Source organism: Paramormyrops kingsleyae, chromosome 8 (assembly GCF_048594095.1).
Source record: "Paramormyrops kingsleyae isolate MSU_618 chromosome 8, PKINGS_0.4, whole genome shotgun sequence".
Taxonomy (NCBI): domain Eukaryota; kingdom Metazoa; phylum Chordata; class Actinopteri; order Osteoglossiformes; family Mormyridae; genus Paramormyrops; species Paramormyrops kingsleyae.
In genome coordinates this window covers 3,120,551-3,192,416 of record NC_132804.1, presented here as the reverse complement: position 1 = coordinate 3,192,416, position 71,866 = coordinate 3,120,551, and the positions used below count along the sequence as shown (strand labels likewise).

General features: G+C 46.9%; 2 protein-coding genes and 2 long non-coding RNA genes across 5 annotated transcripts in view; 3 read left to right on the top strand and 1 right to left on the bottom strand.

Moving 5' to 3' along the window:
• Nucleotides 1-6,585: 6,585 nt before the first annotated feature.
• LOC140592172 (uncharacterized) lies at nt 6,586-8,962 on the top strand. The gene is made up of 2 exons (XR_011992461.1): nt 6,586-6,890; nt 7,221-8,962. It is a non-coding gene; the product is annotated as an uncharacterized lncRNA (long non-coding RNA).
• Nucleotides 8,963-11,252: 2,290 nt separating this feature from the next.
• Nucleotides 11,253-30,040, top strand: rybpb (RING1 and YY1 binding protein b). Of its 2 annotated transcripts, XR_011992512.1 has the most exons (6): nt 11,253-12,074; nt 12,684-12,809; nt 25,325-25,576; nt 25,673-25,771; nt 26,285-26,746; nt 26,992-30,040. XR_011992512.1 is itself a non-coding variant. In XM_023793953.2 (5 exons), the coding sequence occupies exons 1-5, from the start codon at nt 12,049-12,051 to the stop codon at nt 26,535-26,537; spliced, it is 756 nt and encodes a 251-aa protein (XP_023649721.1). In that variant the 5' UTR covers nt 11,253-12,048; the 3' UTR covers nt 26,538-30,040. The 2 variants fall into 2 exon arrangements, 1 of the variants encoding a protein (XP_023649721.1); XM_023793953.2 differs by having other exon boundaries at nt 26,285-30,040.
• A 38,027-nt stretch (nt 30,041-68,067) lies between these two features.
• LOC140592228 (uncharacterized) overlaps nt 68,068-71,866 on the bottom strand; it is a 6,420-nt gene continuing 2,621 nt past the window's right edge. Inside the window, exon 2 of the long non-coding RNA XR_011992510.1 lies at nt 68,068-71,866. This exon is cut by the window's right edge and continues 23 nt beyond it. This is a non-coding gene — a long non-coding RNA (uncharacterized lncRNA).
• prok2 (prokineticin 2) overlaps nt 71,719-71,866 on the top strand; it is a 3,277-nt gene continuing 3,129 nt past the window's right edge. Inside the window, exon 1 of the mRNA XM_023793958.2 lies at nt 71,719-71,851. Coding sequence (XP_023649726.2) covers nt 71,780-71,851 — 72 coding nt within the window. The 5' untranslated portion in view covers nt 71,719-71,779. The remainder of the gene's footprint in view (nt 71,852-71,866) is intronic.

Genomic DNA, 71,866 nt, shown 5'->3' with positions numbered 1-71,866 from the left:
CGTGGGGCATCGCTGGAGTTTTAGCATGTTACCAGACCAGGACGGAGTCAGTCATCTTCGAAATTTGTGCTAAAAAGACAATGTTCTCCCCGTGGTGCACAGGTTTCCTCCAGGAGTCCATACTGCTAGGCATCTCAGCATCCCTGAATTGGCGGTAGCGTGTGCTGTACGTTTGCGTACACGTTTGCGCGCACGTTTGCACATGCGTTTGCACACGCGTTTGCACACGCGTTTGCACACGCGTTTGCACATGCATTTGTCCTGTGATGGACTAGCTTTCCAGGGGCAGTGGCTGCTCCATGTGCTCTGGGCCTCCAGCGACTCTGCACCACAGAAACAGCTGGATGATTGCTGAATGGGTAGAAAATGACACAAAGAGATTCCAAAGACAGCATGAAATAACGCAAAAGCTTTCCTGACTGCAAAATCAGTCACTGTCTTCTCACACCATAGTCTCACTGCGAAAGATACTTGTAATCTCTGGCAGACTCTTCATAAAATTGTTTTATTAATTTAAAAGAAAAGCAGAATTTTAATGAAAAGACCAACAGCAACAGCAGCAGCAGCACAAACTGATGGATGGGCTGTCATAACTCGCTAAGTAATGCGTGTTCCTCACACAGCAAATGGATCTTCGTCCCACTAAGCATTGGCTTTATCCTCTGGGTACAGCAGTGGCGATTTTGTACCCGCTGTCCATCTTGCTCCTGCCAGCTTGCGGCTCGCTGTGCAGAGGAGGCGGCCTGGTAGCTAACAGGGGCTGTTTGCCTGCTCCCTCTGCCCCGTTTACCGTTACGGCCACTTAGTGACCAATGATTGTGCTGCAGACATTTACACCCACTAGAAGATCCCTTTGAGCGCTAAAGCCCCGTGCAGCCGGGGTGTAATTGGGCTAATCTCAGCATTAGAGGGATTTGCACTGGGGTTAAAGAACCACATTCCGCACTAATACATCCCATCCCAGTGTGTGAAACTCTTACCAAACACTCAGCCTCGTCTGACGTGAAATCAATGAGGCACACACTAAGCTTCTCTGACCCTCCTCTGCAGGCTCCACTTCGGCTTGGGCAGCTCCGCACATCTGGTTAGTGTTAGGGTAACCCACGGGTTTATTTGTCTCGGGATGGAGTGAGGGCCCCCAAAGCGAGCCAGCCCTGCCCCCACCTCTTTGACAGACACACACACACACACACACACACACGTTTTCCCGTGCTAGCTAAACTCAGACTGGGATAATCTGATAAACACAATATCCCTGCTGTGTGAAGCATATGGTTAACTTGACAGAGCAGGTTGCATCTGCATACCTGCGCGCAGGTTACATCAGGACATCCCTCCAACAGGAACCTTTTTCCGGAATTTTCCGGATGACTGGAGCGGGATAGTGGAATGAGTGATCTGCCCAGATGCCAGGTATCAGCAAGAGGGAGGTGGGTGAAGCATCAGTTTGTGTTGGTGTGGCACGGTGAAAATGCAGCCAAAGCACCATCATGAAGCTGGCATTCAAATGACCTCAAGTTTCAGCCAATGAGAATGGGAAACTGGCACACACATGACCCCAAGATCCAGCCAATGAGAGCAGGAAGCTGGCATTCACATGACCCCGAGATCTAGCCAATTACATTGGGAAGGCATCACATGGCATTTGCTGACAACAAACAGACTGGAGAGGTCCAAACTTCCTGTTTGGACACGCCAACATGAGGGAAAACTCGTATTTCTAGCGCATTCTGACATGTATGTGAAAGCACGCCATGTTGGTGAAGATGGTGAGTAACTGAAGGAAAGCAACACGCGCCTTTGAACAACTGGAAAAAATTTAGGATGCAAGATTGCACTTTTGCAGTATGACTCTAGTTTAACTATAACTTGTTACATAACGCAAAAGAACACACTGAGACCACAGACTCTTCTTTTTTTCTGCTTCTGCAAGGATGGTTGTGCCCCATTTGATGCCTCGAGTGCATATTTTCCTGCTAAGAGACTCGCTCTGATCCACATCCACCTGTGTGTCCCTAAGCCGGCCCGCAACCTGGAAAGGGCATCGCTGTTTGCCTGGCGAACACTGAGAATAACACAGGTTACACCAGCCGAGTTAGTGCCCGTTTGCTCCACTCCAGTCTATTTATAACAGGAGCAGGAGGAGACCAGTGCAGACGCTGGGCTCCTCTCTCGTCAGTGTCTTAATTGCCACGAGGTGACAGTTTTTCTCAGTGTTTTTCCCACTTTGAGAGTAAGTCCCGTTCGCTTTTTGGAAAGGGAAGCCTTCCAAGGAGAACAAAGTATTCACTGAGGAATTCCCATTCCATGGATTTATCTGTGGAATGCAGGTCCACTGAGTAACATGTGTACCCTTGAATCATGTTACCAGGGTAATGGTGTGTAAGTGATTCCTTGTTACTTCGTGTTGCTACCTCTGGAGTTGTTTCGCTGGACTCCAAGCATCCCACAAAGCTAGCGGTCAGTTACCTGTGTGTATCCCAGCAATAACTGATGCTTTATTATAGGCTGGCCTTGTCATCCAGGTCCCAGTGGACATCATTAAGCGGAACTTGGTGTGGGAGCCGGCCAGGCCAACGTGTGTTTAGCACTCTTGCCCCTTACGCTCATCACCCCTCCACAAGCATCGTGTGTTGAAGGTGTGCTTAGCGAGCTCTGCTATCCCCTAGCCAGGCATCTTTTGTCTCTGACAGGTCTATAAATACGACTGGAGGGAATTACGTGCAGCCAGGGTGATTGACAGGCCTGCCTCTGCAATGACGAGCATGTGGGGTGGGGGAGTGTTTGTGTGTTCACAGTGAGCCTTAGATATGGGGATTGCTGAGGTGTGTTTGTTTACAGGCAGGTCTCCTGTAGCTGAACCTGAGGGAGGCAGTAGACGGGGGTCTGGCAGTGGATGGGGGACTGACAGAGGATGGGGGACTGACAGTGGATGGGGGACTGACAGTGGATGGGGGACTGATGGAGGACAGGAGACTGATGGAGGATGGGAGATTGACAGAGGATGGGGACTGACGGAGGACGGGGGACTGGCTGTGGATGGGGGACTGACACTGGATGGGGGACTGGCTCAGGAACAGGGACTGGCTGAGGATGGGGGACTGGCAGTGGATGGGGGACTGATGGAGGACAGGAGACTGATGGAGGATGGGAGATTGACAGAGGATGGGGACTGACGGAGGACGGGGGACTGGCAGTGGATGGGGGACTGATGGAGGACAGGAGACTGATGGAGGATGGGAGATTGACAGAGGATGGGGACTGACGGAGGACGGGGGACTGGCAGTGGATGGGGGACTGGCTGTGGTCGGGGAACTGAGAGAGGATGGGGAACTGGCAGTGGACGGGAGACTGGCAGTGGATAGGGGACTGACGGAGGACAGGGGACTGGCTGTGGATGGGGGACTGGCAGAGGACAGGGGACTGGCTGAGGATGGGACACCGGCAGTGGATGGAGGACTGGCGGCGGACGGGGGACTGGCAGTGGATGGGGGACTGGCTGTGGACGGGGGACTGGCTGAGGATGGGACACTGGCAGTAGATGGGAGACTGGCAGAGGATGGGGGACTGGCTGTGGACGGGGGACTGACAGAGGACGGGGGACTGGCTGTGGACGGGGGACTGACAGAGGACGGGGGACTGGCTGAGGATGGGACACCAGCAGTGGATGGGGGACTGGCTGTGGACGGGGGACTGGCTGTGGACGGGGGACTGGCTGATGATGGGACACTAGCAGTGGATGGGAGACTGGCAGAGGACGGGGGTCTGGCTGTGGACGGGGGACTGGCTGAGGATGGGGGACTGGCTGAGGATGGGGGACTGGCTGTGGACGGGGGACTGGCTGAGGATGGGACACTGGCAGTGGACAGTTTGCTGGCATCCAGGGTGTAACTGGATCACCAGTCAGAGATCTTGGAGTCCCGGGGAAGACAAGGACATCTGTGCAATGCAAGAGCTAAACAACAATACTTAGAACTTTATCTACATTAAACGAATTCATGATTATTTGTGTTATATATTCAAAGCACGTAGGCATAACCCTGAGTGCTGTACTTTGAAATGAACTTCACTGCCAGCACAGATTCAAGAATATAGCTACATCTATTTATTTAGCAGCTGCTTTTACCTGAAGTGACACAGAAGTGAGACCAGCTTCAGCCAGCATCCCTGCAGCAGATTGGGTTAATGGCCCTGCTCAAAGGCCCAGTGGTGGGAGTATTACCCTGCCAGCAACAAGCTTTGAACTCCGACCTTCCCGATATGCGCACAGTGTCCAGTGCGGCTGACTCTCCTGGGGCCACATCTCCCAGGGGCCCCGGCCATTACCAGCTGAGGCATTCTGACTGACTGGCTGGCGTTTCCACCCCCATCACCGTGTTCTCCTGTCACTCAGTCGCCAGCATCCCCGACTGCCACCCGCCGCCAGGGTTTCCTGGGCGATCGCTCGTCAGCGTGCGTCTGTGGGCAGCAACAATAATGGCGATGCAGATTTTCAAAGGCATCGCAGTACCTTTGTTTCCTCACAGTTAAAGAGCATGTGACGCTGTGACAAGGCCTTAAAGGGCCAGCGGTCTCTGCCCTGCTTCTGTTCGCTAATGAAATCCTATCTGTGTATCTCACATGTCCCCCTGGGTCAGAAGGGCATAGAAGCACCGTCTTCTCATACTAGACTCCTCCCCCATCTGGTCTGGCTCCATTTCACCCCAATAGCCTGATAGAAGGTCAGCGTGTGGATGGATGCGTGGACATGGATTTTTCCTCCTAAGCATGTTTCCTGTATTTCCCTTTCAGTATTTCCGAATCTGTAAGAAGTCAGCACGCTGATGTTCTCACCCTCAGGACCTAATCTCTGTCTCGCTCCGTGGTCCCTTGTGGCGCTTCGCCTGTCATGCTCGTTACACGTTCCCCGGACCACCTAAATCGCTGTGTAATGGAGCCCGAGGGTGACCGTAATCCAGTGTGAGGACTGCACCGAGGTCATTCGCGCCATCGTCCGCCGAGGACGCCTCTTCCGGTTGCTCAGTTGAGTCGAGCGACATATATCCAGTTCAGGCAAGGTGTGGGCTTGGGGGCTGGCCGTCTCCCCTGCGAGGAGCAGATTCCAAGGAGCGCTCACCTCCGTCAATAACAGAGGTCCCTACAGCCCGCTGCTGAGCCGCAGTCCTACCTGGCAGGAACCGGCGTAATGAGGAGATCCATAATTACGGTTATCCACATTGTGCTCCTCACTCCAGCTGAATGCAAAAATCAGGTTAAAGGACTGATGGAAAAGTAAATTACAGCGAGGCTATGGCTGCAGTTATGAGTTATATTGACTGCACTGCGGCAACACTCGAGGCTCTACGACCGTCTCAACTCACCATAAACATTATCCATACTTGGCTGAAACCTCTCCCCAGAGGCACTGATTTATATTCCAGTAGATTGTTTGCACTTGGGGAATTTACTATATAAGAACATTGGAGAACGTTGAATGCTCCCATCCAGTAGTTTTAATACTAAAGAAGGGCAGTGGACTTAGCGGGGTGCCCGCCAGTGCCTCACTGGGGTTTTCAGCTCGTCTGTTGGGCGATGATCTACGCTCATTAGTTCCTCAGAAACCGACCGGGTTACATGCAGCTGCAGACGACGTGTCCACAGAGCCTCAATAAAGAGCCAGAGAGCCACATAAAATGAGAATTACGGTAAGCAGACTTTATCTGACAACAGGTGACATTATCTGAGACAGCATCGTATTTCATAAGTGCCGGTGAAGTATTCGACGGAGTGCAGGATGATGATTTCAGACCTGAACGTACTGCTATGTCAGTCGCCAGGCAACAAGAGTATACCCCCGCCCCCTCGGCATGTGGCGGCCCCGTAGCTCGCGGTGTGTCATTTTCAGCGAAGTCTACCTCCTGATCATAGGGCACACAGACTCCCCTCCAGTCTGTGGCACTAGCAAGCTGTACCACATGACAAGTAAAACATGCTAAGAACACGCTAAGGACACACTAAAACTCACAGGTTTGCTCTCCTACCTTCTCCTCTGCTTACTACTATGCTCTCATCAATGTGTAAGCTGTGTGCACACACACACACACACTCAGTGTGAGGATGGTGAACAGCCCGGCCAAACAGGAAAGGGCAGGTAAGGCACCCCCTGCTGGGACAGGAAGCGGTGTCTGTCGATCTCTCCCAGGCTACTCACTCTCTCTTAGCAACAGTCTCCTGGGGGCTTGACCTCAGCTCAACCCCCCACACCCACCAACTACATCCCATTCATCCAGTGAAGACCGCCATTGAGATGCTAATAAAGTAACTCTGTATGTGTGAGCACGAAATTTAAGACGGATGACTGCTTATTAAAGGGTATTTATGCATGTAAAAATAGCACATATGAGATAAATCATATTTGAAGGTGGCATTATGCTACATAATGGGTGTATATGGTTACAGATAGAGTTCAAATTGGCTTAATAGTCGTCACCTACTTTAGGGGCAGCGACACTGAACATGTGTCCTCCTGCTGTGATCCTGATCCAAGCGAAGCATTAGCCCCACCCACTGCCCCAAGCATCTTGCCGGTCCATGTTAACTGTCAAGGCAGACGTCTGCCCTAGTCAAACACTCACACTTCAGTAGACAAGCAATCAGCAAAAAACCAGGAGGAGCTTATCTGTGCGGTGGAGGGCTAGGCTGTGTGAAAAAGAGAGCCAGCTTCCAAGGAAGGAAACCGTGGCCATAATCTCTCCGCGGCAGAAGTGTGTGAGGAGCATCCTTTCGCAGAAAGCCCAGCAGGTCCTCTTGGTGGCCCCACTGTTTAGTCTTCACTGGTGGGGCCACATTTTATTGATCCCTGGAGCTCATCAGGAAATTTGTGTTACTCATCTGCTCCACCTGAATGCGAGGTTGGTTTTCTGGATTTTTTTTGCTTTCTTCTGCGTATAACTGGAGTGTTTATCTGGCTCTCCACTGGGCCACACAGGACTTATGTGTCCCTAGACATAAATTGTTGGGAAGGTGACAGAATTAACAAATCATTAGTGGGATTGACCGCTGCCACCAGCATCAAGCTGCAAAAAAAGCAAGTGATAAAGAATTAAAGGGGATTTCAGATACTATGGGGATAGCAAGGATCTATGAAATATAACTGGAGTGTCATTCTCTTTAATGAGAGAAAGAGAAACAATATGCTTACTCATGGTACCCTAATTCCAGCTGTCTTTGCTCACCTGCAGGCTGGTTTATACATGAATATTTATTAACTGCATGGATGTCGTCATGGCGATAATACTACCTGCCAGAAACTGGTCCAGCATCCAGCTGAGTAAAGCACACACTGCAACACACGCCAGAACCGCCGCTTTGGACTCATGTTGGACTGGACAGCAGCGAGATTCTGCCTGGTCTGCATGTCAGCAGAACTTCATAAAGCATGAATGTCGATTCAAAGACCTTAAGAGGATTCTCGGTGCTTCACAGAGCAAACGGGAAAGCAGGGATATGCCTCTGGGTACGACAGCTCCACACTCACAACTCGTCACTCGTCCAGCCTGGTTCCGTTCTGACTACACTTTCATGGCTGAGTGTTTGCAGTGTGGCTCAGTGTCCTGGTGGGGGGGGGGGGGGGGCACAGTACTTAACGAGGCGTCATGATTCATGCCTCAGCTCCCTCCGTGGAGAAGGGGAGGTGTACTCATCTTCAGCTCTGGGGGCTTAGAGAAGACCTCGGTGCTGACTCAGCACACACCCACAGTAGGTGAGACGAGTGCTTTTGGGTGAACCAAGGGGACCTTGCTGAATGCGACGGCCATCGTTTCCGTGAGTGGCTTGCAGTTCAAGCTTGCAGTGACTCAAATATGGCCTGTCTGGTAGCTCACTCCTACGGGGCCGGGGGGTCAGGTCCTGCCTCGACCCGGTGTGTGTGAAGCTTGCTCCCTGTGATCTTTGGGTTCTCCATTGACATGCAGTTAAATGAACTAGTGTCTCTAGATTGCCCTTAGTGTGTCTTGCAATGGACTGACGTAACCCCATTCTGTAGGGGACAGACTCCAGGCCCCCACCATGCCGACCGACATAAGCAGGACAACTTGACTCAACTCCACCCTTAAAACTATGGCCCAAAGAAGCTTAGCATTATGTACTCGCACACAAAAATGTGCTTTCCTAATAATTGAGTCTGGTGTACAGTATTAATTTTCAAGTGCAGGTTTTCCAGACGTAACTTGAATGATTTACAGTGTCAGTTGTTCCATCTTCTCAGCTTGAAGAATGTTTGAACAAGGTCACAAAAAAAATGTTATGCATGCATATTTTGTACCACTTGTCAGTATGACAAGGATCGGTCCTTTGAGTATGCAGTGACCTCTACTTCAGACAGCACAGAAGAACATCACCACATGCTGTTTCTGGGATCTAAACACTTCAGAGGTTGCATAAGTGAACGTTTGAAAGTATTATCTCTCAAAAGTGTCTGAGACTGTTTCTAAGCATATTGGCACTTAAGGGATCTTCACATATCACTTCCTGTAAGAATTCTATACTTTTATTGACTTCATAAACTGTTTTTTAACTTCAAAGCTGTTTCTCCCCTAATTGTCAAACCTTTATTTATATGTTGACATGTTAATTGTGATAAAATTATGATGATAAATCTTTCATTGGCTATTTGCACAGGTACATTGGAATTTGTCTCTTTGCTGACCCCCCTCTTGCGCCCCCTAGTTTGGGGGTAACAGCACAGGGAGAGCCAACATGCAGCATCCCTAGAGCGGGGGGTTAAGGGGCTCACTCAAGGGCCCGCAGATGTGTGCGTGTCATGCTCAGGCCAGGACTCAAACCGGCGACCTTCTGAACATGGACACCGAGACTTAAGCCCACTGAACCAGTCACCGCCCCATTCTGTACTTCATTCTGTACTGGTCCAAAACAAATTCCTTGTAGTTTCCATATTTGCAGAATAAAATGATCCTGAATCAGAGTATTCCATTTCTCCATTTTCCGTGCTCCCCCCAGTGCAGTGTTTCTGCAGGTTGCCGGCAACATCGGGAAGGACCCCCGTGCTGAGATTGCGGTCCACCATAGCATACATACACAGCGGGGGCCAGCAGACACACAACTGGTCAGAGGAATAAACCCGAGCACACAGGACGCAACCCACACAAACAGAAAACAAACCCACTTGATGCACAGGGTTGTGACAGGAATCAAACCCACAGTGCCGGTCACACTGCTGCCCAACGAGCCTCCGCTCTGCTCATCTATGAATTTTTCAATAACTAAATGCTAATGGGGATTCTACATAAATCTCTTAACCTTATTACCTTACTGAAGCTTACTATGTTTAGTACAACTGGATTGCAGTCCATCCTCCTTCTGCCTGCCCGTCCTGGTTGGGGTACCTTAGAGCTTATCCCAGGTAGCAAAGGGCACAAGGCTGGGGATCACCCTTGATGAGATGCCACACACCACTGGCAATTTAGTGGTGCCAGTGAACCTGAACTGCAGTGGGAAACCAAACACATGCAAACTCCACACACACAGGAAAAGCCAAGACAGGATTTGAGCTGCCAATCCTGAAGGCATGAAGCAACAGTGCTGCTCACTGAGCCACCCCACAACAGGGCTACCCTTAGTGCAGTGTTTCCCAATCCGGTCCTCGGGGACCCACATACAGTCCCCGTTTTTGCTCCCTCCGAGCTCCCGGTAGCCTGTAAAAATGTGGGCTGTCTGGCAGGGAGCTCAGAGGATGCAAAAACATGGATGGACTGTGGGTCCCCAAGGACCAGATTGGGAAACACTGCCCTTAGTGGTAACCAAGCTTGCAATTACAGTTGCAGTTTCACATCATAACCAAAAGACTAACTGTCCATCTTCATATATGAGATTTAAAACCACACAGCCATAATTCCACACAGCCCAAAAGTCTGATGATTCCCTTCAACACCAAATTTTCTGCATTGGCTACATCCTGGAATCTGAAGATGGCTATTCACTGCACTGAAATGATTAAAATTTAGATATTCAGAATAGATGGCAAGCGGTAGAGAAAAACGTTTCATTCATGAATGTTGGTATTTACATCACTGTTGTTCTATATTGATGGACTACGGATTTATTCCCAAATTCTTCCACTGGTCCATTTGTGTATCTAAGGCAAGATGTGGATCTTCCACATTACAGCGTTAGTGAACCCCAACCATCAGAAATGTGCCAAAACTCAGACCATAGTCCTCAGGCCTGGTCCCTCAAATAGCCACATTTTAAATCTGTCTATCCTCTCTGCCAGTTTTATTAAACGACATTCAACGTTAAGGCACAATTACAGCGACCTGAAATATTACAATCCCCGGGATAGATTATTGTAACCCCAATTAACACGCCGTTTTTCAGCCCCTGCGATTAACACGAAGTCGCCCTCTGGCAATACGCGGATTACTTCTCGAACTACCAGTATCGATCCTCGAGCTCGTCTCCCGTGTGTTTAATCGACGTTTTAAAATATGTATACAAATAAATCCTTTAAACGTTTACTTGCAGCCCATTGTAAAATAATTCATTAGAAAGCTACAGAGAGGAAAGCGAAAATGAAAAAACAACCTGTTCATCGGCAGGACAACGGAGTGTATAGTAATGCGGATGGTAAGACTTTCAGCTCTGTAAGACACGCACCCAGCTCCGAATAGGAAAACAATCTGACTGTTGAATTTAACACTTTATAAAAGAACTACAGACATTGAAGAACACTGTATATTTAACCCATAATACGTGACACAAACCGTAGCTACCCTTTTATGCGCAAATGAATATACGTGCACAATATAATGTGCATTGTACGCGCAGTGTAAATTAACTAAATTCACTTATAAATGCATTTCACACTTAGTGATGAGGGTGCGGGGAGAAAGCCCTCTACCACTGCACGCTGACAGGACTTCGGCTTGGGGAAGCAAGCTCAGTTTCTAAATGTTCTCCATAAGGGCAACTTAAGTAATTATTGTGTTTAAAAGCCAGAGTCCTACGTAAACGCATGTGAATACTTATTGTTTATATTTCCCTGAAAACCGTTTTTTGCACTTTTGATCGTCATGCACCTGCCAAAGTGATGACCGGACGGGAAACGCGGTGGCTTCAGGCCGGCGGCACCTCAGGGACGCGTCCTTCGCTGGGTGCGCAAGACAGCCGCTTCCGGTTTTTTTTCTCTCTCTCTCTCTTTTTTTCTTTTTGCTTTCCGAGAATCGTATCATCTTCGTCCGTCATCACTGTCACTGGAAATTTGCCGACTGGTTTTAGTTGCCCGCCATGGTAGCGGCGACCACCTTGTGGAGCAGGGCGCTGGTCTGAACCTTTCCGGGAATTTATAATAAGAAGCACCTCGACTAGCAATCGCTTCCCATGGGGACTGGTTAATTGTTGGTTGATTTACCAAACGGAGGATTTACAAAACTTATTTGACTGCCCTCAAAAATAAAATTGTGAAAGGCGGTAGCTGTGTAGACTTTTGTTTAGAAGACAGTTACAAGATTTCCAGTTCTCGGTGTCTAATCTTATCGTATTTAATTGACTTTTAGATAATGTTTATACGATTAAGTCTTTCTGACACTTAAATTAAATAATATATATATATATATGTTATTAATTTTTTTTTTTACTTTTTTTGTTGGTCTAGAAATCAGTAGCTCTTATTCTAAAACAGACGCGCCGCATCTGGACACGGGCCTCTTTTTACAGCGTGCCATTTATTTTGAACCTCGTTCCGGTGGAATATTAACATCAGCCACGAAATCGGGGCTCATTTGCCGAAGACAGACTCCCAGCCGCCGTCCCCAGGCGCACGGTGCTCCGGCCCGACGCCCTCCTCTCCGCTATTATTCGGCAGCCTTTTAAAGGGAGGCGCCGCCTGATTGGACGCGCCGGGGTCACGTGGTGCCTGGCCGCCTGGTCCCGTCGATGTGAGCCGAGGCTGGCGGCGGTCTGGCTGCGCTCTGCTCCCGGTCGGCGCGCTGCTCTTATAACCACAAAAGCCTCGACCGTTTTTACTGAGGAGCCTTTTTTTCCCTCCTGATCATGGGCGACAAGAAAAGCCCGACGAGGTACGGTAGCGAGCGGCTCACGCCGTGTTTCTAGGGGGTTTTCCGCATCGGGGGTGAGCCGTGTGTCAGTCCGGGTGAGATTCGGATGCTTCTCGCGCTCGCTGCGCGTGCCAGGGCTGGGTAGCGCGGACTGGGTAGCGCGGCCATGGCGGCTTGCCGCTCGCTCTCTCTCTCCGCACTCCGGCTCGGCACTTTCAGACAAAGAGGGGGGAAAGCGCACGGGAAACGCCTGGCCCTTTCTTCTCTCTCACTGAGATGCGGCTCTAACGGGCGCCCAGCTGCAGGAAGGCTTCGGGGGAGAGCTGGGGCGCAGTGGCAGTTTTTCGGTTTTCGAGGAGCGGGCGTATCTATCGCAGCCGAGCCCGGGTTAGCCTTGGTTAGTCCGGCTCTGCTAGCTCGCTATTATCAGTAGACGACGGCGCGCTAACAGTCCCGCTAGCCATCAGCCGTAACTGGTCGCCCAGCTAGCTGGCGGCTCCCACTCCCCTCTTTCCTCCCGATCTCCTTCTCCGCCCTCTCCCCCTTTCTCCGCCGACTCCCTCCCCTCAGCCTCTGGCGGTATCAGGCTCCGCTCTGACCCCTTTATCCCGTTGAATCTCTCCCCCTCAGGCCGAAAAGACAAGCCAAACCCTCGGCGGACGACGGCTTTTGGGACTGTAGCGTGTGCACCTTCAAGAACAGCGCTGAAGCGTTCAAGTGCAGCATCTGCGATGTGCGGAAGGGCACTTCCACCAGGTACGGCTCCCAGGGCTGCGGGGAGCGGCTTCGGCCCGCCTCCGCGCCCTGCCCTGCTCTCCCCTCCCTCCTCATGTCAGGTGTGACCTACTCCAGGTACCCAGGCGCGCATCTATCGCTAGTTTTACTGGCCAAGTGAGCTGTCAGGACTCCAGTCCAAAACGGCCGGTATCTCGGCTTCGGTGCCTTTGGGGACATACAGGCGTCTTAACTGCTTGTTAATTAGTTACGTTTCTTTAAGTGTGCACGACTTTCGGTTTAACGACCTGTGAAACTCCAGCTGGTAGTGTTGATAATGTGACTCCTTATCCCAAATGAAAGGTAATCTGGTTCAGTTTATGGAGTGGTTATATATAAGTATTCCTCCAACAGCATATTTGACTGCATAGAAGTGGTTTCAAGATGGATGCAAAAATTCCAGCATACTGACCCACGGACAGCTCATTTCCACTATACATGTAAATTACAGGTGGTAGTTGAGGCTCAGTGTTCATGTTGATGACCTGCATCCCTCTGTCCAGGGTGGTGGTGTTCACAATGTGACTTTTGTATCCCTGATTTCTGCTGGCCTAGATTTTATATGGCATTGCTCAGAAATGTTTATGGAGGTGTAAAGTGATCTAAGACCTAAGGAAGCTCAGATGATCGTCAGGTGTTCAACAAGTTTAACGGCCTGCATCTCAGCACTAAGAACTATATACAGTCACAGACCTTCTCTAGAGTGGCAGGCATCTAAAATTATCCACATGTTTCATTTATGCTTTGAGGTTCCCCCGAATGAAATCCCACTTAAACACCTTGGAGTTTCAGGTTCAAGGACTCCCAAGTGAGATGTCACTCTCTGCAATTGTGTGCTTTTGTGTAGATTGTTTACAACTGTTTACAATTTTTTTGTGTGTAACACCTGTAAGGCCTACACTTTGAAAACGCCAATGTAACAACGTGCTGTCAGTATTATGTAGTAATGATGTGTGTTGGGTTTCTGTTTGTTTTCGAAAATGTTCCCTGACTTTCAGTGTTTATTGTGCCCATGGTGAGATTCTGTAGACCGGTGTATCTACTGAAGGGAATAAGTGGAGGCTATAATTTTGTGGAATCTTTACATTCCCTCTTCTCTCACTGGCTGATGACACTCAGCTTGTCACAGTCTCACACTTGCACATATGCAGCCTGTATTTGTGGCTTTGCTTCTTTAATTTAATTGTGGCAGTTTGATTTCTTTGATGAAACACTAATGCAATTATAAATACCCAGTATTATGGCAGATGGGAGCAGTGGCTGAATGAGTGAACAGCCAGGGGTATCGTGTGTGTGTGTGTGTGTGTGTGTGAGAGAGAGAGAGAGAGAGCTGAGAGGATCTCGGTGAGGATAATTTACTCGTATTTAGTTTACAAACACTGCTTCAAAGGCTCAAATCAGCATGTGCCGATACAAGTTAATTGTGACCCTGCTGAGGAATCCCCGAGAATTAACCTTCTCAGTTGCACTTTTAGAATGAGTGCTCGTTGACGCAGTTGTCTGTGGGGGCAGGGGGTGCATCTAGGTTTACAGTTTCTGAAAGTCATGGTTTGTTTTCCTCATCGTGACGCCTGTACAAGGCAGCCGACTCTGGGTTGTCCTCGCTCAGTTACTGTAACGATGGGAAGTTCTTGCTGAGCTCTTAGCCTTTCTTACCAGCATTTGTTGGCACCTCTCCATTTGCTTCTGCCTGGTTAGCGGCATGCTGAAATAAACCCTTGTTTCTTATAAAACGCCCCTGATTCGCCTTCATTTACGGATTCGGTTTTCTGATGTCAGAAGCTGGGATTTTCTGAAGTGTATGACGGCTCTCAAGTCATGATTATCAAAGTGTCAAACATTTAGTGAAACTGGACCCTTAGGGGTGCTCCTGGTTTCTTCGATCATTGTCTGTTTTATGGTGTTCTTGGTTAACCTGAAACTTTCAGGTTAGTTCCATGAGCCTCACATGCATGGACATTTTGGGATGAAGTGTCATCACTTTTTTTTTTTTTTTTTTGGGTCTCATTCTACATTTGGTCACAGAATCAGAGTAAATAGAAGCAAATTGAGTGGTAGCGGTTGGGATTCAGAAACCCCCCATGCTAGTTGCCCTCGGCCCCACACTGAGTGCACTTACCCCTATGCGAAGTGCTCAGGCCACAGTGGTTTCTGCAGAATCAAGGTCCTTAAACAGAGAAGGGTGTTTGTGCAGCTTAACATGTCAACACTGGAGCCGTCCTCCCCTTTGGACTCATGAAGCAGGTGATGTGTGGACTACTCCATTGTGAGTGTCATATTTAGAGTTGGCTCAGATGCATGTTTTGAAAACAGCCCTCTGGCAGCCAAAAGCCAGTTCTGCTGGCAGACGCACGGCAAGTTCTGGCTCTCCTTTATGGCTTGAGGTATCGTCACTGGGGCTTTGTGGCTCTTGGGGGAAAGAGATGTGCTTCAAAGTGCTGCTGGTCACTATGATGGGCTTCTAACAAGGGCTACACCTGTAAACCTGCATCTGTTAATCTAGGTAACTTTAGTGGGAACTACTGTAACCTTACTGCATGTCTTAAATATAGTATTTACTGACTGTTAAAAGGGCAGCTTGATCTATATGTAAACTATAGCATACAGCACCCAATGCAGCATGCTGTCAGATAGGGAGAGGTCATTGTGGGTCATTTTAATTTTGTTGCTGAGGGAATTGTGTACAAAAACATGCTTTTAACAAAGTCGCTTCCATTTTAGGGGTAGGTCTGAAGTCCCCCTTGTTTAATGGTGGGCATAGTTATATTGACAAATCAAGTAGAAAAGTGATTCTTGTGTGCATTTTTGTGTTGTATTTTCAATACAAAGTATTTGTATGTCTATTTAAATCTGAAGATTTTTAAACAGTAAATCTGTTGAGCTGTAACTTCATCCTGTACTAAATCATAGGGAGCCTGCAGCTTATTTCAGAATGCACTGGGTACAAGGCAGGGGACACCCTGGAATTGGGATGTTCCCTCACATGACACCCAGTCACACGCTACGGGCACTTTAGAGGGTCCAGTTAAGCATATGTTTTGGGAGGAAACCTGCATGAGCATGAGGAAAACATGCAAGAAATCAAACCCACAACTCTGGAAGTATGAGACAGCAGGGCTATTCACTGAGCCAACGTGCAGGTTTGACAGATTAATTTGCTGTAATGTACAAACATCTTAAGGGGTTCATTCTCCACTTGCTGCTGTCATGACTAATAAAGAATGATAATAAAGTTTGGAGTCTCTTCTCGGACAAAGTGCTTAAAAACACAGCTCAGGTATCTGTCTAAACCATTTCCTGATGATTATATGAAGTTTACACTTTAACAGGTTAGGTGGAGAATGATCTCCTTTTTAGTGGCATGCAGTTGATGTCCTACTGTGTCATTCCAGCACTGACAAGTATGATGAACTGGTGTTCTGTTGTGAAATGTGAATCTGAGGGTTAGGTTTAGGATGGTGGATTAGAGTTACGGTTAGGACTGTGGGTCAGGCCAAACTGGATGCTTTTGGATTGGCTGCATTAAATGTGAAAACTGCTGTTTCAAGCTTTAGTTTTTCCATGTTTTGAAGTTCCACTTGTTTCTAAATTACAGAATATCTAGATGATAGTTTCTTCAGTGTTACATCTTGGGATGTGACGTTAATACATTTCCTGTCTTCAGTCATAATTTTGCGTATCTTGTCAAAATGTAAGAAACAAAACCGGTTAAATGAATGTTCTTTTGCTTTTCTAGGATTTCAATCTGAAACCCATTTAGACTGCAGTTTTAACATTTTGAGCACATCTAGCTGTAGTACTGCAAACAAAGGAAACTTTGTAATACTGATTTAAAAGGAAAAGTCGGGTTTTGATGCTGGGAGAATATAAAGCTTGACATTTTAGTCTTTTTGTTGGATAAAAAATGTATGCAAGTGGGAAACGTGGCTTGAAAAAACCCAGCTTCAGCTTTTATGGCTTTTGATTATTATTCCTGTATTTGTAATTGATTTTTATGCAGGTTTGTAGTATGTCTCCAAAGTTTAGATTGGCATGTAATGTTTGGTATAATGTGTTTTTCTGATAAGGAGCTGTATTATTTTTATATAATTATTTCTTGCCTTGTAGTTCTATTTCCAACTTTTTCTCGGTTTCTGATGAACATTTTTCATATTAATAGTGTTCCCAGGTTGGGTGATTCGATGGTATTTATAATTTTGCCACACGTTCCAAGAATCAGTAGTGAGAACTTTAAACTTCTCGGGGCAGTATTTATTTTGGGAGACGGAAGATACCGGACACAACCTAATGCTGCCAGGAGTTCATTTTATGTTCTAAAAGAAATGTGCAATTTGAAGATAAGCTACCTCCATGTGGCATGATGATGTGAAATGGATGCATTACCACTCTGCAAAGCTGTGAGCTTGTGCGATGGCTTAATTCAACCCAGCATTTACCACATGAAAACCTCACACAGATATTGGATTGACATTGCCATGTTCTTCATGTTTGTTTGCCTGCTTAAGTGTCTTAAGTGTCTGGGAACTTGAAGCTAGGTGTCTGGGTTCAGCTTTCCGGGGCTCACAGGAGCAGAGTTGACACGTGAGGTCTAGCAGTTCTGCCTTCTTCATTTGGTGTTGTGCTTGAGACGGCGACAGAAGTTGACACTGCGGTGCTCTGTGCACAGATGGGTGGAGCGGGAAGGCCGAGGCAGCGTGCGGAAGGAGGCGGGGTGACTGCACCAGAGCAGCATGGATGGTGGTGTGGGGGGGGGGGGCTGGGTGTCATGCTGAGGTTGACAGTGCTGCACTGAGCTCACTTTATGCATCATCACCTGGTGGAGGTGGTGGCTCTGAGCTCATTCCCCCCCCCCCCCCCCCCCAACCACAGGGAGAGCTTCTCTGAAATGCCCCCCCACCGCTGACTGTCATTGACTGTACTTTGAGGAGGTGGAGAGGAGGAGTTTCCAGGACTTCATGTGGTTGAGTTTATCAGCTGTTAAAGGGGAATTCTCCAGAAATTTGATAACTTTACACACCATCCCTCATGTTTACTGCAGCAGATTTAGTTGCCAAAGAATACTCTAGTTTTTCTTTGCTGATTTTAACATAAGCATTTTATGTTTCCTGGTTTGAGCTTTGAGCATGTTGCCATGTACTGCTTTCTACATTTTATTAGCTTGAAGGATTCAAAGAAAACAAGTTTGCAAACCTTGGAAACCAGCTTTTTTAGCTGACCAAGAAAGTTTTACCCTCCAGTGTGGTAAAGAAGCTAGCACTTGTGGCTCAGTGGGAAGCACTCTTTCCTCACACATTCAGGGCTGGGGGAGGGAGAGGGGGGGAGTTGCGTGGCCACCTTGTATTATGTGGGTTTCCTCCGATGGTCCAAAGACATTGTCCGGTCTGGGGTCTCTCATAGTGTGAAGCCCTGTCATTTACTGGCATTCCCTTCAAGTTTTCCTGTGCCATGTGTTTTCTGGGATAGACTCCCATTCTCCTGCAGCCAGTTACCAGGTAAGTGGATGGATAGATGTGTTTTGGATACATTTTAAGTTGTTTCCCACGATTCATAACTCGAGCTGCATCAATAGTTTTAATCTGACATCTGCTGATGAGATGTGCTTTGTGTCTTTGTGTTGCATTATGTAGTTTGCACCTCCTCTGGCCCTCAGATTGACCTTTAACAGTGGTCCTGTCCTCTGTCATGTCTGTGCCTCCCATCAAGAGAATACTGAATGCCTCAAGTGGGGAAAACTCATAATGTTTCTTGGGCAGAATTTCCAGTCCCGTTGATTGTGCTGGCTGCGCATGATTGGGTCCGACTCTCCTTTGGCGTGGAGTTGTGTTGTCTCTGATTCTTGGAGTCACTCCAGAGCTGTAGGGGGAGGCTTGAAGGAAGGGAACGCTGCTGTCAGGAATGTTTGACCACCCCGCCAGGCTCATTTCATGTATTCTTGGTGCTGTTAAAATGACTGAGCAGGCTCACCTCAATATCACTTATATGTATCAGTCATACTGTACAGAAAAAAAATATCACCTCCTCAATAAAATGAGGTTTCCAGTCTGGTGTTACCTCTGCCTGTAAAACTGGTGTGTTTAAAACCAATTAAATTATTTGTGGTGTGTATTTTCTGTCTGTATTGTGGTGTTTTCTTTCCTAAGCATTACAAATTCATCACTCTGTCATTGTGGGAACTGGAACGTCACTGTCCTGTACTGAATAGACATGTTTCAAGGCAAGCAGGCCTTTGGGATTACAGGCGCATCTCTGGGTTTGGATACATCCCGTTCAGTGGGTCGGGCATGAATATTTAATCTCCACCCCCAAACCCAGTGGCTCTCCTAGTGCTGGAACCTCTCAATTCCGTGGTCTGGAGGCAGAAAAGAAAGTTCCCCTGAAATGCACCTTGACAGTCCCCATAAATATAGGACTGTGCCCCACAAAATTTGGGTTTAACCGACTGTTTCAATGATGCTTTCAGTAACATTGATAACTCTCACAGATTCATTTCCTCCCTTATTTCACAAATGCTGGAAGCCGATTGAGTGGTTGATGTCATAGAAATGGATAATGGCTACCAGAATATTCCGGCGGACATACACCGGAAAGATGGGCTCTGTTCGCAGTGACTCTTATTTGCATAATTACCGTGACAGCGGCTGTTATGTCACCTGCTGCGTTGTACGTCCTTTAATGGACGCTGACATGTAGAGCTCTGGAGCCAGTCGAGCCCCTCGTGTTTAAACGAGCCTGGCTGCAAGCAGCGAAAGGGAGGCATCTCGTGTTCGCCTCTTTTGAAGAGTCTCTGACTGTGAATAATCACCTGTCCTTCCAAACGCTCTCATAGAGAGCACAGTGTTAATTGAGGGTTCTTCTGCACCAGGTTTCACACTGAAGTGCCTGAGTGTGTAGTTCCGCTTTGCTCATCCCTCTTCACTGCTCATTGTTTCGCATTTGTCGTAATGCCTTCGGCGCCCTAACTGAACAGCATGTGTTTTTTGTTTTGTTAATCTAAGCCAAACCTGTAGTGAAGTCCCTGGGAAGTTGGTGGGGCTGAGGGGTTTGGTGCACCATGTCGGATTGGGTGCTGATTACGAAGAGGTAATCCTGCAGTGGGAGTCATTCCACCACCTTGCTCAGAAGGCCAGCATGGTGAATCTTCCAGGCATTTTTCAAGCGAGTGGGTGAGCTCACTGAGCTCTTTTGGTGTCAGTTTGGTCAAGAAAGCTCCTGGATTGTATCTTCAGCGTGGCTGCAGCCTTAATTTCCTGGTAGATGTACCATATGAACGTACATGTAGCTTTCTATAATGAAATAATGAGCAGGAAATTGGTTAGACCTGCAATCATCTGTTCTCAGGGGGTTTGTTGCTTCTAAACATGGTTTGCACACCTTAATGCCTTACAGCAGAAGTCATTTCTATTCAGTGTTTTGCTCAACTGTACAGCAGTAGAACCGCTGTGGTAAGGCTGGGCGGTATGTTGAGTTTTTAAGATATTTATGTCTCATCCTATATCTCATATATCCTACATTGTTAATAACATTGTTTATGTAGGTATACTTTGTTGCTTTAAAATTACACTCCTAGAGCCTGTCCTGCCCCTCTCCTTCACTCAATGTTGCATGCAACAACAACATGGAGACGCTCGAACATGCTAGTGACATGGAGCTGGTTGGTAAAATTTATATATGCCCGCAGTTTATTTTTCAGCCATTTTCTTTCATGCACATGTATAGCTGTCTCTTAATAAAAGTACCTGTGTGACATTGGGGACGTTTGGTTCTGACTTGGAACTGTCTTTAATTTATGGGGGAAAAATATCGAGGTGTATATTGCTATTTGGCTAAAAAACATTGAGATTTTTGGTCCATATCGTCCAGCCCTACCCAGTCAGGATTGTATCCTGCAGCTGCCAGGGTTGTGCTGTCAGGCTGCATACAGTCTGAAAGCTTGGTAGATGGTTTTGACTGCTGTCAGCCCTTTTATGTCGAAAGTACTTCGCTCAAACCACTGGGTCATGGATCCATCCAAATAAATGGGGAGGTGAACAGACTGAAGGCTCCTATTTTGGTTGGCCAAGCCATATCTGCTGAGCAAATAGCTGCACTGTGATTTTCAAATATGGCATTTTGACAAGTGCTCTGTTTGCTTATCAGAACACTGTGTTGGTGTACTTGGGGTGCTGAGTGACTGCCTTTTATTTCTCATTTCCTGGGACAAGTCTCAGACTTCTGGATGAGGGATTTCAAAGGAGGGGGACAGGGGCCAAATCAGTCCCATTATCTCGTAGTCCCAGGTGATCTTTGTTGACAGTTCATCCTTCAGTGTGTCTAAATGATTTTTAGTCAAATGGCAGTAAGTTCCTTAACAGGCTTGTTTCTCTGCAGTTTGTGCCTATAACCTCTTGCTGGTTATCTGTAGCACTGACTGACATGGGAGTCATGCATGTTTGTTTGCAAGATGGTATCCATGTTCCCAGATAATACCTGAAAACACTTATCACGTTCAGTTGATGATGTCAAGCTCTTGGGTGGCTTTCAGTGTTTGAGCGTAGGGGGGATTTTACAGAGATGAGAGCTACCCCCTCTCTGGTGGTTTCCCTGGACAATGGGGCTTGATGTAACCATTAGCATTGTTACGATGTGCGCTACTAAGCGTGACTCCCAGGGAGGGGTTTGGGCCAAACCCTGGTGGTGTAAGAGGTCCCAACGGTGGGAGAGCACCAACCGTGAATGACTACGCCCCCCACAGCCCCCACCTTCAGCTACTCTGCCGTAAAGTGAGCCATGCTCTGGCGTTGGAGACCTCTGCCTCTCACTGAAATTTTATTCGGGAGGTTTCAGAGACGTGGGGAATGTATGGACACAGATCTCAATTTCTGATACTACTGAAAGGTGCTTGATCTTTGACGTGGAATTTGATGCTCAGTTTTGGCCTTCGGGGATTGGCCTGTAATCTTGCCGTGCTTCCGAGCCAGTTATCATGCTAATTGTACTGGTTTTAGCCTCCTCCGTCAGGTCCTTTGTTTCAAGCAGTTTGAAGAGCACAAGAGAACCTGTTTATGCGGTGACCTGGGAGGACCGGGCTGAGAACCGCTGCTCTGAACAGATGGTGTCATCAGCTGGTCTCTCCCCCGCCCTGTTGTGCTGAGTCCACCGCCTCGTTACTGCCATTCCTATCTTTTGGGCCAGAACATTGCCAGTGTAGTGAGCAAAAGCTCCATATTACTAATTTGGGTGCGACATCAGATATCTTTACTTTAAATGGGCTTGTGTGCGAAATCGCTCTGCTTCATCTGGGAGACTGTGAAACTCATACCGTGGTAAAATGCTGTCCCCTCCACAGCCAAGGGTGTGGCTAACCTCTCATATTCTGACATTTAGAGAATGTTTCCATGGAGCTGGGCCATTTTGCACTGAAATTGTCCGTGTTCCCACACCTCATGTCCCTGACCCAAGACGTGTGGGTATGTGCTCATAAGCTCACACGGGGCCAGAGTAAAGGGTGGTGTTGGTGGGTGGAGCGAATGGCAGCCCCCCCCCCCCTCCCCTCAGAGCACAACAGGTGCACAGGATGCTGGACAACTGCCGGCCTCATCCGCATTCCGCCCTGGACGGGACATCGATTGGAACGCCAGGCAGGCGCTGTGACATGATTGCTCATTATGAGACGATTGATTACCTTGTGATTGGCCAGCCTTCTACAGGGAGCTTAGCTACTGAAGCCCAATGTCAAACTGAGGCTGTGGTGGCGAAACTGTCTTGGTGACTGCAGAGTCCTCTGGTCAGGATGCAGATTTTGCGCGCTGATAAAGTCTGTGCTTGTACTATTATTATTATTATTTTATTATTATTATTATTATTATCTGTTAGGTTTCACATCTTCCTTTGTATCCTTCCTACATTTGGGTTGCTTTTGTATTTGGACTCATTTGCTTCATTGGGAAGCTGATGTTCCAACATGTTGGTTCTTTCCTGAGTTTACCTTCATTAGGCTTGTGTGTCTCCTCAGTATTACAGCATGATGACAGTCATCTGGTTCCTTGGAATCAAATGCTAACCAGTAGACATAAACAAAACACCATCACTGTCACATTTCTGTTTTACAAGAAGCAGCAGCTTCTCAAATTTCTGAAACCTGTTGAAACGAAAGTTAGCATTGTCATGTTGTGTTTTATTTATTTTTTTTGGATTGCAAAACTACAGCTACTAACTTCAATAAAATCATAAATGCCTAAAACACTAATTGCTTGTGAAACACTAAAGATATGAAGAATATTATGTGCTCCCTCCCTTATGTCGCAGAGGTATCAAAAACAACAATTCAATTCCATTTATTTTTATATAGTGCCTTTCACAACAGAGTTGTCCCAAAGCACTTTACAGTGTTGTGATACATGAAACAGAAGTGGAGGGAGATACAGAACGGGGAAAATAAGGAAGGAAAGAAATTGAATAAAGGAAGCCAGAAGACAATGGAGGAGAGGAACCAAAAACTCCCAAGTAGGGAGAAAAATCCTCTGGTGGTCAAACATCAACTGGCTGCTCAACCCCCCCCCCCCAAGGTCAACTGGCTGCCCACCCCGGGCACCACCTGGACATGTGGGACAGCAGCGAGCACGGATGGTCAGAACATGCGTTGACACATAAACGGAGAAGCATAGTAGATAAAATAAAGAAACCAGCACAGCATTCAGTTTTTTCCAATGTAAAGTATGTATTTCATCAGTTGTCTGTTTTTGAAGCCAAAGGCAAGCTTTGTGTAACTGTAAAAGTCAACAAATATTCCTGCAGTTTCACTTCTAGTATGCAGTGATGAAGTGTCTTGGCAGTTCTGCAGTGATCTGAATAAATTAGTGATTTGTCCAGATTATTATGGGAATAGTGTATAAATACATGTCTTTTTGGCAATGCCCCCCCCCCCCCCTCCTTGAAAGGTTTTGTAAAAGGTGTTATTGTCAGACTGACGCTACATGACTAGAGTAATTAGACTGATTCAATGGTACCATCCTTCCTGATACATACTGCATGAAATAGAACTGTACAAGATCCACCCAAGTGTGGATACGGTCTGTGCTATTCAGCAGCTTTTCATTTGCACTGCTACCTGTGTACTTGTAGGCCTCGTTTCGGTGGTCAAATGACTTTTGAAACCAGCAGTTCTTTACTCTTTGACCAGGTGTGCATGTGTACAAGTGCCTGGCAATGTACAGACTTCACATGTCAGGTAGGAGGTGACTGTGTACTTGTTCACAGTGGCAAGGGCATTCTCAAGATGATTTTTTTCTGGCAACAGTTTGGTCCTTTCAACCCTTCTGACAGCACAGTAAACATGGATAAAGTATTTCTTTAGCACTATGGTTCTATTCACACTGTAGTGAAATTTTTCTGTCCTGTGGGAGAGTGGGATAGCCAGAATGACGAGGGTTAATGTGACTACTGTCAGGGTTGTGAAGGTGGTTTTCAGTTTCAAAAATGGAAATTCTTTATTTTTACTGGTGCTTTAATCTGGCCTCATCTACTGCTTTTATGTTTTGGCCAGCAGGTGGCATATTGGTTTTGTCTGTGGAAGTTTGCATGCCCGAACTCTAGCTGTAATTATCCAGCTGTATATAATGGGAGAGAATTTGCTTATCTCCTTCATTTTTGTGTTTTCTTTGCTTTCTTGTGTCATTGTTTGGACATTTTGAAAGCCCACTAGTGAAGGTGTGGTCACGTCAGCAACGCACGGAGCAGCCTTTCGTCACAGGTCCCGGTGTCGATTCGCTGATAGCCCCGGGCTGTTTGGAGTAAAGCTCTGCTTCCCTGCATGCTGCTGGCTGCCCCCCTGGCTCCTGTAGTGTGATTATCGGTGTGGAGCAGAGCGTGGCTTGCCTGAGAGCTTTCCAGCGCGTTCCGTTCAGCCTCTGTCACCACCAGCTGCTGCCAGATGTTCCCCATTACTCTCATAACACGCGCTGGCACACGGGGGTTGGGAGGGTGCTCTGCTGAACCACTTTCATTACCGCTGAGGTTTTTGGGCCCGTCTGACACTGTTTTGTAAACTGCAACGGGGTGGAGATTGACCGGGCGCATGGTCAGCTACAGCCCCCTCGCCGATTCGCTTCAGTTGACCAGATGGATTCCTGGGAGCAGATGGGTCGTTTTGTTTGCAATTAGCCCTCAGCCGGAACCGAACCTCAGCCCACGCGCCGCGGCGTAGACTTTAGTCTCTGCGGACCCACAATGCTAAGCAGGGGGGATGGAGATGCTGTGCGCGGCGTGCCCTTTTCAGGCCTTGACAGCCCGCGCGGAAATCAGATTAGCTCACGTGAAGGACGCGCTGCCGGTGCTCCCTGCCTGCCTCCCCCCCAGATGCACCTATTATGGCCCTGCAGTAATGAGATTAGCCAGCACAAAGGCCCGTAAGGCTGAGGACCCTTCAGTCAGAGCAGTTTTAAATGGTGGGGGGGGGGGGGCTTTAACCCCTCGTGACCCACGCCTCCCTATCTCTGACCACGCCCCTTGTCTCCTGCCAGGAAGCCCAGGATCAACTCCCAACTGGTAGCGCAGCAGGTGGCCCAGCAGTACGCCAGCCCCCCGCCACCCAAGAAGGAGAGGAGGGAGAGGGCTGAGAAGGAGCGGCCCGAGGTGGAGAGGGTGGAGCGTGTGCGTCCGGACGGCGAGCCGCCCTCCGAAAAGGAGACCCTTGAGAAGGAAAAGGAGAAGCCAGACCAGGAGAAGGACGTCAGCCCTACAGTCACAAGGAAGCCCAGCAGCAAGAAGACCAAGTGAGGCTCTAGCTGCAGTAGATCCGCCAGTGGTGGGTCAGAGCTTTTCCCCCTCTTTCTGAGACGACTTTTTTTTTTCCTGTTCGCTACTTGCAGACCCAAGTCAGATATTCATCAAAGTCCACGCAGTGAAGTGAACAGCATCCAGTCTGGAAATTCGACAGCCAAGACCAACGGCTCCTCACACGTTTCAAGGTAAGACTCCTCACCATGACCCTTGCCATCGTGCTTTATGTGCTCTTCATTAGGCTTGTGTGTCCCCCCACGTAACGGATAATTAACCTTTGCTAATGATCTCACCCTCACAGGTTTATTTCAGCTGTAAACGTGTGTGTGTGTGTGTGTGTGTGTGTGTGTGAGTGAGAGAGCTTTACGAAAGTGCTTCTGTCAGAATGCCGTACTGTGAAAAATTGTTCACTGATATCCATTTCTAAGCATAAACTGCTTAAACTCAGTTTCGGCTTGGTGTGACAGAATGTCACTACTTTTGTTGATCTCTTGTTCCTTTGAGATAATGCCATCATCTGTCTCTGGAGCATTTGAGCTGCCCTATTGCTTTCCATAATGCTGGACTTAACACCAGTGTGTTTCCAAAAGTGTTCTCCAAATTCACACTTTTCTGTTCAGTGTTCATGTAAATATGTGTGGGTGCTTGTCGTAGCGAGGATGTGTCTGATTAAATTGTGCCGTCCGATTTGTCCCGAACAGCAGGCCCAAACTGAAGAACGTGGATCGGAGTACCGCCCAGCAGCTGGCCATTACCGTGGGCAACGTCACTGTCATCATCACGGACTTTAAGGAGAAGACGCGCTCATCCTCCACATCGTCATCCACAGTGACGTCCAGCGTGGCCTCGGAGCAACAGCACCAGAGCTCAGGCTCTGAGAGCATGGACAAGAGCTCCTCTCGGGCCTCCACCCCCAAAGGACATCTCACCGTGGGGCACGATGAGTCCTTTTGAGTCCCCTACCTGCAGCTCCATGGAGAATATCAGATTCCAGAGAGGAGTGTGAATTTTCAGAATCTCCTGCCCCCCACATGCCCCCACTTTCTTTCCACGATGTTGAGGATCTGAGCTCCTGGGACATGGTTGCACACAAAGCTGACAGGTGCTTTTTCATGGGACCTGGGCTCCGGATGCCAGTGTGAGGCCAGCAGGAATCCAACCCTGTATGTATTCCTTTGGTTTCTATGTTTAAGTGGACATTTGCTGAATTGACGTTTTTAAGAAATATCTATATATAAACGCACATAGATATTTGTAAAATCTGCGCTGAAGTTTCCACCAACATTTTAACAATATTGACGCATCATTATTCCTATTTATTTGTCTCTTATCTGTGTACTTCTAAAATCTCGATTTTACTTCACTGAGACTTTTAAACGCGGCTTGGCTCATGTTCTCCGTTGTATAGATGGATGATTTGTGAAATTGTCCGAGCTCTCCGAACACCTCCAGCACTGGTGCTATGTACACTGTGAAACCATTTTACTTCTGGGGCTTCACCTGGATACGCAGTATCCTCGTCTTATCACCGCTTGGAGCACAGAGGCTTCCTTCCGAGGTCGGATTATGCTGCAATCGTACGGAGAGACTGAAGTGAGGGCCCTTTCTCTATGGGCGTCGCCTCAACGTCGTCCTGGTATGTAATGTGTGTTGGAGCTTTGGCAAACAAAACCTAAAGATTTGTGTGATGCAAAATGTGGCTTATAGATTAATTGTGCTCCTTAGTGCATCAAAGAACAACACTATAAGGTTTTTATTTTATTTTCACTCTTATTTTGACCTGCGTTTGATTTTTATTTATAAGATTAAGCAGGATTGACTGAACTTTTGGAGAAAATTAGAAGTTTGGTGGATTTCAAACTTCTGTTGAAATGGTCTTTAAAATAACCTGGGTGTATAATGTAGGCAGTGGATTTCTGGAGGTTTAAATGATCAGTAAAATTAGCAGGGGTGCCCAAACTTAATCTCAGTACATGCTGGGTTTTGTTCCAGCCTATCGCCTAATTACCTTCCGTCAACTGTTGCATGAAAGAATCATAGGACTCAATTTTCCATGAATATTCATTATACACTTTCCATAGTTTGAATGAAATGGTTTAAATAATTACAGGTTACTGTTCACCAGTTCATTGGGTTAACCTGGCACTCAGTCATGCTTCCACTGTGGTTCCAAATGATAATTTCTGTCATCACTACTTATCACCATTACAGCTGTTTCTCCACTAACATCCATTCAGTAGGATGTGACCCAAAAGCGACCAAGTCATGTTATCAGTGACTACCAGTGACAACAAATCAGCTGCTTAATCACTGCAGTCTAGGCAGGAACCGAAATTCAGGATACATTCGGATTGAAGGAATCGAGGCTGCCCCAGACATGTTACAGCTGTACAGAAATCAACATGCTAATTGGTCGTTCTTTTAGTGGTGCTATGGATTTACGGAAAAAGGATATTATTAGGTGATTGAGAATTTAGCTTTGTAATAATGAAATGCATTTAAGTACATTAGTAAAGGCAATTTATGTAAAAATAGTAAATGAAAACTACAATAATTGTACCAATAATAATGTTCTAAGGTGCTATTCTTGGTACTCATTCTACTAAAACCATTTGATGGACTAAAAGTAAATGAGATCGATAAAATTACATTGACTTGAGCCCCCTCCCCATCACTGTCCATAGGAAGCAGCACTTATGTGTAGGTCAAAATCCTATGGAAAAGTAATGGAAGGTCAGCACATCTCCTTTCCACGTAATATGGAACTTGTGAAAAGAATAAACATGTATGTGATATCTTAGTTGTATTTATTGATGGACCAAAGGAATTTGATATTGACACACTAAATAAAATTTGAAATATTATCAAATGTGTGATATATAAAAAATAGACTAATATAATTCATGTAAATTGTCATTTTGGTTCAGTCCAAGACAATTTCATTTGGACTGTGAGATCCAGCCTACATCTTTCATATAAAATGTCACAACGTTCTTGTCGAAGGCCAACGTTTTGCACTTTCGTGGCACGTCTGTGCAGAGAGCCGCCCAGTCATGGTGTCGGAGGCTCACCTTGGAGAGCCCTTATGCGAGTGCCGACTAAAAATAGGTCGTAAAAGCAGGTCCAGGAGGACTACAGTGTTCTCCCCCCCCCCCCACCCCCACATACTTCTCCCTTCTGCTAGCTTATTTAGCCCAGCAATCAGTGAATTTTATTTTGTGTTTATGGAAGGTTGTTTATATTTTGATTATTATTGCTATTGTTATAAACAACCTGCATGAGAAGTTTTTTTTTTTTTTTTTTTTTTTGGAAAAAAAGAGAAAGCCTTTTATCCTACAGTCCATTCGAGCCTATCGAACAATGAGATGTACTGGTAACTAGGCAAGGTGTTTACATGAATGGTAAAGGCTGTATTGACATTCATTTTAATGCCATTTATGATATCCATGTCTTTTGATTTGCACAAAGGAAGCAATGCTGTTATTATGGGAATTATTTCATCATGTTGTCTTTAGGAAAAAGTAACTCCTGTTCTGTTCTGGTCTGTTGCTTTATACGACCTGTATACACCCCTGCCCCCTTTATAGTGCATTGCGATGCGTTACAGTCATAAGATGTATTGCTGTTTTCTCTTGCCTGTCCCACTCTCATGCAGACTCCGTTAACTTTTGTAAAGCTCTCAATTTCTTAAATTATTGGAAATGTTTTACTTGCTGGATATATTAAAAAAAAAAATTTAAAATTAAAAAAAATTTGCTTGTATGTAACTTCAAATGGTACAGCAGCCAACAGCAGAATGGACAATGGAGCTGAACATTATTATTATAATTATTTTAAAAACGCAAGCATTTCTGTTCTTGTGTATGACCAGTAACCTTATTTTACTGTGTAAAGATGGTTACATTTTTCTTTTAGCTTTGTTTTGTCTCAAACCCAAATATGCTTGTTTCAATATTGTATAACAACCTTGTGATACTTTTCAATTGTATATGTGTTACACAGGCTCTTTTTTAATTTCTTCTAACAGTGTCTTGTACAATGTTTTTGAAGTTTTTGCTCTAAAGTTTCATTTTAGGTCTTTTTTTTTCTTTTCTTTTCTTTTTTTTTTTTTAAGTATATCAGCATTTTATTTTCCTTTGCTTTTGTTTACCCCCCCCCCCCCCCCCCCCCGTCTTTTCTTACCACTTGCTGAAGTATCAATGGTGATTTTGTGAAATGGTCAGATTTAATTTTCTTGTGCTAAATGTATTTGGGTAAATTTAAAAGGTCACTGCTCCTTGTCTCGCTGATACGATGTTTATATATAAATAATATATAAATATATATGTTATCTGGCATGTGCACGACGTTGTTGGTAGAAGCCACTTTATAATTTCCTCTGCTTCAAATAGAAATGTCTATTTATTAATTATGCTTGTAGTTTTTCACAAATAAAATGGTTACATTTATTTAATTCATGATGGGCTTCAGGCTTCAAGTTTTTTTTTTTTTTTCTTTCCCCCCCAGTCCATTATAAAAAAATGTATCATACCAAATAAGGTAATAGGATAACTGCATGCTGACCTTTTTTATTATTATAAAAACTGTCATTTAGCTTAAACACCACAATACCATCCAAATGCAACGCCACAGCGGCACACTACTGGGCCTGCAGTCGGGGGCCTGCAGTCGGAAGCCAGCAGTGTTACGCCGGAAGTTACGTCGCCGCTGTATTAGGCGCAAGTTTCGTCGCTGCGGTTTCAGAACGGCAAATTCCTAATCTTGTATGGCACTATTGTAACCTATGAACCGAGTAGAAAATTATAGTATACTACATTATTGTATTGTATTACTATATTATACATTATAGAGAGTGGAAAATGGTATTATACGGATAGCTGTTACTGCTGTTCAAAACAGTCCTGTAGAAAAGTTTTGAAAGTCAGTTTCGTTCCTTTTTAAGATACAGCATGCATATAAATCTAAATTTAGTGAACGTGTAAACTTTTTTTTTTTTATCGGATGCAATTCTAAGAACAAAGACAGGTCCATCTACAGCCCATAATTAGAAGCATAGCTGTTATGCACAAATGGAAAGACCATAAAATAATATTAAAAACCTAGGTCAAAAATGTCTTCCTCTAATAAACCTGCTCTTTGGAGTACTTTAGAAAATATGTCAGTAAACAGTTCCTTAAAACTTCCCTATATCCAAGATAAAAATCTACCTCACAAAGTATTAGCTGTTAATTATAAACATCCAGAAAACCTTTTCTTTAAATTAATCTGAAATGAATGTTCATAAAGGTTACACAAAGTCCAGCTTTTAGCTTGTTTTTGTAGAAAAACCTGAACCAATTAAATGGAAGTGCCTGTAGGACAGACTGGTCTGTCTTTGAGAACATCAAAACCCAGACTTGAGCAGAGGACTGGAGCATCTAAAGTCCTGTATTATGCATGACTATTCTCTGTTTCAACTATTTAATGTAAAGGGTAAGCCTACCCCAAAATCATAGGAATCACAGTAAAAGATGTACATTTATACAAGAAATGATTTAGTAAAACAATTTAAAGCTCTATTTAATTATGTTTTTTTAAATTGGCTTTTAAAGGCATTAAAAATAAACTAATATGACCTCAAAACTAAGATCAATATTTCAAATGAAGGGGCAGATGCAATAAGATTGCAACAAATTATATTTTAATGAAAAATACAACAAAAATTAAAACTGTTAAAATATTTATCCATTTGTAGTGGAGATGAGTGGTACCCGGTGGGGTCTTCTGCTGTTGTAGCCCATCCGCCTCAAGGTTGTGCGTGTTGTGGCTTCACAAATGCTTTGCTGCATACCTCGGTTGTTATTTCAGTCAAAGTTGCTCTTCTATCAGCTTGAATCAGTCGGCCCATTCTCCTCTGACCTCTAGCATCAACAAGGCATTTTCGCCCACAGGACTGCCGCATACTGGATGTTTTTCCCTTTGCACACCATTCTTTGTAAACCCTAGAAATGGTTGTGCGTGAAAATCCCAGTAACTGAGCAGATTGTGAAATACTCAGACCGGCCCGTCTGGCACCAACAACCATGCCACGCTCAAAATTGCTTAAATCACCTTTCTTTCCCATTCTGACATTCAGTTTGGAGTTCAGGAGATTGTCTTGACCAGGACCACACCCCTAAATGCATTGAAGCAACTGCCATGTGATTGGTTGATTAGATAATTGCATTAATGAGAAATTGAACAGGTGTTCCTAATAATCCTTTAGGTGAGTGTATATTGAACAACACATCTTAACAAAGTATGACTCACCTTCATGGACAACAACCTTGTTAAAGTGAGTTTTCAAGTGATTTTTTAATTTGTCCAGTCTTGTGGGTTTAAAGACCGTGGCACTGCAGAAAGGGCAATGAAACCAGTTACAACATTTTGTGCACTGGTTCAGCTGTGGAATGCACTGCCCTTTCTGAAACGTGATGTGCTTCTAAAATAAAGACAAAAGGCACAATGCAAAACTGCGATTCTTCCTTTACAACATGAGCAAAATATTTTCATAGCCATTTAGTGGCAATAAATTGCCAAACGTCAATGGCCCATTTATAAATAAAAGGAATCTTTAATCTAATATGCTTCCACATTAGCCTGCTAGATAGCATAAAAACATTTGCCAGAATTTGCTGCTTAACCTATCAAACTATTATTATTAACATGATTAAATCATAACATACTTTGTACATCTAAAATATTGAAATGTGTCACAAACTGCAATCTAAAACATAACACAAGACTGAAACTTACGTACAATTCTCCGCCATTGTTGATACTGGTTTGTCCCCGCCCATAAACTTCCGTCCTGAAGCCGGTGGCCTTGAACTGGTGGCCTAGAGGTGCAGTGGTGCGGCGCTGCGATTGGACACATCTCAAACACCATACCATTAGCTCATGAAACGATGCACCCAAAACAACAGGATTAATAAGACAAAGGTCAAGTTTTATATGAAAAGCCTGATCTATGAGGGTAACTGTGACTTTTTTCATGTCCGTTAATAAACAAACCGATTAGAAAGATTTGTCTTCAAAATGGATCCATAGCTACTGCAGTGCAGGTGTGTTACAGAGCAGGTGATTAGTAAGGGCTTTTACAGACCCGGATCCTCCTAAGCACACGTGTCGGCGGTAGGAGGTGTAGGGGGATCCCTGTGAGCTGGTGGCTTGTGCGCCGCGCCCTGAGCCTTTCACAGGGCCGTACGGAAGCTAAGTTCCGCTGTTATGTGGATGCTTTCTTGGTTACCCTGATTAGCACAGCTTAAACGCTGAAGCATTGTGACAGTGCTGCTCCAGGACTATTTCCGCATGGCTCTTTAACACATGAAAGTGCTTTTAATGTTTAAAATATGTTGAACGGGGAAAGAAACTGCTTCAACTGAAAGCAGAAAGTTGGTCTGAAAAAAGGCAAACGAGCGAGACTCCAGCCTGTTCCTTCTGTCTGGATGTTAACCAACATGTTGAAAGAAAATGTGAAGATTGTAGCTTGATTTGTGAGGCTTTTCTGTTTGCTTTACAATACTTTACTTCCTTCAGCTTTGAAGTTTTAAATATGCTTATTGTTCATCAGTAAAATATTTAAAGTACAGGATGTGAGGAACAGAAAAAAGGCCTCTTACCATCACTGCATGTGAATGAGCTGTGAATAACACCCAACAGATCAAGCATTTTCAAAAACAGACACACTTCAAGTCAACCCCCGAGCTTCCCAAGAGGTCTTAGAGATGAGTGACAGCTGTTGGAATGAATGAACTTCAGTTGCAGTATCCTGCTGGACAGATGTTTGCAGGAAGCTGTGGATAAAAGCTCTGCTGTTTGTGGCCCCCCTGGCCAGGTTGTGTCGTCCCGTCCCCCCCCCCCCCTCACTGGCCAGGTTGTGCCCCCCCCCCCACTGGCCAGGTTGTTCCCATGTGCAGTACTTCTTGTTTTTTTGACTCTCCTTTTGGTTAGTAAAAGACAGATTGACATGTAATTCATTTGTTCAATATAATTGCATTGTTATTTATCCAGCAGTCTTTGAAGGCCCTGCTCCACACTGACTATTGGGAATGCTGTCGAGTGAGTCTTTCCTAAGTGTCATTTGTGGAAATTCGTACCAGATTGCAGATGTCCAGCTGATTGTCAAAGGCACTTTACAGAGTCACCCATGCAGTGCCCACAAATGGCCTCATTGTCGTGTCCCTATATTCCTCTGTACAGAAGATACAGTAGACTGTGAAGCAGGAACTGCTTGGAGTTCTGCGTTTCAGGCAGCCGCCATAAACAAATTATCTAAGCAGGCTGCTGTTGGTTCTTTGGTCATTTAGACTCATGATGTTCCTCAGCGATTGATCGTTCGTGTGCATTTTTCCTCATCAGCCTTGCCGTTCAGCCACTGTTGATGATCTGCCCTGTGGCGACGGTTACCGGCACTCGGTGTGGTCTGGTTTCTAGCAGACATGCCGTCTTGGCTCAGCCAACTATTATCCTTCTGTTTCCACTTCAAGTCGCCCCAGGGCTGCCAGAAAGGGACTGCCTTTGACGGTGTGTCCTGGAGCTATGCCGGTTTTGCCAGAAAGATCTGTCTTTCTCACAGCGTGAACAAATCAAAATGGTTTGGGGGGGGGGGGGCACATCTGCAGATGGGACACCAGATTTCATTTAAAGAAAATCAAGGGTCTTGAAGAGATTAAATACTGTGTTGTGTTTTAGCAGAAACAAAATACAATTAACATTCCAAGCAGATGACAAATCTACTGAACATCTTGAATGTTTTCATGTTTTTTCTGGATTGATGGTGTGATGGTGTTTGGTGCAACAACACACACACACACAAAACGGTGCCTTCTCACATTTCAAAATAATTTTAAGACCTGTGGCAGTTAAATGGTTGAATTGTTGTCTAGTTTTGAATCTATCCTGAAGGAGTAGATGAAGTAAAACTTCAAAAGTTTTTACAATTTGGTCCTCACTTAATTGGTTGAGATATATATTTTTCATAGTGTGTGTGTGTGTATAATTGATTTTATGATTCCAGTGAAGGATGTGCTTCCTCAGACAACTATGGAAAATATAAACAACCCACTCCATATGGCTCCCAACAAGGTCAGTTAAGAGCAAACCTACACTTTGTGTTTGCTGGACTGCGACGGGTTCCAGGGAGCTGTGCGTACGGCGGAGCGCAGAAAGCGGAGGGCGGACTGGCGGAGCGCGGAGGGCGGAGGGCAGACGGCGGAGCGCGGAGAACGGAGCGCGGAGGGCGGAGGGCAGATGGTGGAGCGCGGAGGGCGGAGGGCAGACGGCGGAGCGCGGAGAACGGAGGGCGGAGGGCAGACGGCGGAGCGCGGAGAACGGAGGGCGGAGCGCGGAGGGCGGAGGGCAGGCGGCGGAGGGCAGACGGCGGAGCGCGGAGGGCAGATGGCGGAGGGCAGACGGCGGAGGGCGGAGGGCAGACGGCGGAGCGCGGAGAACGGAGCGCGGAGGGCGGAGGGCAGACGGCGGAGCACGGAGAACGGAGGGCGGAGGGCAGACAGCGGAGCGCGGAGGGCAGACGGCGGAGCACGGAGAACAGAGCGTGGAGGGCGGAGGGCAGACGGCGGAGCGCGGAGGGCGGAGGGCAGACGGCGGAGCGTGGAGAACGGAGGGCGGAGAACGGAGGGCGGAGAACGGAGGGCGGAGCGCGGAGGGCAGACGGCGGAGCGTGGAGAACGGAGAACGGAGGGCGGAGAACAGAGGGCAGACGGCGGAGCGTGGAGAACGGAGGGCGGAGGGTGGAGGGCAGAGCGCAGAGGGTGGAGAACGGAGGGCGGACTGGCGGAGGGTGGAGGGTGAAGGGCGGAGAACGGAGGGCGGACTGGCGGAGGGCGGAGCGCTTCAAGTAATGAAGACCTGCCCAGGAGGATGGGTACCTGCAGACGGCAGGGCACCTTTGTGTTGGACTGGCATTTAACGCCTCACGCTGTGCTCTATTTCAATGGGCTTGCCGCTTATGTAAGCCCATTTTAAGGTTGCCGTGATGGTATCGCCACAGTCACGACTTTGAACATAGCAAGATCCCACTCACCCTTTTATAAAGGCTCTTTTTGACTTTTAATAAAAGCGCATGGAGTCGTCTAGCTCTGTCTCAAAGCCCATTTTGGCGTACAGTGAAAGAACAAGGGCTTGAATTGTACCATTACAATCAGGATCCAGGGCTTTCTTTGCAAGGTGATAATATTGTTTAAACAAAATTGACATTATAGGGCTGACCTTGCTAGTATGATTATTATTTTTTTGTATAATAGTCATGGTGAAATTCCATCAGGTGCAAATTTCACCACCCCCCAGTCCAAATGCTACTTGGTGTCTCTCAGTTGGCTGTAGTGTGTGGCTATGTGTTTGGCTGGATCTGCGATGGACTGGTATTACAGAATCTCAACCTTGTGCGCCATGGTGTCAGGTGCCCTGTGACCCGGAAGATGGATGGAAGCAATGATGGACAACTGCTCCAGAAAGGAATAACACGGCTCTCTGAGTGCGTTACGCTCCATTTATCCAATCGCAGAACGTCAGAACACTGTGGTACAGTGTAGAGCGGCTTAAGAGACAAAATATTAGCAACACCTCACTTAACTGAAAAAGATTAGAGGGACACTAACTGAGGAAAAAAACACAAAAAGAGGACAAAAATATTTAGGGTAAATGGCCCAAAACCATGAAGATGCCAGCAATTATGCTAATGTACTGTATGTAATGTTTTTTTAATATGTTCTGAATAATAAAATACAACACTGAAAGAAAACAGGGAGACCGCCACATTGTCTTACGTCTCTGCAAACTAAAGAGTGGTAATGATGTCTTTAAAAGGCCGCATTAATGAACAAACAGGAGTGCAGACTGCTGCCGAGAGCTGAAGACTGGCTGCCTTATTCCTCTGATAAGCCGCACGCTCCATCCACTGCCTCAGATTCGCTGGATCCGAGTTTGACGGCAGCACATTGTGCAGGTATTTTAATCACCCATGGCCACCGGTGTTGCTATGCAGGTATTTTAATCACCCATGGCCACCGGCGTTGCTATGCAGGTATTTTAATCACCCATGGCCACCGGTGTTGCTATGCAGGTATTTTAATCACCCATGGCCACCGGCGTTGCTATGCAGGTATTTTAACTGGCCAGGTTTTTTTCATTTGTAATCACAGTAATATAAGTTAATTACCGGGCCGCAGCTAAAGCTAGCAGAAGATTAAAGCAGTGATGCTGGTATCTGTTGTTTTATGCAGGTATTTTAATCACCCATGGCCACCGGCGTTGCTATGCAGGTATTTTAATCACCCATGGCCACCGGCGTTGCTATGCAGGTATTTTAATCACCCATGGCCACCGGCGTTGCTATGCAGGTATTTTAATCACCCATGGCCACCGGCGTTGCTATGCAGGTATTTTAATCACCCATGGCCACCGGCGTTGCTATGCAGGTATTTTAATCACCCATGGCCACCGGCGTTGCTATGCAGGTATTTTAATCACCCATGGCCACCGGTGTTGCTATGCAGGTATTTTAATCACTCATGGCCACCAGCATCACTGCTTTAATCTTCTGCTAGCTTTAGCTGCGGCCCGGTAATTAACTTATATTACTGTGATTACAAATGAAAAAAACCTGGGCAGTTTACCATCAGGCCTCTGTGCAGGAAAGGCTGCTCCTGTTCCTCTCTTATTGGGATTAAATAATCAGACAGTGTGCCGGATGATCCATCCATCCATCCATCTATCCATCTGTCCGTCCTTCTGACCCCCCTCATGGGGGGTCTGCACATGACACAAGGCAGGAACACTCCGGACGGGATGCCTTATAATATAATATAATCGTAGGTAAATATCTGTTGTTTTTTGCCACAGATCTCTCTGTTATGAGAAAATCAAGAAGAGTTGGTGCTGAAATCCAGCCGGAGTGTTCGTCTCTACACAGTCGGCAAAAGGGACTTTCATCTAGAAATGCACGGCAGATTTGCTTACATTTCATATTGTGTGTTTTTCCATCATTTTTTATCTTCCATATCTGATGTTCGCTGGGGTGTCCTACTCCCACAAGCTCATGCTATACCTTCTAAGGTGTGTGCGTGGGGAGGGGGGTGTTCAAATGGTGACAGTGTTCCCCCTGGCCAGAGGCACTGGTTTTTTGTTTCTGCTGAAAGGACACCACTCCAGCCAGTAGGCGAGCAGTGATTTTGGCAGGTTATTTGGTGAAAGCTCCGGTTCTGCCTACAGCATCGAAATCTTCCCTTTAATTTCATTGTGCCCAGAGAGACTTCAGCTACTGTTTTCTGTATAGCAGGAGACCTAGAGATCAGTGCAGCAAAGCTCTGTGCCAGTCATTTGACATAAAGAGCCCTTCATGTACAAAGTTTGCCGTTGCTGTCATTGAGAACCGTTTTTGCAAAGTTACTTTCACATGTAGGGGAATCATTCCATCATATGGAAACCAGAAAATTTTGATTCCATATTTCACACTGTTGTCCTATAAATTCATAATACTAATGTACTTCCTTAACATGATGTGTGGTGAACCTGGCTCTGGCTGGCTGGCTGTCTGTCTGGGATGGGGATACCTAGGCTGGATTGTGCTTTGCAAGCAAGTCAGAAACATGTCACACATCTCACAGCCAGAGACAAAGCGCACATCTCACAGTCAGAAATACGGCGCACATCTCACAGTCAGAAATACGGCGCACATCTCACAGTCAGAGACACGGCACACATCTCACAGTCAGAAACACGGAGCACATCTCACAGTCAGAGACACGGAGCACATCTCACAGTCAGAAACAAGGCGCACATCTCACAGTCAGAGACAAAGCGCACATCTCACAGTCAGAGACAAGGCGCACATCTCACAGTCAGAGACAAAGCGCACATCTCACAGTCAGAGACAAGGCGCACATCTCACAGTCAGAGACAAGGCGCACATCTCACAGTCAGAGACACGGAGCACATCTCACAGTCAGAAACAAGGCGCACATCTCACAGTCAGAGACACGGCGCACATCTCACAGTCAGAGACAAGGCGCACATCTCACAGTCAGAGACACGGCGCACATCTCACAGTCAGAGACAAGGCGCACATCTCACAGTCAGAGACAAGGCGCACATCTCACAGTCAGAGACACGGAGCACATCTCACAGTCAGAGACAAGGCGTGCATCTCACAGTCAGAGACACGGCGCACATCTCACAGTCAGAGACACGGCGCACATCTCACAGTCAGAAACAAGGCGCACATCTCACAGTCAGAGACACGGCGCACATCTCACAGTCAGAGACAAGGCGCACATCTCACAGTCAGAAACAAGGCGCACATCTCACAGTCAGAGACACGGCGCACATCTCACAGTCAGAGACAAGGCGCACATCTCACAGTCAGAGACACGGCGCACATCTCACAGTCAGAGACACGGCGCACATCTCACAGTCAGAGACACGGAGCACATCTCACAGTCAGAGACACGGCGCACATCTCACAGTCAGAAACAAGGCGCACATCTCACAGTCAGAGACACGGCGCGCATCTCACAGTCAGAGACACGGAGCGCATCTCACAGTCAGAGACAAGGCACACATCTCACAGTCAGAGACAAGGCGCACATCTCACAGTCAGAGACAAGGCGCACATCTCACAGTCAGAGACACGGCACACATCTCACAGTCAGAGACACGGCGCACATCTCACAGTCAGAGACAAGGCACACATCTCACAGTCAGAGACAAGGCGCACATCTCACAGTCAGAGACAAGGCGCACATCTCACAGTCAGAGACACGGCACACATCTCACAGTCAGAGACACGGCGCACATCTCACAGTCAGAGACACGGCGCACATCTCACAGTCAGAAACAAGGCGCACATCTCACAGTCAGAGACACGGCGCACATCTCACAGTCAGAGACAAGGCGCACATCTCACAGTCAGAGACAAGGCGCACATCTCACAGTCAGAGACAAGGCGCACATCTCACAGTCAGAAACAAGGCGCACATCTCACAGTCAGAAACACGGCGCACATCTCACAGTCAGAGACAAGGCGCACATCTCACAGTCAGAGACACGGCGCACATCTCACAGTCAGAGACACGGCGCACATCTCACAGTCAGAGACACGGCGCACATCTCACAGTCAGAGACACGGCGCACATCTCACAGTCAGAGACAAGGCGCACATCTCACAGTCAGAGACAAGGCGCACATCTCACAGTCAGAGACACGGCGCACATCTCACAGTCAGAGACAAGGCGCACATCTCACAGTCAGAGACACGGCGCACATCTCACAGTCAGAGACACGGAGCACATCTCACAGTCAGAGACAAGGCGCACATCTCACAGTCAGAGACACGGCGCACATCTCACAGTCAGAGACACGGAGCACATCTCACAGTCAGAGACAAGGCGCACATCTCACAGTCAGAGACACAGCACACATCTCACAGTCAGAGACAAGGCGCACATCTCACAATCAGAAACAAGGCGCACATCTCACAGTCAGAAACAAGGCGCACATCTCACAGTCAGAAACAAGGCGTACATCTCACAGTCAGAAACACGGCGCACATCTCACAGTCAGAAACAAGGCGCACATCTCACAGTCAGAAACACGGCGCACATCTCACAGTCAGAGACACGGCACACATCTCAGTCAGAAACACAGCACACATCTCACAGTCAGAGACACGGCACACATCTCAGTCAGAAACACAGTGCCAGTCATGCAGTCAGAAAGTCACTAATGGCGCTTTTCCACTGCATAGTACGGCACAGCACGGTTCAGACCAGCTCACCTTGGTTTGGCTCAGTTCGGCTCGGTTTGTGTTTCGACTGCAGTTTAGTGCCGCTTTAGAGTGGGCGGGATTATTCACGTGTCGTTATAGTTGCGCCGCCTCTACTGCCGTGACACCATCGTAAACGCGCCACAAACAAACGCACAACAATGGAGCATATCGACGGAATGGTGTTCTTCATTCTCGGCATGTGGATGTTTTTAACAGCAAGACGAAGGAGTTTGTTTCAAAAGAGGCTGATGGTGCGTCCGAACCTTCGCTGGCTGTGCTAAAAATCTAGCGGGTCTGTTGTGTCTCGTGTCGCAAGTTCAGTGACGCAGTAATGACGATTTTCTCCGGCCAATCAGTGACCAGTAGAGTTTACACGTCACGTTTTGGTAACGGTTCGGCGCGCTTGGAACCTCAGCTGAGGTGGTACTAAAAAAAGGACCAGGTACCAGGTACTGTTCCCAGTGGAAAACCCCCCAAAAGTGAGCTGAACTGAACCGTGTCATGCCGTACTATGCAGTGGAAAAGCGCCATAAGACACAGCTTGTAGTTTTGCAAGCAGTTTCGTGTGAGAGAAGCAGTGAGGTGTATCTACAAATACCCATGAATTATTAGTCAGCTCTTCCCCTCTGAATAGACTGTCATTACTATGACATCATACACCCTTCTACTATGTATATTGGCTACATGTCCTTCTGAATCCCTACATGTGTGAAACCTGAGTCTCATATCCTAAGTGTAGTTACAATGCATGAACTTGCTTTTCAGAGTGGAAAATCTTGTTTCATTCACAGTAAAGTATTTTATACTTTTTCATTTGAGAATAACTTATTCAAACTGTGTTTCCTGCAAGGAAATTGCATATTTATGGAAATATGACTAATTAAAAAAATGTACTTAATTGTTTTATTCAAAGCCACCTTGCAAACATTACTGGTTACACTGGTGAAGGATAACTTCCTGGCAGCTACTGATGATGCGGTCTGCCTGAGAGGTTATTTGCAATGTGTATGAATGACAGTTTCCACCATGATGAATTTACCGGTGTAACTCCATTAAAGCTCCTCAGCCTGCAGGCCTCTTAGTTGGGATGCTGAGCTTCTTCACTTTCTCTTCTCCACCCTGGAAGGACTCATCTGCTCCTGGCTCTCGGCTGCAGCTTGGTCTGTGGACTGAACAGGAGGGAATCCCGGCTTGGGTGAGAGCTACACTGGCCCGCTGGCTGCACATTCATGGAGGGCTCAGGGCTAAGGGGCCTGTCTGGCTCTCTGTGTCTGATTTAACTCATAACTTGCACGACTGTTATTGGTAGTAAATCATAATTTATATCAGAGTTTTAAATATCCATGAAACCTCTTATGATGCTTGGTATTTGTGGAATCTGCTTGGTTTTGGATCTGACATCCAATCCAGGGTGTCCCCCAGCCCCATGCCCCGTGACGGACCGGCATCCCATCCAGGGTGTACCCCACCCCCCCCCCCACCCCCCCCTGACCCTGTACTAAAACCGCAGGTGTAGGATGGGTGGAGGAATATTTCTAATAACCTTAATTTGCCGTGAATAATGGTGTTTCCCACATTTTCCCTTAATGCCAAGCGGTACTCTGTGATTTTGGCTAATTACAGCAAAACAACAGTCACGTGGCCAATCGGATGTGACGGTGAATTACACTTGACCCGTTCGGTGAACTTCATTTGTTAAGTATACAGAGTGAGTAATGCTCAGCCATCCCTCACGATTAATAGCGACGCCTCGGGCCTTTAATCTGGCCTTTAATCACACCAGCTGGGCAGGTCATGTGACTCACCCTGGAGCTCCATACATCACTCACCTGTTATGCTTCTGAGGGTGATTTTACATGCAGGCTGGCCTGAATCCATCATCTAAATCTAAACTCTAAATCCATCACCCATCCATCTTCCAGCCACTCGACCTGTACATGTTCACAGGATAATGCTAATTAAAACTGGCAATTATCTAATGAATAAGAGTCTGCTACAGTATCTATAACATGGCAGTTTCCTGCTGTGGAGACGGTCTGTTGCAGGCTTGTTTGTGATTTAAAACACGATAAAGGGGTTAAGGTGCTGCCTCTGTCTGCAGATTTTATTGATGCTCTGTCGATACAAGCAGCTTCTCTTCTGCCCGTGATTTAACCGAATTGCCCGTAAGCCACAGTGGAAGCCCTTAAATCTCACACTGAGATGCACTCCGCACGTTTAATCGGGCTGTCATTGCAGTACCCAGGGAGGGCAGAGGAGGAGGAATGTTGGGTTGTGGGTGAAAAGGCATCCTCTTGGGTGAGGGCCGGTGTGAGGCAGAGGCCTGCGGCACTGCCGTGCTTGAGACCGGAACCTCCATAACCATAACTCAGCCGCTGGAAACTATAAGGAACTCGAAAGCAGGCCAGTCCACACTGGCGCTCAGTAGCTGGAGAGTGTGTGCAAGTTCCCGGTGGGGGGGTGCCGGGTCGGTGTATGCCCCCCCATGTGCCCCCAGCATGTTAAATAACGTCACGCCTGTGGCAGCTGCCCTGAGCACGGGATGGAACCGTGTGCCTGTGTTCATCCGGCTCTGAATTATACATCCTCCCAGCGAGGTCTCTAGCCGAAAACCTCCGATTCTCCTCTTCTGGGGGGGTGGGGGGGGGTCTTTCCACCCCATTAGAATTCTGCTCAGTGGCTGATTTCGCCCCCTCCTTCCTTTCTTTGCCTCGCAAATCATGCGAGAAGCTGACAGGCTGGACCAGCTCCAAGTATGTGTTTCCATTTGGGACGCATCCAAACAAAACTCCCCCAGCCCCTGGCCAAGCCCCCGCAATGAGCGATCTGGGAAGGGGGGGAGGGGGCAACATGAACCCCTTTGAACTCATTCCCTCAGAAGACCCAGAAATGCGGGGAATATCCACCATCAGTGAGAAACACCCAGCATTTGCTGATGAATGCTGGCTGCATTCTCACTCGCTGGGGTTAAGACATAAATCCACGCAGCCTGGTCGCAGTCCGGTCTCAGTCCGGTCGCAGTCCGGTCTCAGTCCGGTCGCAGTCCGGTCGCAGCCTGGTCGCAGTCCGGTCGCAGGCCAGCACGTGCCCACGCCGGCCAGGCTGGGGTTACACTGCTCCAGAAGTTTCATCACAAACACACCTATCAGCTGGGCTGCTTTCATACCAAATCAGGCATGCTTTTATTTCAAGTAAACCTTATAAAGTGTGAAATCACTTTTCCAAAAGCCAGATTAAACCCGCTTTACCTGCTCAGTGTGGTAAACCTGTTTTCTATGCTTTTTATTAAAGTTTTGGGAAGCAGGCAAACATTGCATGGTTCTGTTTTCCTCGTTCCAGCTCCTCGGTGATCCTGCATAACAATAAAATCTGTGTACTTTCCTCTTCTGTATAAACAGCTCTCTGAGTGGTCTGACAAAACTTTGGCGAAAGACCAATAATGTGATTTAGTCCTTGGGGGAGTTGAGCATCCATTTATCAATATTAAATAGTGACAGACACGTCATCGCTTGCTAGGCCAGCTTGACATGCACATAAACACAAGACAAACTGTCTGTCTGATATAAAGGACTGAATAAACACATTTTAATGCACTTGCAAATCTTCATCTCTAATAATTGATCCTTAATTCCACAGTTGCCATGGAATTATTCTATGTTTTGTCTCTAGACCTGTTTGAGAGATTTATTCATCAAGGTTGTTTTTATTGCACTTTTAAAAATACATTTACGTATATGAAAAACATTCTGTCATACATAATGGTATGACAGCAGCATGGCTTTTAATACAGTTTTGCCAGATGTGATGTATAACATTCTTAAAGGAGAAATATTTTCCTATCATTGGAATAACAGAGTTTGGGACAGGCAGATACCTGGGTGACATGCATATACAGAAACTTTGTTTGCAGTGATAGTGTTCAGGCTGCTTCTGGACTGGGGGCTCAGTAACGTCTTAATTTCAGCCATATAAGCTTCTGTCTGGCCGTTTGACGCTGGGGACGGAGACAGGGCTACATCCCGGTGACACGAGAAACAGGCACGTGTAAAGTATCTCTCTCGGTTTCACGAGAGCCAGGAGCTCCTACCTCAGGCTGGACTTAGTCTGCAGTTATCTAGCACATGTCGTGGGTGCAGCCGCAGTCTGGAATCCATCATATCCGAATGCTTCATCCATCACAGTCTGGGCAAGTAGCCAGCCAGGAATTTTCAGACAACACTTTTTGAAATAAAATTTTCCAGCTATATCTGTTTTTATATTACAAAAAAAATTAACCAAACTATCAGTGGAACACCCGCAAGGATTGTTTGGAAGTTACATGAATTTTTAAACAAAATCAACACTTAGATTAATAAATTCTTTTTTGGCTAGTTTTTTTTCTACTTCCAGAGGAAGCCAAGCCAGTAATTTCAATCCATCTTCAGATAACCTCAACAATTACAACGAGTTATTCACAATGCGGATGGGTCTGTAAGATTTAGATTTATGCATCTGGGTAAAGGCGGGGGGGGGGGGGGGGGGTGCAGGTGGTGGTGGGTTCAACCCAAACAGCACAAAGCACAAGGCTGAGTTACACCTTGTATAGCGCCATTCCATCACACGCCACACACATTTAAGATGCCATCTGCCCAGCTGTGTGTCTCTGGACTGCAGAAGACCAACAGTCCTCGCGTGATGAAGGGAGAACATACAAACTCCACCCACACACACAATGGAGGGGGGGCTCAAAAACCCAACCATGGGGGTGCGGGCAGGCTGAGCCACTGTCCCACCCACATTTACAGACACCAGGTATGATTTTGCTCATGCAGCAGTTTTCTTCAGTGCTCTCCTGCTGATCTGCAGTGCTTACATTCATGCCCATGGCTGAATTCAGCTGGCCTTCCCTTTGCTTTGTGTTTCTCTACAGGAAGAGACGTGTTAGACGTGTATTTGGGTCCACCTGTGGGAGTGATACCCTTTTGACTTAAGGTGCTATTACCCTAACGAGCAGCAGCTGTGCGTGCACCATTAAAACTGGAAACCAGCCTGCTAACTTCTGAACTTCACTGGGAAGATGACTGCTCGTTAATGTAACACGCAGTTAAAAGACTACGAAGAGCGGTTACACTGCGTGTTACATGTCATCCAAGGGCTCAGGTTTCGTCTTAACACACGGTGTGACAGGACAGGAGCAGCTTATGGGGCTCCACTCTCAGCGATAGCAGCGTCCTAGCAAGCCCTTCTGCAGAAGGCTGAGGGAACCGATTGCTTTCACAAATCTGCATAATGACTCTCAATGAGCAGCTCCATAGGAATAGCCAGTCACCATTTTTATCTGTTTTGCTGACAGACAGTTCATTTTATTCTTTGCTTTCATAATGGGCCGGACTGGTACGGAGTCCTCGTAAGGAAGCCTCAGTGAGTTCGCAGCAGTTAGGGGGTGGCTCACTCTAAATCTCTGTGTCTGGCTTGCGGCCTGAATGTTTGCTATCCAGTGGTTACAGTGAGGCCTCTGGCTTGTGTCTGTGCTGGAGCAGGTCATACACACCGTAAAGACATCATATATCGCAGCTGAAGCAAGCGTTTTGCAGTGCGACCACAGGCATTTGGGAAATAGCACTGTTTGGTTTGGCTTCGGGACTTGGTGGTAAATGTTTTTGAATGTTGTTGCTTTTGAGCCACGGTAAATATGAAATACAGCCGTTAGTATTAATCGGCTAATTTCCTAACCATTGATTGATTATACACCATGTCGGAGCGTGCGTGATTTAATAAACGCTGATAAAATGCGATTGGCATCTTCGCTGAGCTTTTATTATTTATTTTAAAAGATATTTTCTTCTTTTTTTTGTCTCCCATCAGTCAGACAATCTAATGCACCTTCTCGTTCCTCCCTGTGCTTAATTAAAACGTACACGTGCGCGGATTTAAAAACAGTTTAAATGGCCTCGATGGTAAAGGAGCGTCTCCTTGCGTTCGCCCTTACACGTTTTTGGCAATGCGCAGCCTGACTGAATGGTTTGTGCACCATGAATGACAAAGCGGGGACGCGCGTCGGGGAACGCGCGTGAGCCGACCCAGCTCGGTGCGCAGGCGTGTCCTCTGCTTGATTTTTCCTACAAGATAATTCGTTCTTTGATGAAATGATTGTCACGTATGACTATTCTAGTAGCAGATTGTAGGTATTTTTATCGGAAGGGTACACTTTAAAATAATATGTAGGTCAGTTTTCCACTCGTAATCTCTATTGTGAGATAGAGTGGTTAATGGCTTACTGCCTGCATGTCCGCCCATCTGTGGCAGATTTCCTGATTGCCTTTTTGCCGGTCCGGGGTAGATGGAGACGGAGTAGACGCCGTCTCTTCATGAATAAAAAACATTTGCTGACAGGCAGTAAATTTTATTAACTGTGCGCTACATTGAATGCCCGGGCATCGGGGGAACGTGGCTGGAAATCCGGCAAAGACTTGGCGGTAAAAAACTAGGACCCGCGTCTCCGGGTCTGACTATTGTGCGGCCATAACTTTACCCTAAAGGACCCGAGTGAAGGTCAGCAGCGCGTCTCTCGTACTTAGTTAATTTTCGTGTGATTTCTTAAAAACGACTGAAAATCTCTTGGTATCATGTTTCAATTCAATGTGCTCTTAAAAGAATGTTTTCATTTCAATCAATGCCAAAAATTAATAGAGTATATCATATAGAAGCAGGCCATTTATAGAATATTGCGGCAGAAGGGTCATAATGATGTAAAATGCATCGTAATCGGAAATTCTGTATTGTGTGTGATGTTTATACTAGGAGTGCCATCTTGTGGAAACGCTTCTATATGATTAACTTTTTTTTTCAGGAAGTCTTAAGTTCCTTCTGAAAGCTTTATAGTAAGTACAAAATTATCTTAAAAAAAAGTATGTCCGAGATTGCTGGAGACTTGACAGATTGAGCTGCATGTGATGTGAAGCGGCAATGCTGGCTCTTGAGCCAATTTCCTTCTTGTCATTATTAATTTATTTTTTCCTATAGTTATCGTTACATTCACATTTATTTATAATTAACAAATGTTGTCCATAGCACCGTACAAGTGAAACAATATCACATTACAAATGCTTACAAGCTGTCAAGGAGTCGACTAGTGGCAAGTGTGGCTGGATTGAACTTCCAGTGAACGCCCTGGTACAAGTGTAAGCAGGATCAGAACAGAAACTACACAGCATTTACCAGACAAGGTGTAATAGGCCGAAGTGGCTATGTCATTCTCCGCGTTAATAACACTATCGGCGTACTCCGCGTTAGTAACACTATCGGCGTACTCCACGTTAATAAGAGTATATGCTTACTCCACGTTAATAAGAGTGTATGCTTACTCCATGTTATGCTCCACATTATGAGTGACTTAGCTGGGGACCTGCTGACACCTTTATTGGCACCTGGCTCTTTAAATGCACAGCGCCGGCCCGATACTGCAGGAAACTGCCTCTCTGGGAGGTACAGGCGGGATCAAGACGGGCCTGCTGGGGGCTGCGGAGGCAGTGCGTTTGCGTATTGATTGGGGGGTGGCAGCAAGCGTGACATGATTGAAGCTGACACCCAGTGGTAACGTGCCACTTGTGTAATTTACAGCTCAATTCAGCTCAATTGGCCTCTTATCTTGCTCAGCCTAACCAGAGTCGACAGCCCCTGCCCCCCCCCTCCCCCCAGCCTAGGTCTCCCTTAAAAGAAGGGTTGTACATGTGAGCTGCTGAGCAGTGTGTGAAGCCGGGGGGGCATGGTGGGAAAAGCCTGGCTGGTGGGGGACAGACTGTCTGGTCGCTACAGTGACTGACATTCGGCTATAAGGGAGCTTCAGCATTTTAACAGACAGCTGTTATTCAAGGCTTTCTGTACTGAGTGACTCTCCCATCAGATTATCTGCCAGCACTCAATGAGGGCATCGATATCCATCCAGCTGTCTTTCATAAAGGCACTCAGTACAGACACAGAGGTTCTGGAACCTCTCCCAAAAAGGCTCAGAACCCAGGCACGGTTCTGGACCAATTGACCAATTCATCGATGGCACAGGGCTGACGGACAAATCCTAAAGAACCCCGTAAAGCGCCTCCTGTTTCCTGTGACAGCTTTATGCGTAAACATTAAATAAGTCAATATATACGGAAATATGCTTAAGATCTATTTAAGCCAATAATGTTCGCTAAACAGGGTCGCATGTTAAAGGTGCATTTTTAACTTCTCTAGTGCACTGAAACGAAGAGGAACGCAATTAAGGAGTGTTTTCTCTATCCAGCAGAGGGCGCTCGACACCAATTTATTTACACTGCAAGCCCTGGCATGAATCTGCCTCAGTACTAGAAGACAGTTGATGTGTTTACATGAAACCCTTATCTCACTCCCTGGTTTAGTGTCGTCTAATTCATGACCAATACAGGAAAATGGCAGTTGCATTTCGACTTGCTATATTTCACCATTCAGTAACACTTCAAAAGATTAGCTACAATTTATATACACCACATTTTTGCCTAACAGTGCTCTGATTCTTAAATTTTGTAAAACACTTTTAGCTATTTAAACATCTAATTAAGAATAAAGTGTATTTACTTTTTTATTGTACAATATGCATTAAATATCCATTTATCCATGTATCCAAACACTCCCCAGCTGCTTATCCAGGCATATGGGGGGGGGGCAGCACAAACCTTAGACTGGCTACATCCTGGACAGGATGCTACAGGGCTACAATGCAGAGATGCAAATTAGCAGGAAGTGCATGTCTTTGGACCGGAGAGTACCTGGAGCAAGCCCAGGCGTCACATGGCGGGCATGCAAAGCGGAGGGGGGGTTTGAATACCCACCCCTGGAAGTGTGAGGCAGTGGTGCTTCTCACTGTGGCCCCCACATCCAAACATAACGAAGGGGCCTCACACTCATGCTCATCCACATGCTGCTCATTCTCAGCTCACATAAATATTCTGACATCATCTTGTATTCGGAACAAGCTGTGATTTTTTTTATAATTTTTTTTTTAACCTACAGTGCCGCCTTCCCGTCGAGTCACCTTAATACATTCTGAAATGAAAAGCAACGTGATGTACTGGCATTGCTCACGTATAAATCATTCATCTTGTCACCTTGGTGTGCAGTACAACATAACCCACAAGCTACATTTCAGCGCAGACAGCCTACAAAAACAGCACTGAAGTGGTGAACCGAGTATAAATTCAGTGAAGTATATAAGCAGTATAAACATTTACAGATAGAAACCCCCCATGTTCACAGTGCAGGAAGGACTGAAATATCCATCAGCTGTCCAGGATGGATCAGCACTGCTGCTCTGCTCTGCTCTGAGTTGAGCCCAAGGATAGGAAATTATGTATTTTTGAACTTTTGTTGACTACAGCAGCACCTATATGCAGTAAAGCAACACTATTTACTAACCAGAGTCGAAGGAGTGTAGGCTTGGCTGTGGCAAACTGCACCTCCACTCTCAGGTTTGGGGTGGGGTTCATTCATTTTACTCCCCCACCCCCTCCAGCAATGTCTTTGGCTGCTAGGCTGAAAACACATGCTGGAGAAGTGAGTTGGGCCCTGTGGTTCTGACTGCTGTCCTGTCTCAGCTCCCCGTTATCATTTGCGTGGTTCCCTCTATGGGCCGAGTGGTTCCTGACTGCTGTCCTGTCTCAGCTCCCCGTTATCATTTGCGTGGTTCCCTCTATGGGCCGAGTGGTTCCTGACTGCTGTCCTGTCTCAGCTCCTCGTTATCATTTGCGGGATTCCCTCCATGGGCCAAGTGGTTCCTGACTGCTGTCCTGTCTCAGCTCCTCATAATCATTTGCGTGGTTCCCTCTATGGGCCGAGTGGTTCCTGACTGCTGTCCAGTCTCAGCTCCTCGTAATCATTTGCATGGTTCCCTCCATGGGCCGAGTAGTTCTTGACTGTTGTCCTGCCTCAGCTCCTCGTTATCATTTGCGTGGTTCCCTCTATGGGCCGAGTGGTTCCTGACTGCTGTCCTGACTCAGTTCCTCGTAATCATTTGCGGGGTTCCCTCCATGGGCTGAGTGGTTCCTGACTGCTGTCCTGTCTCAGCTCCTCGAAATCATCTGCGGGGTTCCGTCCATGGGCCGAGTGGTTCCTGACTGCTGTCCTGTCTCAGCTCCTCGTAATCATTTGCGGGGTTCCCTCCATGGGCTGAGTGGTTCCTGACTGCTGTCCAGTCTCAGCTCCTCGTAATCATTTGCGTGGTTCCCTCCATGGGCCGAGTGGTTCTTGACTGTTGTCCTGCCTCAGCTCCTCGTTATCATTTGCGTGGTTCCCTCTATGGGCCGAGTGGTTCCTGACTGCTGTCCTGACTCAGTTCCTCGTAATCATTTGCGGGGTTCCCTCCATGGGCTGAGTGGTTCCTGACTGCTGTCCTGTCTCAGCTCCTCGAAATCATTTGCGGGGTTCCGTCCATGGGCCGAGTGGTTCCTGACTGCTGTCCTGTCTCAGCTCCTCGTAATCATTTGCGGGGTTCCCTCTATGGGCCGAGTGGTTCCTGACTGCTGTCCTGTCTCAGCTCCTCGTAATCATTTGCGGGGTTCCGTCCATGGGCCGAGTGGTTCTTGACTGCTGTCCTGTCTCAGCTCCTCGTTTTCATTTGTGTGGTTCCCTCCATGGGCCGACTGGTTCCTGACTGCTGTCCTGACTCAGTTCCTCGTAATCATTTGCGGGGTTCCCTCCATGGGCCTAGTGGTTCCTGACTGCTGTCCTGTCTCAGCTCCTCGTTATCATTTGCGGGGTTCCCTCTATGGGCCGAGTGGTTCCTGACTGCAGTCCTGTCTCAGCTCCTCGTAATCATTTGCGGGGTTCCCTCCATGGGCTGTGTGGTTCCTGACTGCTGTCCTGTCTCAGCTCCTCGTAATCATTTGCGTGGTTCCCTCTATGGGCCGAGTGGTTCCTGACTGCTGTCCTGACTCAGTTCCTCGTAATCATTTGCAGGGTTCCCTCCATGGGCCGAGTGGTTCCTGACTGCTGTCCTGACTCAGTTCCTCGTAATCATTTGCGGGGTTCCCTCCATGGGCCTAGTGGTTCCTGACTGCTGTCCTGTCTCAGCTCCTCGTTATCGTTTGCGGGGTTCCCTCTATGGGCCGAGTGGTTCCTGACAGCTGTCCTGTCTCAGCTCCTCGTAATCATTTGTGTGGTTCCCTCCATGGGCCGAGTGGTTCTTGACTGCTGTCCTGTCTCAGCTCCTCGTAATCATTTGCGGGGTTCCGTCCATGGGCCGAGTGGTTCCTGACTGCTGTCCTGTCTCAGCTCCTCGTAATCATCTGCGGGGTTCCGTCCATGGGCCGAGTGGTTCCTGACTGCTGTCCTGTCTTGGCTCCTCCTAATCATTTGCAGGGTTCCCTTCATGGGCAGAGTGGTTCCTGACTGCTGTCCTGTCTTGGCTCCTCCTAATCATTTGCAGGGTTCCCTTCATGGGCCGAGTGGTTCCTGACTGCTGTCCTGTCTCAGCTCCTCATTATCATTTGCAGGGTTCCCTTCATGGGCCGAGTGGTTCCTGACTGCTGTCCTGTCTCAGCTCCTCATTATCATTTGCGGGGTTCCCTTCATGGGCCGAGTGGTTCCTGACCCCACAATATCGTGTTTGTCCTTTTAGATCAATTTACATAGGAACCAAACATTTCACTGTAACTTGTATTGATCTTTTAACAGAAGTGTTTAGTGTATCGAATAACATGGTGCTGCAGTGAGTAGTACCCCTCTAATCGCGCCCCCCATCTATGCTTTTGGGTTTGAATCCTACCCTCACTCTGCAGCATCAGGTTCCTTCCACAAGTCTGTGTGTGTGTGTCTATGTCTGTGTGTGTGTCTGTGTGTCTGTGTCTGTGTGTGTGTGTCTGTGTGTGTGTGTCTGTATCTGTGTGTGTGTGTGTGTGTGTGTCTGTGTGTGTGTGTCTATGTCTGTGTGTGTGTCTATGTCTGTGTGTGTGTCTGTGTGTGTGTGTCTGTGTGTGTGTCTCTGTGTGTGTGTGTGTCTATGTCTGTGTGTGTGTGTCTGTGTCTGTGTGTGTCTATGTCTGTGTGTGTGTGTGTCTATGTCTGTGTGTGTGTGTGTGTCTATGTCTGTCTGTGTGTGTGTGTCTATGTCTGTCTGTGTGTGTGTGTCTGTGTCTCTGTGTGTGTGTGTCTATGTCTGTCTGTGTGTGTGGTGCCCAGCAGTGCCTGTGATAGGCTCCAAGGTCCTTGTGATGTGGTACTGAATAAGCAGCTGGAAGGTGAGTGTTATACTATAATCCGCCGGCTTAGGATCGCCGTGGCTCTTCCTGAAAATGAACTGCGGGAGTCTGGCAGTAGCTTTCATACCAGGAGTGCCGAGAGGAATTGCCCATTTGTGTGTGTGTGTGCGTGTGTGTGTTTGCGTGTGTGTGTGTGTGCATGTTGGCAGTCATCTGTCCGTATGCTTGTCCTGCTTTGGGTCACAGGGGGCCTCTGGCTCGTCTCCCGGCAGCACAGGGCACAGCCAGCGACCGCCTGCCAGGGAACAAACACTCACACTCATACTCTACATGTGTCCTACTTGCACATGATTGTCCAAAGTGAAATATCAGGCAATCATTTATACTGTCCTGCTTTTATAAATGAATGACTGATTTGAACTCGTAGTGTGTGGCTCACATCAGGGCATAAGAAACACCAGTGAGATCCCATATCTGTCCATCACCATTTGTCAGCCTTTGTGCCGATGATGGAAACAGAGGCAATTCCCTTTCAGTCTCTCTAAACGATTGTTGGGATACTTCTCTGGGACGTGAGGTCCTCCAGATGGCCGCATTACGTAAGGCTAATGAAATGACTAATGGCTGGTACACTTTTCAAAACACATCGACACAAAAAGAAAGCAGATGGACAAGGCAAACAAACAAGTACGTGTGGAGCGGGAGTGTGATCCCTGTGACTGGCTTGCTGACACGGAGTGCATTTGCTTGATTCATGGTTCGTAGGCAGCGAATTCGAAATCCTCCTCTTGGCTGTTGATGTTAGGGAGGAACCTGCAGCCCACAGAATGAGTCCACAGCTAAACCAGAGACGTGCGCTTTACTGCGAAAATTCGCTGCAGAGAGACGTGCCCCGCAGTCGTCTCTTTGAGTCAATATGCAGGAAAATCCCTAGAAGCCGAACCCACAGGAAGAGAGACTTTCAGTCATCTTTATCTTGCCCTGTGAGTCAGACTCCGCACTCAGAAATTCAGCACTTACTGCAAACCCCTGTAATGTCTGCCTGCTGTCCCAGAATCCCCCCCCCCCCCAACACACACACACATGACCCTCTCCATGTCCCTTTCTGGTTGACAGCCCAGACGATCGTAGGTCAGAGGTCGTTACCCCTCAACTCCTCGTAATGAGGGTTCTCATGCTTCCAGAATAGAGTGGCTTCATACAGACCCAGGAAATATAAAATATGATACAGGTATATGCAGAAGACAGTATGGTAAAAGTACGATTCAGTGGCAGTTTTCACATGCAATGCGTGCATGTCTTGCAGCGTGCATGCAAGGCTCCTGTGGGCCATTCAGTTTCTTCAGTAGGATCCTGTCTGTTTCCTGCCCGGCATGGGGTACTAATTGCAGTCCTGCAATCCTATTAGGCAGATGCAAGTGGGGGGGGGGGGGTTACTGAGTGGTCTGGAAGCCATGCCTCCTCTTTCCCCGCCTCTTTCCCTGCCTCTCCTCTCTCCCTGCAACTCTCTCTGCCTCTCCTGTCTCCCTGAAACTCTCTCTGCCTCTCCTCTCTCCCTGCCTCTCTCTCTGCCTCTCCTCTCTCCCTGCCTCTCTCCCTTGCCTCTGTCCTCTCCAAAGATGTGAGTTACTGGGCGGGCCAAAAGATTCCTGGGGGGATTGGCGGCGGGGGGGCGGGACCCAGGCCTCAATCTTTACGTAAATAGAATCGAAGGAGAGCAACCCCCCCCAACATGCCTTCAGCTTGTGATAAAATGAGACGCTGGTACGGAGCTGAATGTTTGCCTGCATGCCCGGGTAATTTATTCGGAACTCGAGAGCCCAGTCACTGATTAATAAGACGACGGGGGGGGGGGCTGATCGTCTTACACAGAGGGACCCCAGTAACTGGATCGTTATCGCAGTGCTTTCCAGAAGGATTCCGGCTCCCAAATCTGGTGCCCCTTTTAAGAAACAGCAAAAAGATGTATAAACCAAAAAATATTTTTGCAGATATTAAATATAACTTAGAAGGAAACCTGTGAAATGTGTTACCAATCTGCATCCATTCTGACCCATTAATCCTGTGGTTGGCAGGAGCTCCTTGGGCAGCAATTACAGACATATTACAGTCATCAGTCATTTGGGGTATCCCCCTGGCTGTGCAGCTCCAGGAAGGCATCACCCGCTTTTGTAGAGAGATTTGCTCTGGCACTCGGGTGGGCTGGGAAACCTAACAGACAGCAGCTTCTTCGCCATCATTTTGTCAGGAATCTCAGTCCTTGTCTTATCATGGAATTAATATCAAGATTGTCACTAGACCATAATGACTAATAGACCAGTGGTCAAATGGATCAAAGACATTGACCCAAAGCACACTGTAGTGACAGATTAGCTCCCCCCCTCCCCCAGGCTTCACTCAAACAATCTCTTGGTGCCCATTTCCCATCATGAATGGGGCCTGGTCACACATACATTGGATTACTGGATGCTGATCCAGCACAGTTTTGCTCCATGGTCATCATGCTGAATTGCACATTTTCATTGAGGATTTATGGTAGAACAGGGATAAACCCAGGGAATCTCATGGTTGACCAACAAACAATGAAGTTGACTGCTTGAATGGAAGTGTAGCTCTTTTTGATGCTTCATATAAAACATTGATAAACCCATGATTGGCCAACAGATGCCTCCTTCAAACGGGTTTATAGTATCAGACTTTCTATGGACAGATAAACCATGGACAGCTTGCAACACTTGACCAAGTCAAGACAAATGTAGACCGCAAAGGACATATATGATCATAAAGGCAGCACTTCCTTCTTAAGCACTCAGATTCTGTGCCTCGGGCGAAGTCCTTTGTTGGAGGAATCACCCTGGAAAGGCGGTCAACAGTGAGATATTTTTCTGTCCTAACTGGCAGGCTTGGTACGAGCTTCAGTGAGTCACTCTCGCAAATCACCCAGATCAGCTCGCTCCCTCAGTCCGCCTGTCATTCTCCGACTGCTCTGCCGTGACATACTGTGCTTAAAATGTAAATGAGCTACTGTTTCTCTGCATCTTCCTTGTGTCTCATGGCACTTGGCACTCTGGCACTGTTAAATACCCTTTTTCCTTCTTTTGAGACGTTTTACAGGTTTTTTTAACACGAACATAGTCAGTAACAGCTTTACCTGTGTTACATAATTATTATTATAATAATTATTATTCAAAGCTAACTCTTTCGAGTCTTTGTTGATATGATTTTTGGGTCTGGCAGAGCACTCACTCTGTAATGTGCACCCATGTTTAAATATCTAACATCCAGATGTTTTGGAAGAATTTAAGAAAAAAAATATGTAATACATCTACACTAAATGGATAAACGTTGTCTGGACTGGCCACATAGGCCACACCCATTGCTGACATACTGGTGTGTAATTAAGCACACAGCCGTGTAACCTGAGGCATCAAACATTGGCAGCAGAATGGGGGGGGGGGTCAGGTTAGTCAGCCTGGCATCCTCATTGGACACCACTGGACACCTTTCCAACCAGTCGGATCTCCACACTTTCTCTCCTGCTAGAGCTGCTCTGGTAAACCGCACGTGAAGCGACCATGAAGTGGAATTATCTGGGAGCGAGTTCAGCTGTGAGGTGGGGGCCACACAAGCTCACAGAGAGGGACCTGATCACCCAACATCGATACCCAACCTGAATGGCAGCAGATCCCAGCAGCAATGGTCCAGCACCTAACGGAAAGCCGTCCCAGAACAGTACAGACTATTATAGCAACTAGGGGTTGGTCTACTTCATATTAATACCCTTAGATTCAGAGTGAGATGTTGGACAGGCTGGGGTCCCAATACTTTTGCAGATGTAGTGGAGTTTTTGACAAAAGTTGCTGAGGAGAATGATTTTGGTTAGTTAATAAGAGAATAAAAGACATTTGTCCTTCTGACCAAATATAAAATCACATAACATCATAGGACCTTTCGAGATGAGGAAGTAGGTGCTTTGCCGTCTTTTCAGCATACAGCAGTGTTTATACCTTTTTAATTACCCATTCATTTTGGTCTTCTGCTAATTAAGTATTAATGTATAATATTTTATCAGGCCAGCGTTGGTGTTTTTAAGTCAGATTGCGCCTTATTGGTTATTCCTGAGCGTATTATAATCATCAAAGAGTTTATCATCTTCATCACACACAGAAGCAGCTTTTTTCTAAAGGGCTTCTAATTAAGAAGCGTAATTATGGGCTAATTTTAAAGCTGATGACCAACATTATTAAAAGAAGGCTTGCTAACGAGATCGTTGGAAGGCCGTATTGTCTGACTGCATTGATCTGAGGGGGTCATGATGAACACAGAAAATGATCACTGAACAGGAATAGGACTCAAACCCCCCCCAAGAACAAAAGACTGTGAGAAAGCCGGGCTTTTGGACAGAGGAAACTGGGACTGGAGGATGGAATCAGGCTGTTTCACTGGCACCCGGCCTCAGGATGAATCATATAGGCAAACCAATCAGCATACAAGGCCACGTTTTCATCTCTCCCCTAAAGACGTGAGGCTGCGTGACGCAGACAACAGGGGCAATCTGCTCCACATGCCAAAATCATTACTTATAGGTCAGTAGAGGGGCTTGTCCCCAAATCCCGTCCCTCCCCACGTGTCAGTAATATTACCTCAGCCCGCCCGCAGGGTCATAAACATACAACAAGCATTTTGAATGGTGTCAGATTGATTCATTAAGCTGAATGACATTTGAGAATCAGAGAATGTCACTAATCCGGGAGGAAGCCGCTAATGATTCGGCTGCTGAGGAGACGGTTAGGTGAAAAGGCGACACAATAAACAATATCAACAATGTAAAATGGATTTAAATAAAATACTGTAAGATAAGTGAAGATAAGTCAGTTCTGCAAATTGTACAATTGACCTGCCAAATTGTGACTGTACCACGAATAATGAGTAAAATACAGGTGCTGCCGTTTAAGTCTATCGAGGAAGAAATAAAAAAAAGCATGTGGTTTGTTTATTAGTTGTGAGCAGAGGACACTTCTGTACCATCCATGCCATGGCGGTTTGCTCTTCTTCAGCTGACAGTGACCCTAAACCCGTATCGGGCCGGAGAAATTCGCAGTGGAGTTGAGCTGTTGTCAGGCGAGCGCCTCGAAAGAATATCCAGCTACGGCACTTTGCGATAAACCTTTAAGTTCCCTTTTAAGCCGTCCGGCGTCCTCCCCCTCACTGCTAAACGTGCCTCTTCACATTAATAGAGCAGAGAGATAGAGACCTTCAGGCCTGGAAGAAAAGACTTTGATCTTTCCACCAGTCCTGCTGAATAGCTGCAAAGAAACAGGCTGTAGCGAGAGCCATTTTTATTCATGTGCTGTGGGAAAAATTCACACCGTATGTGTGTTAGAAACTCATTGCACATTCATCACCCAGGACGGGAAATCGATAGCGTGCTACGCTCATTAGTAAGCGGCACTCGCACTGAAATAACGCATGCTAATGTGTTACCGTTAGGATGGGCACATCCTACGGACGTATTACTTCAAACTTTCTTTAATGCCATTTTGGTTTCAGTTGTCGCTACACAACAGGGCTTGTGTAAGATCTTGGAAAATCACAGGAACTGTCACCCACTCTCCATAACAACATTTCTATAATTTATTTGTAATTCAATCAGTTTATTTCCTGAACTGTTGCGAACTCATGATGTGAAAATGTGCTTTTTCAGTGATGTTAAAAGAAGCAACCAGGATGGACTATTAATGAGTTCAGTGGGCATTAACTACATTATAATTATTATAATTAATATTAAGTGTAAAGTGCAAATATAAAATGACATCATACTGTGCTGCCACAGTACAAAAGTAAATGCTGTTTTAAATGATATACACAATGCTGTAAGATATTTTGTTGAAATATATTTTTAAATTTTTTTATGATTTGTATTTCCATTTTTAAATGATCAAATGTGGGTCTGTGATTTATGTCACTGCTTTCTGTAGTAAAACTCATTTAAAGCTCTAAATTCAGTCTTACGGTACATTGTGACATGAAGAGTCAACATGTTCACAGGAACCTTGGTAGTAATTTGAATATGGGTTGTATCAGAATATAGTTTATAGAACTATATAGACAGAGGCGTTCAGTGGGTCTGTCTCCTGTGTAGGTCTGTCACGTCTGTAAGCCTGTTGTGTCGGGTCCTGTCACCTATGTAGGCATGTTGCGTGGTGTCCTGTTGCCTGTGAAGGCCTGTCGCCTATGTAGGCCTGTCGGCTACGTAGGTCTGTCGTGTGGTGTCTTGTCGCCTGTGTAAGCTTCTCGCATAGTGTCCTGTTGCCTGTGTAGGCCTGTCGTCTGTGAAGGCTAGTCGTGTGATGTCCTGTTGCCTGTGTTGGCCTGTCGCCTGTGAAGGCCTGTCGTGTGGTGTCCTGTTGCCTGTGTAGGCCTGTCGCCTGTGAAGGCCTGTCGTGTGGTGTCCTGTTGCCTGTATAGGCCTGTCGCCTGTGAAGGCCTGTCGTGTGGTGTCCTGTTGCCTGTGTTGGCCTGTCGCCTGTGAAGGCCTGTCGTGTGGTGTCCTGTTGCCTGTGTAGGCCTGTCGCCTGTGAAGGCCTGTCGTGTGGTGTCTTGTCACCTATGCAAAAGTGGGTTTCTAATTACATTTCATGTAAAACCTGTAATTCTTAAAGTGCTTAAAGTATAAAAATGGATGTTTTACAGTTTGATTGATATTTCTTATATTTGTTTTTGTCAGACAAATAAACAAGCAAAACAAGCTCGAGTCCTCTTATGATCACAACATCTGAGAATCATTTCATTGCAGCCTTTCCAGAGTTATGTGATGCCTGAAGAAACACACCCCCATGGAAAATTCTCTATAAAAATGGCAGCCATTCGCAGGGACTCCTGGCCGGTGATCATCAGCCGGTGTCGTCTGAGCAAGGGAAATGAGGCAGCACTGGACGCGATGAGGACCCTTCAGGCAACACTAAGCAAAGGCACGGTGCCAGGTTAGTGCCACAGAAAGGGGAACTCCATCAGAGCCAATAGCAGCTCCCTCCGGTGGCTGAGACACCCGGCTGAGGTGGGGCCGAGACCGTGGGCCAACTCTTAAATCACCGTGTTGGGGGCTCGAGACAAGCATCGAGCATTTCGCCCCAGAGACACATTGTACTGTGCGAAACATAGTAATTTATCACTGTCCAATGGGAAGGTTACAGAGGAGCAGAGTGTGTGTATGTATGTGTCTGTGTCTCTGTGCGTTGGTGGATGAGTTATATATATATTACATTGTGACAAAATGCTCCCCACATTGTAAATAAAAACCTATTATTTTGATATTGTGGGGACCATGTTTCAGGTCCCCACAAAGATCTGTGAACATAATCAAAAAACTAACAATGCCAAAAGTTTCAATTTTATTTGGTTACTTATGGTTAAGGTTAGAGCTGGGTAGGGGTTAAGCTCGTCATGTTGGGACTAGAGTTTTCCCCATAGATATAAATGGAGAGTCCCCACAAAGATATAAGTACAAACCTGTGTGTGTGTGTGTGTGTGTGTGTGTGTGTGTGAGGGTGACTTAGACAAACTGGAACCTTTATCTCTGTAGCTGCTCACCAGAGCCATTGCTGAAGGACTGGGACAGTTAGAAACCCAAGAAGAAACAAACATGTTTTAAAACAATTCCATCTTAATCTTGTCATATGGCTTCTGTTGCCACTTACCATTTTACTGGGTTATGTTGCTACTTAAGGTGCCACTCATGTATAGGATGCTGCTGTTATAACCTTGATCGAATGAACATAAATCCCTCCAGTAAATGCCTGGATTAAAATAAAAACAAACCATAAAAAGCAGAACATGGGCATGGTTAGGAATATGTATCCTATCTGATACATTAATCTGTAATATTTTAACTGCTTCATTTAAAACCTTGTGTTTTTTTTTTATCAAATTGATTTCCTACATTTCTAAGCAGGATAAATTGAACTGCTTTGTGGGTATAAGGAAGATTTAATTGAAGGAACTTTTCTGCAGAAATTCACAGAAAGGGCTGCAATCTCTGACAGACTCAGCTGTGTGTTTTTTTAACGATGCACCTCCAAGGTCGTTTGAAGGTCATTTATAATAACTAACCCTGACATCCACATGACGTTAGGACAGCTTGCGCTGAGGTACTGTCCTTGCTGACAACTTGGGCACAATATGCAACACACTGGAATAAATTGCAAACCCTCAAGTTTCAAGGTAAAAAGAATAACAGATTTGGGCTGACAGTTTGATAACTTCATTAATGGCTTTCAATAACCTTCGTAGTTTACCAGCATTGCTGCACTTTAATGACTAGGGACACTTTCACATCCTGAATACCTGCTGTAAACATGCAGCTCTGAATGCCACCCATACATTCAGGGGGTGGGGGGGTCACTCCTTTTAAAGTACCCCCCCCCCCCCATGCCACAGGCATGTTAAGTGAAATGCTTGTGACTGATTTATTTACGACATATAGATGAGAAATCACATTTCTCATTTGACACGCCGGCTCAGGACCTGTGCCTTTCCGGGCTATTCTCTTAGCAGGGATCTTCTCAAACGTCCCAATCTCCTCCGGCTAGTACAATCGAGATGTTAAACTGACTCTGCTGATGCTGCATTACTCCCTCAAAAAGTCCATCTATCGTCTATATGCCAGACATTCTAGAAACATTCTGTGACGGAGACCTGTCACCTCCCATTAGCAGCTGCGGTTTGCACCTTCTCCCCACAGGTGCCTCCTGGATAATCTGCTTTGCCACAATGGCTGAGGGCATCTTTAATTTTACATTAGACCTGGTAGAATAATGGTAACCTCTGTAACAGAGAGAAGCATAGACCGCCATCCTAAATGGTTAAATTGTAGGTGAGATGGCTCCCGGTCTGCCGAGTGGCCGCAGCTGTTCCTAATACATTCTGATTTGGGATTCAAGTACGGCAGACACCCTCACCAAAGAGACCGTACGGCAGACACCCTCACCAAAGAGACCGTACGGCAGACACCCTCGCCAAAGAGACCGTACGGCAGACACCCTCGCCAAAGAGACCGTACGGCAGACACCCTCACCAAAGAGACCGTACGGCAGACACCCTCACCAAAGAGACCGTGCGGCAGACACCCTCACCAAAGAGACCGTACGGCAGACACCCTCGCCAAAGAGACCGTACGGCAGACACCCTCGCCAAAGAGACCGTACGGCAGACACCCTCGCCAAAGAGACCGTACGGCAGACACCCTCACCAAAGAGACCGTACGGCAGACACCCTCACCAAAGAGACCGTACGGCAGACACCCTCACCAAAGAGACCGTACGGCAGATACCCTCGCCAAAGAGACCGTACGGCAGACACCCTCACCAAAGAGACCGTACGGCAGATACCCTCACCAAAGAGACTGTACGGCAGACACCTTCACTAAAGAGACTGGTTGTATTTTTGTTATGTAAATGTATGTGCTGGAGGTTCAAACACTGAGCATTTATTTATTTCAGCTTTTTTTCTTCATTTTTAGTTGTTTTGACTTCAGGTTTTCTTTGTTTTTGTTTAAAAGGAGCTGGATGAATGTGACATGTCAGAGCCGCAGGATGACCAGTGCTCCTGGTGTCACAAGCGACACGTGGGACTGGCCCCAGACAGGAAGAAGCCCATGAGACGGGACTATAAGGGGGATCTTTAGGGTCTTCATCTGTGTACGGTCAGTGGACTTGGACTTAACAAGCCTGACAGGGCAGACAATCATCAACAACAAAGGATCCAGCAGTCAAGAAATATATTGCAGATTAAAAGCTGGCAGACTTGGAATGACCTAGAAATAATCTTCTACTTAGATTACATAACGTTAGCATTGTTACCGGGCTGATGCGGTGTGGAGGGTAGAGCATCCATATCAAAGCCGGGTTTTCCCACCTGACACGAGCCATTCTGTCATATCTGGAAGCTCGCACTGAAAACTGAGTCTTTGGTGTGTTACTGCATTGCTATAGCAACCAGGTTGGGTGAGGACCAGTGTTGGGGGGGGGAATAAAGGTATGAGGGAGGCTGATATTCTGGGGGGGGTGGGTGTCTCCCCAGATGCTGGAGCTGGCCTTCCCCCCCAGCTTACTCTCAATATGACAAAGTGTGTGAGTTTGTGTATCAGAAGATGCCAGCTCTGAAAACACCCCCACGACAGATTCAAAGCCAGGCTCTGTGTGGGGACAGACACTCGTGACTGTCACTGTCACCACACCCACGAAGCTGATGTAGTTCTGACAGGGCTGACTGAAAAGCCGCGTCTCGTGCCAAATCACGTCTTTGGTATGTCTGAAAGTGCTGATCTAGAAGCTTCTCTCTGGATATGTTCTTTTTTACCAGTGGTGTAATAAAATTAACAGAAACGAAAACATTAAAGCACATAAATATCGCCTCTAAGTCACTGTAGCACATTATGTGGGGCAGCAGGTAATTTTCTTTGAGTCATATGTGCAGATTAAATATGCTGCATGTACAGTATATTACTGCAAACTGGCAACAGTTTACCCTGAGATGCTCCTAACCACCTTGAGAACATACTCAGCCCAGTAATGATGAGTGCCACGGCACTGGCTGCCCGTTAACAAGCCTCCGTGGTAGCTGATTAGTGTGCTGTGGTGGAGAGGCATCGTCACAGTGCTGAGGCTTCACTGGCAGTAACGGCTTTCCTTCGTCACAGTGCTGAGGCTTCACTGGCAGTAACGGCTTTCCTTCGTCACAGTGCTGAGGCTTCACTGGCAGTAACGGCTTTCCTTCGTCACAGTGCTGAGGCTTCACTGGCAGTAACGGCTTTCCTTCGTCACAGTGCTGAGGCTTCACTGGCAGTAACGGCTTTCCTTCGTCACAGTGCTGAGGCTTCACTGGCAGTAACGGCTTTCTTTCGTCACAGTGCTGAGGCTTCACTGGCAGTAACGGCTTTCCTTTGTCACAGTGCTGAGGCTTCAGTGACAGTAACGGCTTTCCTTCGTCACAGTGCTGAGGCTTAACTGACAGTAACGGCTTTCCTTCGTCACAGTGCTGAGGCTTCACTGGCAGTAACGGCTTTCCTTCGTCACAGTGCTGAGGCTTCACTGGCAGTAACGGCTTTCCTTCGTCACAGTGCTGAGGCTTCACTGGCAGTAACGGCTTTCCTTCGTCACAGTGCTGAGGCTTCACTGGCAGTAACGGCTTTCCTTCGTCACAGTGCTGAGGCTTCACTGGCAGTAACGGCTTTCCTTAAACGTCTCCTAAATAATTCAGAAGCTCCGTATGAACAGCAGCACGCAGTATGAGCCACAGCAGCTGCAGAACTGTAGCCTGAAGCCGACATGTGCTTCGTATAGTGAGCTCATCTTACATCCTCCTATAAAATGTAAATATAAACCTCGGAATGCAAACTAAATTGAGTTTCTCTGCATGGTACACCATATATCCCCCCCGGGGGTCCCCCCCACCCCCCACCCCAGACACACACAGCCAGTAGAGACTGTACCTCACACTGTGAACACGCCACACATCAGGACCCCACTTATTCTCTCAGCCGCAAGCCCCACGACACACCCATCAGCATGCGGTCAGGATCCAGGAATAAAGAGCAAGGATTTAAGAGCGTCGCTCGGCAACCAGGGAGACTGAGCGAGCCACGTTTAAACAATTACACATTGGGAGCACCTGAAGGCATGGGCCAGGAGACGGGTGTTCGCAGAGCTGGGGGAGGAGTCAGAGCTGGAGAGGAGTCACGGCTGAGGGAGGAGTCACTGCTGGGGGAGGAGTCAGAGCTGGAGAAGAGTCATGGTTGGGGGAGGAATCACAGCTGGGGGAAGAGTCAAAAATGTACAGGACATGGTGTGGCTGACGTTACAGATTTACTACTAACAGCAGCACTGACTGCGAATTGTCATGGCGTGTAAGTTGGAAGCAGGGAAACCTCACAATTAACTTACTGACTCCGGTTTTTTGGCATTTTTTGGTTTTATTTATGGAAGTAAACATTTTATTGGAGCTCGTGGTGCTGTCCCAGCGCCCATTCTCGAATTCCAATCTGGGACCTCTCTTATTTCTTATTATTGACGTTTAGTTTAAAAAATATGCAAAATACACCAAATCTGAGAGGATACAATTACATTTTTATAGTACTGCACATTATTCACACATTTTGTTACTGACAAAAAATCTATTTGTCTCACCAGCCCAGTCCACCCAGTGCTCCCAGTACCTTGGGCTCTAGCCGGGCTTTGCCTCTCTCTCAATGTGTCTCCCCATTATGTCATCCCCAGTTAGTCCTCCTGTGCGTGTATCTGTATTTCAGTCATTGTGCCCTTTTTCAGTCATAGTGCCCCCACTTCATGAACCATTTGCAGTATTTTTTTACCCCACTAGATGGCGGGCTTGGTTTGCATTAACCATCTGCCACCATCTAGTGGGGTCAGAAAGTACAGCAAATGGTTCATGATCCTTCATTTGGCCACCGCTATTTGGTGCTGGTTTGCCCCATCAAGTCTCTCTACCTATTTGTTCTTTGCATTCTTCAAAGAGCCCAGTTTGCTTCCTTTGTTAACTGGGTGGTTTACATGAGTGTGTGTTTGATTTATGGTGATTTGGTTTGTGGTTTGTTGAAGTATTGAAGTTTGACATTCAATGCCGCACCTTCTGGTGGGATTGCCGGCTTGTATTGTACTGTGTTTTTGACACTTGTTGTTTGACACTGTACCATTAAGGGGGCTCTGAGAATGGACCACTCCCACTCACTGAATGGACTGTTCCATTAAGGGGGCTCTGAGGATGGACCACTCCCACTCACTGAATGGACTGTACCATTAAGGGGGCTCTGAGAATGGACCACTCCCACTCACTGAATGGACTGTACCATTAAGGGGGCTCTGAGAATGGACCACTCCCACTCACTGAATGGACTGTACCATTAAGGGGGCTCTGAGGATGGACCACTCCCACTCACTGAATGGACTGTTCCATTAAGGGGGCTCTGAGGATGGACCACTCCCACTCACTGAATGGACTGTACCATTAAGGGGGCTCTGAGGATGGACCACTCCCACTCACTGAATGGACTGTACCATTAAGGGGGCTCTGAGAATGGACCACTCCCGCTCAATGAATGGACTGTACCATTAAGGGGGCTCTGAGGATGGACCACTCCCACTCACTGAATGGACTGTACCATTAAGGGGGCTCTGAGGATGGACCACTCCCACTCACTGAATGGACTGTACCATTAAGGGGGCTCTGAGGATGGACCACTCCCACTCACTGAATGGACTGTACCATTAAGGGGGCTCTGAGGATGGACCACTCCCACTCACTGAATGGACTGTACCATTAAGGGGGCTCTGAGGATGGACCACTCCCACTCACTGAATGGACTGTTCCATTAAGGGGGCTCTGAGGATGGACCACTCCCACTCACTGAATGGACTGTACCATTAAGGGGGCTCTGAGGATGGACCACTCCCACTCACTGAATGGACTGTACCATTAAGGGGGCTCTGAGAATGGACCACTCCCGCTCAATGAATGGACTGTACCATTAAGGGGGCTCTGAGGATGGACCACTCCCGCTCACTGAATGGACTGTACCATTAAGGGGGCTCTGAGGATGGACCACTCCCACTCACTGAATGGACTGTACCATTAAGGGGGCTCTGAGGATGGACCACTCCCACTCACTGAATGGACTGTACCATTATGGGGGCTCTGAGAAAGGACCATTCCCGCTCAATGAATGGACTGTACCATTAAGGGGGCTCTGAGGATGGACCACTCCCGCTCACTGAATGGACTGTACCATTAAGGGGTCTCTGAGGATGGACCACTCCTGCTCACTGAATGGACTGTACCATTAAGGGGGCTCTGAGGATGGACCACTCCCACTCACTGAATGGACTGTACCATTAAGGGGGCTCTGAGGATGGACCACTCCCGCTCAATGAATGGACTGTACCATTAAGGGGGCTCTGAGGATGGACCACTCCCACTCACTGAGTGGACTGTACCATTAAGGGAGCTCTAAAGATGGACTGCTCTAGCTTTCCGAAAGAACCTTCCCATTTAAAGGGCCCTGAGGATGGATTGTTCCGTTTTGCTGAATGTTTGCGGTGGTTTGGCACACAGCAACTTTTTAACTTCAATTCTTTATTGTCATGTGTACAAGTACAAGTACCGTGTACAATGAAATGCTTACTTGCATGAGCTCCTGCAGACAGTGAACATAGACATCAAGACAGACAACAGGATGACAAGAGATGACATGAATGATAAAGTGAATTTTAAATAAGTAGAATAAATAAGACCAAGAGACAGAGAGAAGTCTATGTATGGGTAGCAGTGGAGGTGACACAGGTTACTGATTGTTCATGAGTCTGATTGCAGTTGGGTAGAAACTGTTCCTAAACCTGGAGGTGCGCGTCCGAATGGACTTCAGTCGCTTCCCAGATGGTAGGAGGGTGAAAAGTGACAGTGCAGGGTGGCTAGGGTCTTGCCTGATACGGTTCACTTCCCTGAGACAGCGTGTAGTGTGGATGTCGCGGATCGCAGGGAGCTGTGTGCCCGTGATCTTCTGTGCTGAGTGCACCAGCCGCTGCAGAGCTCTGTGGTCCTGAACTGAGCAGCTGCTGAACCAGGATGTGATGCATCCTGTCAGGATGGATTCCACAGTGCACCTGTAGAATCTGCACAGGGTTGTGGGGGACATCCGGGCTTTCCTCAGTCTCCTGAGGAAGTAGAGGCATTGTTGTGCTCTCTTGACTATTGCCGCCGTGTGACTTGACCATTTGAGGTCATCAGTGAGGGTGACTCCGAGGAGCCTAAAGCTGCTGACCTGCTCCACAGCCTTACCTCCGATGTAGATGGGGCTGTGCTCTGTTGCCTGTTTGCGGAAATCCACAATCATCTCCTTAGTTTTCTTGACGTTGAGGGAGAGGCTGTTGTTCTGACACCATTCTTCCAGGTGTCTGACCTCCTCCCTATAGGCCGTCTCATCGTCCTCGCTGATCAGACCTATTACGGTGGTATCGTCAGCAAACTTAAAGATGGAGTTGGAGCTGTACTTAGCTACACAGTCATGGGTGTAGAGAGAGTAAAGCAGGGGGCTCACTGTATGCGTATTTTATGGATCACTTTCAGTTATTGCTTTTAAAATTTGTACATAAATAAGTCATTTATGGTGCTTGTACTATCTCAGAATTCCCTTTGTACATAATGGTATTGTTTTTAGTTTCAGTCAAAGTGTATTGTCATAAAATCACAAAAGTAGGGCGCTGTGTTAGGGCTCGTTCCCACTATCCACGTTGCATTGAGCATTTCATCAACGCGCGCATTCTGCGCTTCGCTAGAACACCATACATTTCATAGAAAGTATGTACGATGTTCTCACTAGTGCACAGCGTTGCAGCGCATTTTGAAAACGCACTGCTGCACGCATTTTTCTGCACTGCACACTCCCATTGATAGACAATGAAAAATGGATACAAACGCATTCAGAGTGTTTGTATGCGTATTTTACTCCCTCTTTTCCCCACAAACATTAGGGACAATCATAGAAACATCATGTACAATCAGAGAAACATCATGTACAATCATGGAATCACTTTTTTGACTTCCCTAGTGTGAACATATCCTTACTGATCATCGAAAAATCTGGCAAAAATGCCGCTTAATTTGTACGTTTTCAAAAAAAAAAAGCAGTACATAAAATAGTTATTTATCCGTCCTAAATGTTTAAAAAGTGTCTTGGCTGCCTCAGACACTCATTTAAATGCAAGAAGTAGTTACATGTTACACATTATGATAACTTGGAGGCTCATGCTAAACAAATATTGATACAAATTTGCCGTACAGATGGACCCCAATGCAGCGAGAAGCTGAGCAAACACAGAGCTCTCCATCACGCAGCTTGGTGACAGCCTGTTTCCCAGAAGGATGAAGTCAACTGCAAATCAAAAGACCACAATTTTTAAATACACACACACACACTCTCTCTGAAAACTTTGAACATAAGCAGTACCAGTCAAAGTTTTGGATACACCAAGCAGCCTACAAAGGGCAGTGTAATGTGTCACATCACATGATCTGACCACCAGACCTTTAACCAATGGAAATGGTTTTGGAGGAGTTTGACGGAGAGTGAAGGAAAAGCAGCCAATGAGAGCTCAGCATATGTGGGTCCCCCTTCAGGACGGCTGGTAAAGCATCTCAGGAGGCGCGTCATGAACCTGCCGTAGTGGAGACAGTCAGTCAGTCAGTCCCTGGAGCGATTGGGGTTAAGGGCCTTGGTCAAGGGCCCAATGGTGGGATCACTCTGCCGACCAGGGATTTGAACCCGCAACCTTCTGAGCCCCACCCCCTCCAACAACTTTTAAATATTTTTTTATTTATTCCTAAAATGTTGAGGATAATACAAATAAACCTTTCTTAGGATAGTATGTCCAAACTTTTGACTGGTGCATATGGGCTCTATGAATAATGAAATAATATTGTCAAGTGGAAGAACAGCCATGAAAGGGGGGGGGGTCTTCGTGTGCATTGGGATCAACCATCACAATCCCCTCCCCCCCCCTTGATCTAATAGGCTGCCTCACAGCACAAATGACAATGAAGCTGAATAGATCTGCGCTAGCTTCTGATTGGCCAAGATAAAGATGATGTCACTCCTTATCTTCTTATCACAGCCTCTGTGGAACAGAGTCTACAGGTAATTCTTCATGTCAGTGTTTGATTATTTGATCTTACTTCCCACTGATGTCAGATAATCGTAACGAAGAGATCAGATTTTATAACGTAGGACAACGTCATGCAGTCAGAAGCCAAGAGGACTGTAAAGAAATTCAGCAGTGCCACACATATGACCTTTTCTGTTTGAACATTTTTCCCAAGTTAATCCCTTTAATGACAAATATATTCAAAGCTGGGCACCATGTTCTGCGTCATTCAAGGGCAAACTGAATCATCGCCTGTTTCCATAAACCCAGAACATGACCCCAGTGTTGGCTAGTCCCTAAAGTACTTGGTTTATACCTTGTTATTCTTCATAAACCAAGTGTGTTCCTCTCTGGTCTTCAGGGTTTTACTGGGACTCATCACTGTCTGAGCCCAGTAAGGCAGATATGTGGAGCCATCCTGCTGATTTCCCACAAAGCTAATGAACGGTTGACTTGCAGCCAGTTAGCGACCTGGAATTGCACTCATTAGCTGCATGACCCCATGACTACCTGTTTGCATTTGGAAGTGACCAGTGAAGCCAGGACCACTGGTGTTTATTCACAGGAGACATGGCACTGAGATGTCCTGCAAAACATGCCTTTCAGTAGGGATCCTCAATGAAATGATAAAGGTATTCGTGATATATGTACTGTCCATCTCGCCGGCTCTGGATGGGCAGTGACAGGGACAGGGACAGTGAGAGTGCTTTCATTATCCACGGCGCACTCACGACTGAAGCTTGCTGCCGAACTAGACCGCGGCTTGTCCCACTGGGGGCACATCTTCACATCGCTGGCGGATCTCCATGGAGACCAGGCCTGTCAACCAGCCGCGAGAAGTTCAGGGTGTACGTGTCCGAGGTAAAGCTCATGGGGCGGCTTGGGGAAATCACCTAAACGCATCGCCCGTCGTCACACACTCAGAGGTTCGGGCGAGACGAAGCGCACGGATACCTCGTGCCCAGTTGATTCCTTCTACAATTCTACTTAATTTCATAGCTAACACTTTTGCCCAATCAGATTCTGCCCATGTGCACAGTTGTATGTTTTTCTGCAGCTGCTGCAGTGAGGCACTGTGTGAAAGCACCCTGCTGCCTGTCCCCGCTCACATCCTTCAAGGCAGAACTCCGTGTGCTCTGCTGCTCTTCTCGGCCGTCTCCTTGGCACGCTGTTCCGATAAGCTATGGGGCATTCAGATTTGCCCCAGCTGTGTCACAGGCCAGCACGTCTTGACGGACCACAGCCTGTCGTCTTCTTCCACTCTCTCATAGCCACTGCGCCTTGGTCCGGCCTCAGCTGCCCCATCGTGTCACGTGATAGGAAAATAAAATTGAATTGCTTTTCATCAGGGCTCACGGCCTCGGCCAAACACCATGTCCTGGATGATCCTTGAAGGAGTGAAGGAGAAAACCCAGGACGCTGTCACATATGTATAGCTCAATGCCAGTTTCCATGGTCCCTTGACCCTGGATCAATGGCTGAAAATATCATTACGCAGTGGAGGAAGCCATAGAAATGAACATGTCACTGAGGTTTTTGTGACTCTTACTCCAGGCTGGATTCAGATGCTGAGGGTTACATTCCCATCAATACAGCCACATTCAAAAAGCGTTTGTTATTCTCGCGACGTTTGACCTTCTGTTCTCAAAGCCCTCGAAGTCTCCATCTCAAGACATAAGTGGAGTTGCATGCATTTTTAAATAACAACTTGTTTCTACACTAATTTTTAGGTACGATGTAAGGTTTCATTGGGCAAACATGTCAACAAAGTCAGGGACACTGTCAGCCCGTCATGTGATGATGGCAGGAAGCTTTTTAACAACCTTAAGATGGATACTTTAGGGAATGAAACAGCCTTGACACAAGGAGATGGAGATTCTTTTTGTGAATGGTAACGGGCAGTTCGTCACTGTTAGCTTGCAATAAAGAAATCTGAGGATCGGATGCTTAACAGGCTGTTTTTTTTAATGGGTCAAGGCTGGGTGACACATTCAAAGATGCTGGATATTAGCAAGGGGTGGAAAACATGATCAAGAGCCTTGTTGATTAATTTCAGAGCTTGTTTCAGAAGTGTTTCTGACCATGCGTTGAGTGGCACGTTAGTAGTGATTCAGGTTGTGGTCGTCACACTGACTTCAGTGTTATGATGTCAGGACATGTCAGGAAGGTCCTCTGATCCTTGGACAGGGAGAAGCAAAGGCACCTGATTCCGCTGCAGCTACCACGGCAAGATGCCAGCAGGGTGTGAAGTGGAGGTTACCTTGGGATCTTTTATTTATTTTTTTTCTAAGCGTTTCTGCTGCGAGTGACTCATGTCAGACCTGAAGAGCTCGCCTTTAAAGCCCCTGTCCATCCCTCCCTCCTCAATGAGAGGCATCAGGCCACTTCTCGGGCTCCAGCGTCGACCCAGGTGCGTGCGCACGCCGCTGGGAATCTGCCACTCCTGCTGCCCTGGGACCCTCTGAAGCGGCACCGCGGGGCTCGTCCTTCATCACCATGACGTCCACCTTCTCTCTTCTCCTCTCTCTGCTCCTCATCTCCTGCGGATCTTCAGCAGTCATCACTGGGGTGAGTGGCTCCTGC

Coding starts and splice junctions, on each gene's coding strand:
- rybpb (XM_023793953.2), top strand. CDS start 12,049: ATGGGCGACAAGAAAAGCCCGACGAG. Junction 25,577..25,672: donor CCCAGCAGCAAGAAGACCAA/GTGAGGCTCTAG, acceptor CGCTACTTGCAG/ACCCAAGTCAGATATTCATC. Junction 25,772..26,284: donor GGCTCCTCACACGTTTCAAG/GTAAGACTCCTC, acceptor TGTCCCGAACAG/CAGGCCCAAACTGAAGAACG.